The sequence below is a fragment of the Leucoraja erinacea genome, chromosome 11 (genome assembly GCF_028641065.1).
Source record: "Leucoraja erinacea ecotype New England chromosome 11, Leri_hhj_1, whole genome shotgun sequence".
NCBI classification, from domain to species: Eukaryota; Metazoa; Chordata; class Chondrichthyes; order Rajiformes; family Rajidae; genus Leucoraja; species Leucoraja erinaceus.
In genome coordinates this window covers 28,813,655-28,885,743 of record NC_073387.1, presented here as the reverse complement: position 1 = coordinate 28,885,743, position 72,089 = coordinate 28,813,655, and positions in this window count along the sequence as shown.

Sequence of the window (72,089 nt, the reverse complement as noted above, 5' to 3'; positions counted from 1 at the left end):
TCTCTCATTAAGTATTTTTTTCTTTCTTATCAATCATTTACACTTTTATTGTCATTCACTAAAACACTGTGGAGGTATGGTAACCCTTTCGTGTATTTTCGACTCAAAGGCAAAATCACCTTTCAGAGTCTGACTGGAAGCCTATATAAACAGATGACATTCCTTACTTGGGGATGGCCAAAGTTTGTTTTTCTTTTAGGTGAGTTTAATGGCTCTCAGTAGTATTCTACAATAAAATTACATGGTAACTGCTGCTCAGAAACAGTCCATTGAGCCTGACTAGTTTATATTCCACCGGAGCCTCCTCTCCCCACGCTCACCTAATCCTTTCAACATGTTCTTTCTCCCTAATTTACTAGTCCAGCTTTCCCACATCATTTGTGTACCTTCTCCACATGTCAGAATATTTCATGTTTTGTAAATTATTCTCTGGGTAAAGAACCATAGCATGGCAGCATTTATTATAATTTATTACTGAATCAAATCTCCCTTGTCATACTCATGGCAATCCCATCAGTTAACAATGAACTAGCATGGAGTAGCATCCATGAACAACTCCATAACTTGACCTTGTGTGCTATTTGCGGTTATATAGGAGAGAACAGATGGACAGTAAAAATGTCACAGATATGTATAAAGAAAGAGCATGTCCATTTAAAGTAATATTCCTACAATTTATTAACTAAACGTCAACCTTGCACTTGATCTACTTAGATCTATTTGTAAAATGCATCCATGATCGATTCATCCACAATAATAGAAACATAGAAAACATAGAAAATAGGTGCAGGAATAGGCCATTCGACCCTTCAAGCCCGCACTTCCATTCAATATGATCATGGCCGATCATCCAAAATCAATATCCCATTCTGCTTTCTCCCAATAAATATGTAAAAATGTGGAAATTGCTATGTAATTCATAACTGATAATTTCCTGTTGCTAATAAACTGTCATTCAGTATGTATTAATGTAATAAAAATAATGGTGATTAATATGAAACACTAAATTAACATTTAAATTACTTTCATTAATTGTATGTTTTTTTCCATTTTATTCAATAACTGGTTTAGTTTTTATTTACTTTTTTTTTAAAAGGTAAAGGTTATTTAATTCCTGAATCTGGTTAAAATTGTTCAGAACATAAAACAAATAACTTTTCAATCATAACCATATAGCAAAAAGTATGTTGTGAATGATATCTTGTACATTTATTTGGAGTCATGATAATGAAAAATGAAAATAATATTTAGAATAGTGAGGCAATACTATTCAGCTCAGTAACTCGTTGAAAAAATAAACTATAACAAAACTGGCTTGTTTCAAATTACTCAAAATGTTGATGTATTTGCCTTCCATTTCTGGAATCTTAGCTGATTATGTCACTTAGAAGATCATTACAAAGTATGATGGAAAACAAATTATTAATAAAATTTTAATCTCATCTTTAATCTTTCTGGTTCACTGATTGGCTTTAAAAGCAACTTCATTACAGAATTTTCACGAAGGAACTGCAGATGCTGGAAAACAGAAGGTGGACAAAAATGCTGGAGAAACTCAGCGGGTGAGGCAGCATCTATGGAGCGAAGGAAATAGGCAACGTTTCGGGTCGAAACCCTTTTTCAGACTGATAGGGGGTGGGGGGGGGGAGAAGGGATGAAAAAGGGGAGGAGGAGGAGCCCGAGGGGGGGGGGATGGGAGGAGACAGCTCGAGGGTTAAGGAAGGGGAGGAGGCAGCAAGGGCTAGCAAAATTGGGAGAATTCAATGTTCATGCCCGCCGGCCCCAGGCTATCCCGGCGGAATATGAAGTGCTGTTCCTCCAATTTCCAGTGTTGTGGAACCGGAAATTGGAGGAACAGCACCTCATATTCCGCCCCTCAACGCACCCGCTGAGTTTCTCCAGCATTTTTGTGTACCTTCATTACAGAGTTAACTGCTTCTCATTGGGATTAATTCATGTTGATAGTTTAGAGGTATAATCAGATTGAATACTGTAGCTCATTTATTTTTGTCAATTTAAAACTTTCAGCAGGATTAGAAAAACACATACAAACCTTCCATCAAATTTCACAATAAATATTCATGCACTTCTGATCATTTATCTAAGGTGTAATGCAAGCTGAAAGTTAACTAAGAGTGCACTTTATATTATTGCTGTTACTATTGAAAAATGGTAGGTTTCTGTAATTTTATTCTTAACTGATAATGCTTTGAATAAAAAAAATATGCTGTGATGTTATTGTTACAGTTTTGTACAAATTGTTCAACTTTCAATGGTTCAGTGGTACTTTGATGTCACATGTACCCAAGAAACTCCTCTTTTGAATACAGCTCAGTAAAAATCTTACTGTACATAAACACAATCATACTTAAGAACATGAGTGTAACAATAGCAGGTTACACTGAGGCAGTACACAAGATATGTCATATTTCCAGTGTCACCTTTCATTCTTCAAATTTCCAAATTGTTAAAGTATGGAATCTTTATTTGACTTTAAATGTCTCTTGTCCTGGCAGAGGCACTCGGTCAGAGTTGCAGGGGAAGTTTTGTTCATCGTTCCGTGCCGCTGCAGAACATTTGATCCGCACGCTCTGCCTCTTGGAGAGGTGCCCGATCCAATTGAGCTCCAGGCTGCTGCAGGGCCTCCAGTGGTCCACTCCACCAATACATCGATCCGGACACGTTGACTGCAAATGTACCATCCCTCGCCTCATAGTGCAACCCCATGCACTGGGTTGGAGCCAAACGTGAAACATCCAGGGCATCTTTTAGGGCACGGGAGATGAGCTCCCTGCCCACTCACCAACACTGCTTCTCTCCTCTATCCCCCACCACCGCCATTCTGTAGGGGCTGAGCTCTAGCCGCTGCTTATCCCATCAAATCTGACTGGAAGCAAGAACATTTTTGCATATGTTGTTCTGTAAATCTAACTGTAAACTTTTATATCACCTCCTGGGCCAATAACCCATATTACTGATTATATTCCCTAAAATGATTGCCTTGGTTGGTATATTTAAGAGCCATTAATGTACCCAAGAACATAAGATCAGAAGAAAGTAAGACCAGAATGGACTGCAGGGCCCTCAAGCATGCCCACCATTCAATTTCATCAGTGTTGACCTGTCCCATACCCCATCTCCACTTCCATGGTGTTCCCCTCAATTCCTTGTTATTTCAAATAAATATTTCCTATTTAATTACCCTCAATTAACTAGCTTCCCAAAACCTTTGGGATAGATAATTACAGAGATTAGCCATCCCACGCACGAGATTCTTACACATCCCTGTTTTAAATAATTGTCCACTAATCTTGTAATTATGCACCCTTGTTTGAGTTACCCCATTGCTGGAAGTGTTTCAATGTCGTGATCATAACTTCTTTAGGTATTATATGGTTCAATGAATTCATAATTCTCTAAACTCTAAAAAACTATTTCTCAGTGTTTGTGCTGCTTGTGATTGGACAGCTCTCACATTCCAGCAATCACTCAAATGATTTTCTTCTGAATTGCTTCCAAATTTATACATCTTGTGTATACTGTATACACAAAATATATTTCCTTTATACAAAGGAAACAAAAGAATGCTTAGTACTCCAAGGGTAGCTTCACAGTTGTACAATACTTTATTATTTCTCAGGTCCAACCTTCTTGCGATAAAGTGCAAGTGTCATTTGCATCTGCATCTGCTTCCTAACTTTTTGCAATTCATACACAAGAACGCAATACCCTTCTGCAATCATTCTCCAGTCTGCCTTTTGAATCCTCTTACCGAACTGCATGATCTCATATTTTTCTAAATGAAACAGTTTTTTGCCTGTTTTACCCACCCATTCAACCTGACTGTTTTCTCTTGCAGTTCCAATACCCTAATTGCAACATGGCCAACCCACCTATTTTCATACCTTCAGAATACTTGGATACCTATAAGTCTGCCTTCTTTTTAGGTCAATGACATAACTTGTAAATAATTGAAGGACAAGAAATGATCCTTGGCTACTCCACCAGTTACATCCTTCCAGCCTGAAAATACCCAATTAGTCTGACTCTCTGGCTTCTGTGCAATAAAGGCTAGTTTTCACGGGGCGACTTGACGCAAGATGTAGCCAGAGTGGAGTGGTCGTGGTCTAGCACGATATCACACGATATAACGGGGGTAGAGTAAAGAGTTCCCACGGTACTCGGCAATTCTGTCATTTGTGCGAGTGACTTGTCCGTCTCCCGATCTTTCCCGAATCAACATCGTGGACTGTAGTGTAGTTAATCACGTGGCACAAATGATGTTACTTTGTTGTCACACACTCTATTCGTTTTTTTCACCCGAGCTCTTTAATGAGCTGAAGAATAATCTGTGTTTTTTTAGACAAATGTTGTTTGGTGTGATGCACCTTCTCTCAATATGTGCAAGAAGTCGTCTTTTTATTTTGTCAAATATGAATAAAGACTGTGTCTCACATTGACCGTGTTCTTTCTCTCCAGAGATGCTGCCTGTCCCGCTGAGTTGCTCCAAGCAACTGGTGTCTGTCTTCAAAGGACTGACCAGGACTGTGTCTCTCTCTCTCTCTCTCTCTCTCTCTCTCTCTCTCTCTCTCTCTCTCTCTTCTCTCTCTCTCTCTCTCTCTCTCTCTCTCTCTCTCTCTCTCTCTCTCTCTCTCTCTCGGCTGCTTATGTCTCTTCCCCCCCCCCCCCCCCTCACCCCAACTCCCACCCACACACGCGAATGCTGGAGAAACTCAGCGGGTGCAGCGGGGCGAAACATTGTCTATTTCCTTCGTTCCATAGATGCTGCTGCACCCGCTGAGTTTCTGCAGCATTCGCGTGTGTGGGTGGGAGTGGGTGGGAGTTTTGGGGGGGGGGGGGGACATAAGGCAGCCTGAAGAATGGGTCGTCTGTCCATTTCCCTCCGTAAATGCTGTCTGGCCCGCGGAGTTCCTCCATTCATGCCTGTGTGAGAGTGAGGGAGGGAGGGAGAGAGAGAGAGAGAGAGAGAGAGGCCACATCTCTGGAGAGAAGGAACGGGTGGCGTTTCGGGTCGAGAGCCTTCTTCACACAGCATTTACGTTCCTTCTCTCCAGAGATGCTGCCCGTAAGCTTTTCTAAATAATGACTATTTCTTCATTGATTATGCACTCCAGCACCTTGCGAACACTTGTTATCTATAGTTATCTATAGTCTATAGTTATCCACTTTTAGCCCTCATCCCCCTTCTCGAACAATGTATCAATGTTCCAAAATTTTGAGATTTTAAAAATCAAGTCTGCAATTTATCCCATCACATAAAGCATAAAAAGAAGTTTAATTTGACACCTAATTCACTTTCATATCTTCAGTATTAAAAATGTTATGGCCATTTTCATACTTAGAAAATAGCATCTTGTTCCCTATTGCTTTTCCATTGACTTAATACAAAAGCTGTGATCAAGGACAGTCAAAAGCCCATAACTTTCTTAAAAATCAAGAGAACTGAATGAAATTTTCAGTTACTATAGATTGAAGCATTCTGAAACAAATATCAAACTTAGATGAATCTTACTTAGATGACCTGAAATTAAAGCATATAATTAGTTAATGACCTAATTGTAATTACAAAATTGACCGTTGTGACAGAAATAGTAATAAACACCCAGACTGCCTAGAAAATTCAAAAATGTGATATTCTCAAGATCAGAACTTTAATATTATTGTTTTATATGCTGTAAATCCGTAACAGATAGGTAAATAAGTTACAATTTCTAGCAATAGACCAAGTCTTTATGGAGAAGATCAGTTGCTAGCTGGTACATTGACATATCATAATCGGTAGCATCATCATACTCCTCAGATTGTAACCAATAAGCAACTCTGTGCACCTTGTTTTTCCTCAATGTCATGTAGATTCCATTTCTAAAGATAAGGATTTTTTTTTTAAATAGCCTAAGTATCCAAATAACAAACTAATCCCATTCATACAAGAATTCACAATATAACATGATTTTTAAATCTCACTGTCATGAATTTATATCCCAGATGGAAGGAATTTAATGCTTAATTCCCATAAATTAATCTAGAACCATCCACGCAAAATATAATTGATTGATTAAAGTCATCCCAAGAAGCAAGTTTATATGTAAAATAAACGACTACACCGTGTTTTGTTCCATCACGTTGTAGGCGTTGAAAGTCGCGTTTTATTTTTATATAATTATGAGATTGTCTCGCAATTTAAAAAAAAATCAGGAATGGAAGTCAGATAGATAGATAGATAGATAGATAGATAGATAGATAGATAGATAGATAGATAGATAGATAGATAGATAGATAGATAGATAGATAGATAGATAGATAGATAGATAGATCCTTTATTGTCATTGAGACCTTTCGGTCGGAACGAAATTATGTTGCCTGCAGTCATACACAGAATCAATAATAACAAAACATACAATAAACACAAATTAAACAACCACCACAGTGAGTTCACCAAGCACATCCTCACTGTGATGGAGGCAAAGTCTTAGTCTCCATCTCTTCCCTCCTTGTTCTCCCTCTGCGCTGAGGCGATCGATCCAGGCCGAAGATGCCGGTCTCCAGTCCAGCGGACCTCCGTGGTGATGTTGCTGCCGCTGAAAGCCGGAACGCCGTCGCCGCTCCGAGATGGCCCGCCACAGCACCAGCTCCGGGCCGCCGCCCCAGCTCCGGGCCACCGCCCCCACTCCAGGCCGCCGCCTCAGCTCCAGGTCCCGCAGTCTCCGCTCCAGGCCGCCGCCCCAGCTCCGGGTCCCGCAGTCTCCGCTCCGGGCCGCCGCCCCAGCTCCGGGCCCGCAGTGCCGCCCCAGCTCCGGGCCGCCGCCCCAGCTCCGGGTCCCGCAGTCTCCGCTCCAGGTCCCGCAGTCTCCGCTCCGGGCCGCTGCCCCAGCTCCAGGCCGCTGCCCCAGCTCTGGGTCCTGCAGTCTCAGCTCCGAGCCCCACTGCATCAGCTCCAGGCCGCCGCTGAAAGCCAGAACGCCGCACCAGCAAGTCGGGCCACCGCTGCCTTAGCCCCGAAGACGGCCAGCCTCTCGTTGGTAAGTCCTGGCTGGCTCTGCCTCCGGAGTTTCGGGGTCGGTCGCAGGTTGGAGGCCGCCAGCTCCGCCATTAGGCCTCAGCACAGACTGAGGCAGAGAAGGGGGATGCGACACGAAAAAGTCGCATTCCCCTGAAGGAAGAGACAGAGCACATGTTTCACCCCCTCTAACACAACCCAACAAACTAAAACTTAACCAAAACAAGACAAAAAAAACAACAGAAAAAAGTAAAGACAGACGGACTGCAGGCGAGCCGCAGCTGTTAACAGCGCCGCCACATCTATCGGTGACATGGGTGTTTGTTCTTCTGAAATACATAATGAAATGGCAATTTCTGGATTATGTACATGTGCAATCAAGCAATGAAGTATCTGAAGAAGGGTCTCGACACAAAACGTCAACTATTCCTTTTCTCCAGAGATGCTGTTTAAGCCGCTGAGTTACGCCAGATTTCTATGTCCATCTTCGGTTTAACCCATCATCTGTAGAAACCTGTTTGTTTAGGGCCCAATTATCCCACATTCCCATAGCCTGCATTGTCTATATTAATAAAAGTCTGATCTTGACCACTTCCTGTTGTTCTGTATAGTGATTTTAGAAAAAAACGCTGCCACTTACGGCTGTGATTTTTGGCCACCTTACTCAGAGTCCCCCCTCCGCTGCACAGGACAAGAGGATTTTTCCCATTGATGAAAAAATAAAGTTATTAGTGTTTAAAAAATGTTGAGATTCTCTCTCCTGAAGGCCACTATAAAACCCGGAAGTGTTGAGTGCCTCAGTCAGTCTCTGCAAGATGGGGGAGTGAGAGGGTCACGTCTCTCAGTCTGAGCTGTGAATAACACTGAGCACATGTCTACTAAACTGTGAGTGGTTTTACTGACCTGTTAGTGCCCTTAATGTGGTTTGAAAATATAGTTTGGGGAATGCTAAAGCTGTGTTGCCTTTAGTTTGGAAATGTGAAAGCTGTGTTGCCTTTAGTTTGGAAATGTGAAAGCTGTGTTGCCTTTGGTTTGGAAACGCTAAAGCTGTGTTGCCTTTGGTTTGGAAATGCTAAAGCTGTGTTTTGCCTAATTAAAGTTGCCTTGCCTAATTCAAGTTGCCTTGCCTAATTAAAGTTGCCTTGACTTCTATATAATTAAAAGTCTAATCTTGATCACTTCCTGTTTGCACCTTATATTGATTTTAGAAAAAATGCTACCACATACGGCTGTGATTTGTGGCCACCTTACTCAGAGTCCCCCTCCGCTCATCAGGTGCCAAGGATTTTTCCCATCGATGAAAAGTAAAAGAGTTATTAGTGTTTAAAAACTGGTGAGATTCTCTCTCCTGTCAATCATACCATGAAGGCCATGACCCTTCTGGTGGGAGAGAGGGAGGGATGATAAAACACAGAAGTGTGGGCATGGCTCAGTCTCTGCAAGATGGAGGAGGGAGAGGTCATGACTCGCTGTCTTTAGTGGTCTTGCATCCTGCTTGAAATTGTATGAAACTGCACTTGAATTTGGTGGCCTTGCACCCTGCTTGAAGTGGTAAGAAACTGCACTTGAATTTGGTGGCCTTGCACCCTGCATGAAATGGAATTTCAAGGAATAGCCGTGAGTCAATTGCCAGCCCACCAGCCGTGAGTGAGTGAGCTGCCAGCACAACAGGCTTGAGTGACTGAGCCACCACCCCAAGAATCCATTCAGCCCACAGTCCATACTAGCCCTCTGGAAACCAGTCCCTTCAGCCCACAACACCCATACTAGCACTCCAGAATGCCCCCCATTGCTGTACTTGGCTTTTCATTACTTGATAAACATGAGTCAGTAAGTAGAGGGTATGACCAGTTATAATGATTGCCAAGAAGCTACTCTGAAAAATGTAATTTTATAAGCATAGATTAATACACAAAAGCAGAATCCTATCCTTCACTTCAATAGAATATTTGTGTGCTGTAACTTAATCAGATCAGATCAGATCAAATAGAATTTATTGTCATTTAAACATATTTTGGTGTTGGATTGACAAGTATTGTCAATAAAAATGTTGGATTGACAAGTATTGTAAATAAAAATATGCACTTCAAATAATAATTCCATTAAAATTATTAAAATAATCTAAAGTAATTCATTGAATAAACTCAATCCTGCAGTTGTAAAGCATGGAGCAGAAATTAATAATGCAGGAATGGGAACTGGCCATTCAGCCTTAAGCACTAATGATCATTTGATGTAATCACAGTTGATTGGGACATAGTATCAGTCTTTAATAGCAAAATAGCATTTAATTTCCTTGGCTAGCAAAAATCTATAAATCTCAGACAAAGTCACTAATTGAGTTAGCTGCTTTTAACTGGAGAGAATTGTATATTTCAACCATCCCTAGTGTAAAAGTAACCTCTGAATGACCTGGTTACGTTTCCATCCTAGACTTTACTGCCAGTTGAAAACAATTGATATTGCCTGTCAGTTCTTTTTAATGTTCTAAAACTTCACTCTAATTATCCCTTAACCTTTTCATATTTGAGAGAAAGCTCGGCAAGCCTTTGCGCTCTTTTCTCATGTTAACCCTGGGAATTTCCTGGTGAATCCTGGCTATGTTTCCTTTGAGGCAAATATATCGTTTTCAGTGTGCACTGCTTAGAACTGTATACTGTACTCCAGATGTGACCTGAACAGGGCTTTGAATAGCAACAGCAAAACATTTCTCTATATATATTCTGGTCCTATTATTACAAATGCTTACATTCCATATCCTGCTTCCGAAAGTAATGGGGTCATTTGTAATCATTTAAATCAGCATCCATTATGATAAATGAATAACCCAAATTTACTTCCAAGTTACAGTGTTACTCTTTTTCAAAATGTTTATCCTAGATGACAATCCACTTGGCAGTGTGAGGTTCGGAATTTTGACTTACTTTAAATTGTTTAACATCTGGTTTTGAAGCAATTAATGATTATTTAAAACTTGGCAAAACTGAATAGTCTTGCTTAATGTGAAAAGAGTGCTGATGAACCAAAATGATATTTAAACAGGTTTTGATTTCAGTTTGAAATCAGTTAATGGAAATAAATATCACTGAAAGATACCACATGACCTGACCGATTTGATGACACGAGAAACTCCAGAAATCTGAGCAAAAACAAACTGCTGGAGGAACTCAATGGAACAAAGCCTGGCAAGTGATAAGTGGAAGATAGACACAAAATGCTGGAGTAACTCAATGGGACAGGCAGCACCCCTGGAGAGAAGGAATGGATGACGTTTCTGGTCGAGATTCTTCTTCAGACTGAGAGTCAGGGGAAAGGGAAACAATAGATATAGATGGTGATGTAGAGAGTTATAGAAGAAATGAATAAAATATATGATAAAAAGTAATGATAATAAAGGAAACTGGCCATTGTTAGCTGTTTGCTATAATAAAGGAAACTGGTTTGTGGGAGCTATGCATTAGCACAGGGCTGGAAGTGGGGGTGGGGCAATGGACAGAGAAAGGAGTTGGGAGGAATGACTTGAAAATGCAGAATTAAATGTTTATACCATTGGATTGTACAGTAATCAAACGGAATATAAGGTGCTGTTCTTCCAGTTTTCGCGTGGCTTCAGTCTGGTAATGGAGGATGCCATGATCGATATGGGAATGAGAAGAGTTATGATGGTTGGCAACTGGTAACTCCAAAGGCCTTAGTGACAGAGGGCAAATGTTTGGCAAAATGGTTGCCTAGTCTTTGTTCGGTCCCATCGATGTAAAGTAGGCCACATTGGGAGGACTGAATGCAATGAATGAGATTGGAAGAGGTGCATGTGATCCTCTATCTCACCTGGAAGGGCTGGTGGGATTCCTGGATGAAAGTGAGAAAGAGTTATAGGGTCAGATTTTGCATCTTCTGTGGTGGTTGTAGGGGAAATAACATGGGGAGGGATGATTTGGGTGAGACGGGATGAATGAGCCAGGAAGTTGTGGAGAGAGTGGTCTCTGCAGAAAGTGGAAAAGGTAGAGATGGGAAGATGAACTGGAGGTAAGATCACATTTAACATGGCAGAAATGTTGGAGAATTTAAATGCCGGATGCAGAGGCTAGTGGAACGATAGGTAAGGATCAGAGAAACTCTATTCTTGTTCCATCTGGGTAATAGTACAAAGAGAAACTAACAACATTTTGGTCAAAGTACTCTTTTTCTTTTGTAGATTGAACTTAGCATTGAATTTAAATTCAGATAATCCATTTTCTTTCCTCTGGGAATTGCTGGTTTTGTACAGTAATTACTGTGCAGTGGCGCAGCAGAAGAGTTGCTGCCTTACAGCGTTTTCAGCGCCAGAGACCCAGGTTCAATCCCGACTATGGGTGTTGTCTGTACGGTGTTTGTGATATTCTCCCCGTGACCGCGTGGGTTTTCTCCAAGATCTTCGGTTTCCTCCCACACTCCAAAGACGTGCAGGTTTGTATGTTAATTGGCTTGGGATCAATGTAAAAATTGTCCCGTGTGTGTAGGGTAGTGTTAATGTGCGGAGATCGCTGGTCGGCATGGACTTGGTGGGCCGAAGGACCTGTTTCCGTGCTGTATCTCTAAACTAAACTAAACTAAACTATAGCCTGCACAGTATCACAGAGATTCCCTTGGTTCTCTCAAACATGCTGTCTTTTCACTCTTCCAATTTTGATGAAGAGTTCTTGACCCAAATCATTGACTCCTTTACTTCTTGCTTGGCTTGCTAAGTACTTCAAGCATTTTCAGATGTTAATGTGAATTACTGAATTTCATGTTCCAAATTGAATTGTGCATCGGAAGATTTAAAAAAGATGATTTACCACGTGACTAATAATTATCAGTCAATTCTTAACCTGTCAATAAATCAGGCAAATATGTTACATTTCAAAAATAATATTACATTCTAATCAACATGTTGATTTCTCAGCCAAAATTCTCCTTCTAAAAATGATAATAGATTATTTTATATTTAAGAACTGACCATCCACGCTATTTTATTTGTAAGAGCAATGTACTGGACAAATCTCATTAGAGATTAGTATCAAGTAACTTTTTTTGTCAAGAAGCAGTTTGCTGTTTCTTTGTTTCCAAGCAGAGGAACAATCCAGGACTGTTTGGAGTCTGTAGACTGGGCAATGTTCAGGGACGTGGCAACGGACCTGAATGAATACGCCACAGTCGCTACAGACTTCATAAAGAAATGTGTGGAGGACTGCATCGCAACAAAAACCTTCCGAGTGTTTCCTAACCAGAAGCCTTGGATGAACCATGAGAGCCGAATTCTTCTGAAGACTAGATCCCGGGCATTCAGGTCTGGAGATACAGAGGTCTACAAGAATTCCAGATACGGCCTTGGTAAGGCCACCAAAAAGGCCAAAGGGGACTTCTGCTCCAAGCAGGAATGAATGAGACAGATGTTCGGCAACTGTGGCGGGGCTTGAATGCAATCACCTCCTACAAAGCAAAATCAGGAGGCAGCTCAAATGTCAGCGAAGCATCACTCCCTGACGAGCTCAATGCATTTTACGCACGCTTTGATAGGGAGAACACTGGTGTGCCTTCCCAAGCCCCCATTTGCCGTGATGGTACTTTGGTCACAGTCACCGAGGACGACGTCAGAAGATCCTTCAGAGGGGTAAACCCTCTGAAAGAGCCTGGACCTGATGGTATACCCGAGCGTCTTTTAAAAACCTATGCGGACCAACTGGCTGGAGTTTTGTCGGACATTTTCAACCTCTCACTTCTGAGGTCTGAGGTTCCCACCTGTGGCACTAACATCGACCAGTGGCACTAACATCTGTTGTTATGAAGTACTTTGAGAGGCTGATCATGGTGCAGATCATCTCATACCTTGACAAAAACCTGGACCCACTGCAGTTCACTTACAGCCACAACAGATCAATGGTGGATGCGATCACACTGGGTCTCCACTCCGATCTGGACCACTTGGACAATAAAAACTCATATGTCAGGCTGTTATTCATTGACTACAGCTCGGCATTTAATACCATCATCACCTCCAAGCTGGTTACCAAGCTCTCAGATCTGGATCTCTGTGCATCCCTCTGCAATTGGATCCTCAACTTCCTCATTCACAGACCACAGCCTGTCCATATTGGTGGAAATGTGTCATCCTCGATAACAATCAGCACGGGAGCACCTCAAGGCTGCATGCTCACCCCCCTGCTGTACTCACTCTATACTCATGACTGAGTAGCCAGACATGGTGCGATCATCAAGTTCGCCGATGACACCACTGTTACGTTCCATACGTGTTGTGGGACGTATCACTGATGGGGACGAGTCAGAGTATAGAAGTGAGATTGACCGATTGACCAAATAGTGCCAGCACAATAACCTGGCTCTCAACACCAGCAAAACCAAGGATCTGATTGTGGACTTCGGAAGGGGGAGGATGGGGACCCACAGTCCCGTTTATTTCAACGGGTCGATGGTGGAAAGGGCCAAGAACTTCAAATTCCTGGGCGTGCATATTTCCGAAGATCTCTCCTGGTCCCAGAACACTGATGCAATCATAAAGAAAGCACATCAGTGCCTCTACTTCCTGAGAAGATTACGGAGAGTCGTTTTGTCAAGGAGGACTCTCTCGAACTTTTACAGGTGCACAGTAGAGAGCATGCTGATCGGTTTCAATGTGGTTTGGCACGGCAACCAGAGCGTCCAGGAGCGGAAAGGGCTGCAAAAAGTTGAAAACACTGCCCAGTCCATCATCGTCTCTGACCTCCCTACCATTGATCTATCGCAGTCGCGGCCTCAAAACATCTCCCAGCTTCATCAAGGACCCACACCATCCTGGCCAGTCACTCATCTCTGCCATCAGGTAGAAGGTCGCTGCCATCGCTGCCATCAGGTAGAAGGTACAGGAGCTTGAAATCTGCAACATCCAGGTTCAGAAACAGCTTCTTTCCCACAGCCATCAGACTATTAAACACAACTTCAAACAAACTGAACTATAACAGCCTATTGCAATTTATCTGTTTATTTATGTGTGTCTATATATATATTCTGTCATATATGGACACACTGATCTGATCTGTATTTATGCCTACAATATTCTGTTGTGCTGCAGCAAGCAAGAATTTCATTGTCCTATCTGGGACACATGACAATAAACTCTCTTGACTTGACGAGTTGTTGTGCTCTTATAGAAGCTATGAATTACAGATGCTGGTTTACAAAAAAGACAAAAAAAGAGCTGGGGTAACTCAGCAGGTTAAGACAGCCTGTTAAAAATATGGACAGGCGACATTTTGCGTCCTGACCCTTCTTATGAATGATTGTGGTGGGAGGGGAAGAAAGCTGGAATAGAGGAGGGGTCTAGGCAGATGGTTGGACAAAGGCCAGAGATGAAAAGACAGATGTGAGACAAAAGGATAGAAGAGCTATGAATTGTATAGACCTTTTTTTGGCCACAACAACAGTGTCATCATAGTTTTACCTACTGTTGTTGACATTTGTTCAATGTTTTCATCCCTGTATTGTACATTTTATTTGAAATGCCCTGCTTTCCAAAAGCTCTTCATCATAATCTAACAGCTACCAGAATGCAGGCAACAATAAAACAAACCAGTGACAATCCACTCAATGGGTCAAGCAGCATCTCTGGAGAATGTGGACAGATGATGTTTCGGATCAGGAGCCTTCATAAATTATAAAATAAATGTAACTAATGACAACATGTTTCTAATAATAGCTCTAAATCCAGCAACATTAAATTGTATTTTGATGAGACCTCTTTGCAAATATCCCATGGCAAATATATCCAAATACTATGATAAATGTTGCCAACACAGGGATTTAAGCGGGCCACGATATTGGCTGTTAATAATTGAAATCTCTGGCAGTGTCTAACAAGGTTAACAAGACTGAGATATTCAATCATCCAGGAGATCCTTCACCCTACACGCTGCATAATCAATGATGATTAGAATACAGGCAAAGGGGCAAATATTAACCTTAAAATATGTGAGTTTTGGATTGGTGGTAAGTTAAAACGTTACAATTCTGAAACAGGCACCCACTCGTCACTTCCATCTATAGCAAGCTGGGAAATGGATTGCTCCTGTAACCCAATACGATGAAATGAGTTGGATGTTGAAGCCTTTTAAGAGCAATGTGTACTGGGTCTCTGCAACCCATTGGGTTAAAGAACCACAAGGGGCCAATCCATCAGCATAATGATGATGAATCAGAAGGAGTGAAAGCATTTTATCCAGGCACAACAAACTAACCTGTTTAACACTTTGCAACCCCAGTAACATTCTGACCTCAGCCCACAATGCTCAGAAATTATTTCCAAGAAGTATCTGGTGTATAATCTTAACTAGTCTTCTCGTGGAGACCTATATTTTTATTTTGCTTTGACAGCACTGTGAGAAGTTAATTGCAAGTAAAGGATATTAAAATAGTTCCCATTTGTCAAAAAGGTCAGTATCATTGGCTTCTCGGAAGACAAGTATTTTCTAGTTTATGCTTCAAGTCAAAGATCCTTCAGCAGAACAGGAATGGTGAGTAAATAAGTTAGTCTTAAGTAGCAGGGAGGGTGAGGGAAGGATAGATAGGTTAAAGAATATATCTCTGACAGGCTGAACCCAAGCTCCCTGAGGTCATCCCAATGTTTACTGAGCAATTTGATGAAAAGATTACAACTCTCTGCAAATTCTTGCAGCCTTGTGCAGGACAATTCCCAAATCCAGCATTAACCCTCTCATAGGTTAATTGTGTGCTACTAACTGTGCTTTCTCTGCAACTGTAACACTATAATGCCATAGTACTTTATTCAGATTTTTATTTTTTGCACGACCTATTGTACTTGTGTATGACTATCAATGACTATCGACCAGTGGCACTAACGTGGTGATAAAGTGCTTTGAGAGGTTGATTATGGTGCACATCAACTCCTACCTCGACAAGAACCTCGACCCACTACAGTTCGCATACCGCCACAACAGGTCAACGGAGGATGCAATTTCACTGGCTCTCCACTCCGCATTGGACCACTTGGACAATAAAAGCACTTAGTCAGGCTGTTGTTTGTAGACTACCGCTCGGCGTTTAATACCATCATCCCTTCCAAGCTGGTTACCAAGGGGGGACTCAAACGTGTGGAGTACTTGCGGTTGAGCAAACCCCCATTCAGCCGGATGTATTCATCAGCCCCAGGCATCGTAATCCTTCCCGGGAGCCGGTCCCACACAACTTGAGTCGCCTTTCCTCGACACCTTCACCTCCCTCTGAGATGCAGGGAGGAGAGTCCTGTACGGGCTCCTCCTCCACACCCTGCACTTACTCGCCCTGGTCCACCGTCCGGACACCAAGTGGCGGTCGGTGTTGCCTTCCGGTCGCGAGGGGGTCCCCTGGTGGGAGTCCTTCTATGCAGGGATTCTCCCCCTCTACATTGGGGACCTGGGGTGGAGGGTATTGCACCGAGGAGTTCCCTGCAACCTGTTTCTCTCGCGGTTCACAGACTCGCCAGCCGCCTGCCACTTTTGCGGGCTGGAAGAGTCTGTGTACCACGTGTACATGGAGTGTGTGAGGCTGCAGCCACTGTTTCAACACCTTTGTGTTGAAACAGTGGCTCCTTGCCTTCTGGCTGCATTTTTCACCCACCATCCTCATCTTTGGACACCCTGTGCGTAGGGGAGAGGGTAGGGCTGGTTGGGTTGCTCCTGGGCCTGGCCAAGCTGGCCATCCGCGAGTCAAGGCGCCAAGCGGTGGAGGGCTTTATCCGAGCCGGCTGCCTGCCCCTTTTCCGGGGTTACGTCCGGAATACGCCCTGTCCACAGGCAACCTGAGGGGGTTCCGGGTCCACTGGAAGCCGCAGGGTGTTGAATGCATCCTCAATAAGGATTGTAACATAGTTGTATAATAGTTTATTAAGGATATGTATTTGTATTATATTTTGGTGGTGGGTTCTGGTTTGTTTTATTGTAGTGTAAATATTATTTTTTAATAATTGAATACATTTTTTGATTAAAAAAAAAACAAAGCTGGTTACCAAGCTCACGGAACTGGGTCTCTGCGCATCCCTCTGCAATTGGATCCTCGACTTCCTCATCCACAGACCAGTCTGTTCGAATTGGCGGAAACACTTTGTCCTCAGTAACAATTAGTACGGGAGTACCTCAAGGCTGCATGCTCAGCCCCCTGGTTTACTCACTCTATACCCATGACTGCGTAGTCAGACATAGTGCAAACTCCATCATCAAGTTCGCCGACGACACCACTGTTGTTGGACGAATATGTTATACTCTGTTGAATGAGTCAGAGTATAGAATTCAGATCGACCGACTGACCAAATGGCGCCTGCACAACAGCCTAGCTCTCTACATCAGTAAGACCAAGGAACTGATTGTGGACTCTGGTAGGGGAAGGATGAGGACCCACAATCCTGTTCACATCAATGGGACGATGGTGGAGAGAGTCAATAACTTCAAATTCCTGGTAGTGCATATTTCCGAAGATCTTTCCTGGACCCAGCACACCGATGCAATTATAAAGAAGGCACATCAGCGACTCTGCTTCCTGAGAAGATTACAGAGATTTGGTGCGTCGAAGAGGATTCTCCTGTACTTCTACAGGTGCACAGTCGAGAGTGTTCTGACTGGTTGCATCATGGCCTGGTTCAGCAGCTTGAACGTCCAGGAGCGAAAAAGACTACAAAAAGTTGTGACCACTGCCCAGTCCATCACACGCTTTGACCTCCCCACCGTCGAAGAGATCTATCATAGTCGCTGCCTCAAAAAGGCAGCAAAAATCATCAAAGATCCACACTATCCTGGCCACCCACTCATTTCACCATTGACATCAGGAAGGTACAGGAGCCTGAAAACTGTAACGTCCAGGCTATTAAACACAACACGTAATAAGCTCTGAGTTCTGAACTGCAAAAGTCTATATTTTTATTGCACTATATTTGTTATTTATTGAACCTTTTGTTTTTTTTCTCTTCTCCCATTATGTACTATGCTTTCATATTCACATATTCTGTTGTGCTGCAGGAAGTAAGAATTTCATTGTCCCATCCGGGACATATGAAAATTAAACATTCATGATGGTATGCATGACTGGATAGCAGCAAAGGTTTTCACTTTTTCTTTTGCAGAAAATGTATGTTGGGAACAAGGTGAAGTTTGAGCATTTAATTATTATTATGAATTATTCAGTTCCTCCATAATATATGAGACTACTCATTTTTAAAGTTATTGGACAGACATTGCTCAACAGGTCTGGCAGTACCAAGAAGAGAGAAACAGAACTAATCTTACAGGTTAGCTTCAACTGCTTCTTTTTTCTTTCTTCTCAGATGCAGCTTAACTTGTTTTGTCTTTTTTTTCTTTTTCTGGTGATTTATAAATATATTTCCCCTGAATACTACTTAGCATACAGTTATAAAACAAGAAAGCAGTGAAACTACAACATGACAATGACCAGACTCCTGGCAATAACTTTGCTGCAGACTGCATTTACATTGTACATCAATATTTCTCAGAAATGCTCGAGTTCTGCGTATAATTCTTATAATATATCTCTTTGAATTAGAAGCCACCAGGTGGAAGCAGAGGTATCCTACACCATGTTGGAACACAACTTTTACCTTTACTCACCTTTCATCCGTCACGCTGAGTTTATTCAATACACCAAGCGCATTAAGGTGGACCTCTGTCTTTAAAATTGTAGTGGTAATAAACCAACCAACAATTAAACTTATGTTGGTGCTTCTTTCAGTAAAGAAATCTGGCAATACAATAAAAATGTAACTTCCATGACAAGTGGAATTTGATCTAAATATACAAATATATTTTGAAGGTCACTATATTTTGCTATTTATTTTTGGAAGCATATGTTAAAATGAGTCTGGAGTTTAATTTTATATTAATTTTAGTTCTAGGTTTCTTCATATCAGACCCTACTGAAATTATATAATAGTACAACTTTTATTTATGGTTTGTATTAGCTAAACGTGTATGATTTTTAGAAGGAGTGTTCTTTAAGCACTGTAGTTCCCATTAAACTTTAGCACAGGCCTTATCATTGACTCAGCCTTATTTCAATTTAAGCTTTGAATTTGTGAACTCAATTATAATGAATTATGCAAGGAAGGGCCTCTTTAATATTATTGTTACTGATTATCTTGTGAGACAGTCTACTAAATATTAATTCATTTTAGAATAATTTAGAGTCATTATACAAACTTCAAAATTTCCCATTTTTCATAAAGGTAATTTGAGAATTCTCTGTGAAATTGTCCATATTTGGCTTTTAGTGTTTTGTAGCAGCTTGGTGATTTCAGAATTGGTCAGACTGGAATGTTTGTTTAATCCATAACTAATTTTGTCATTTGGCCTGCACTATGAATTGATAACTTACTTTGCAATGAGCAATAAAATTATCAATTCATAGTGCAGGCCAAATGAATTGATAACTTACTTTGCAATGAGCAATAAAATTTCAATTTTTATTGAATGACAGTGCTGAAAAATAAAGCGAGTTCCAATTTTGCCCTTTCACCGTTTTCCATGTCAGAAAGAGGTATACCCAGCTAAATGTGACATGGGCAGTTTATTTAGGTTTGGATTAGCCCAGCCATCATCAGTATACCCCAGTCAAGTCAAGTCTAGTTTATTCGTCACATACACATACGAGATGTGCAGTGAAATGAAAAGTGGCAATGCTCGCGGACTTTGTGCAAAAAGACAAACAAACAAACAACCGAACAAACTACAAACAGAATGGAACAGAATCACATATTCTTTTACATATTAAATATTGTGGGCGGGAGGAAAAAGGGAAAAAAACAGCAATTTAAAAAAAAGCAGTGGAGTGGTACAGTAAAGTTAGTCCCTGGTGAGATAGGAGTTTACAGTCCTAATGGCCTCTGGGAAGAAACTCCTTCTCAACCTCTCCGCTCTCACAGCATGGCCACGGAGGCGGAGGCGTTTGCCTGAACGTAGCAGCTGGAACAGTCCTTTGCAGGGGGGGAAGGGGTCTCCCATGATCTTATTGGCTCTGGAGTAGCACCTCCTGAAGTTCCCATAGTGCGTTCGGCCAAACACATTACTCTCTGCAGAATCTTCTTGTCCTGGGCAGAGCAATTCCCAAACCAGATTGTAATATTTCCGGACAAGATGCTTTCCACAGCCGCTGAGTAGAAGCACTGGAGGATCCTCGGAAGTTCAATTCAATTCAACTTTAATGTAATCGCACAAATACAAGTATGAGTACAACGAAATGCAGTTTTCGTCAGTCCGTAGTAGTTGTGCATAAAGAAATTAAAAAAATAAAATAAAAAAAATAAAAAATAGAAAGAGAGAAGATACAGAATAATCAAAAAATACAGAATAATTAAACAATGGGGACGGAGGGACCGGACAAATCTATCGGCGGGACTCCAAGTTCAGCAATGTGATTGTATTATTGTAGAAGCTGTTCCTCATCCTACTAGTACGTGACCCGAGGCTCCTGTACCGCCTCCCTGATGGGAGGAGGGCAAACAGTCCATGCTTGGGATGTGAGGGGTCTTTGATGATCTTCCCAGCCCGTCTCAGACACCGTTTTCGGTGGAGGGCATCCATGGCAGGGAGCGGGGCACCGATGATGTGCTGCGCGGTTTTCACCACCCGTTGTGAACTATAGCAGTCTGAAGCTAACATAATTTATTTGTGAAAGAGAGCATGCACTCAGATGAGGGCCCCTGGCAAGGTTGCTATTAGTGGGTGATTTTCATCCACACATCTCAAACATGGACTAAAGTCAATGGCAAGTCATGATGTTTCTCACACAAATGCAAATTACATCTTAGCATCAGCTGAAAGTAACTTGCTACTAATTCAGCTCATGACAGTGCTTTGTTAAAGAAAGTGACTGCTGAATTTTACTTGTGCTCAAAGACATTTTGCAGCTCGGAAAGCTCTGACAAAACTGATGGCAGCGCAGACACAGGAGTGCTTGAACATTTTAGAAAGCATTAGTCTGGAAATCTGAAGCAAAAGATGCTGAAACACAACTGCTGAGGCAGCATCAGCGAGTGTGGAAAGAGAAACAAAGTTAAATTTGAAGACATTCAACTATTTCCAATTTATTATTGCAGGGTATGTCTATGAAATGGGACATTAACCTTGGCATTGCATGTATTGCATCCTTGGGGTAATTGTGGAAGCAACTGAACTATAGCAGTGTGTGGAGGTGCAATGCCAAAGGTTTAATGAGATCTCGATCCCAACAGCAAATCTCATCTATCAACAGTTGCATTTCAACAATCCCACACTTACTCCAGCACACAATCTGAATCTTTACACTTCAAACTATTCAGCCATGGCAGGGCTCTCAAACACACATAAATGATGCTAATGCTACACTTTTTATCACGTAGAAGAATACCTGCATCCACTGACTGAAGTGGACCTCCATAAGGCTTCACATTGGTTCACAGGCTGAGTTGTGTTGCTGGAGATCATTGTCTGGCTGTCTAACTGAGAACTAAAGTGACAGGATTGTCGCACCTTGAGCACACAATAGTAGTTTAGATGTGGGACCTGTATTGGCAGGTTACCCAGTATGAATGGACTACAATCTGACAAGATAGAAAGGGTGATTCTCCCAAGGACAAGTTTTCACACTGGCTCTGCTCAGAAGACTCAGATGAGAGTTATGGGGCAACTTACAAAGATGAACAAACATGCACATGGTCCCGACTGTTTGAAACAGAAGGAGATTTGGGGGAGTCTAGCTGCAACACAAGTATATATATATGGTTACACAAAAAAAGCTGGAGAAACTCAGCGGGTGCAGCAGCATCTATGGAGCGAAGGAAATAGGCAACGTTTCGGGCCGAAACCCTTCTTCAGACCTATATATATATATGGTGACCATTTCCATGTTTGAGTTTACAGCTGTCAACATATTGGAGTATCTAATAGCAGTTTCTGCCTTTGCTACATTTGAATGCTGCAGCCGAAACTGCTTCTTGCTTTTCATGTCATCAGAGGTTTTGGAGTCTATATACGGCAGTAGCTTTCAGGCAGTGGGTGCATTTGAACAGTAGTGGCAAGGGAAGTGCTTTCTACGCAACAACATTCAGCGGTCATCTCTGGATGACACCATTCATGAGCCCTTCTTTGCGTACAAGGGGACATAATCAAACTTTGCATTATATTTTATCTTATTTTGAAATTGATTCTCTTCTTCAGGTCAGTCCTGTAATTCTTAAGTCATTCACTGGGAGTAATTTTCGTAGGTCATGATCACTCTAAAAAATAGATTCAAAAGATGCTTTACAAATCATTACACTTAATACACTTGAATGGTACTAAGTTGTTGTACCGTTATATCAAATCAGGACTGTAGACAGATGTTTTGGGCTTGTAATAATGCAAGTTGTTATTTACTGAGGGCTACCAATATTCACATTGAATGGCGGTGCTGGCTCGAGGGGCCAAATGGCCTACTCCTGCACCTATTGTCTATTGTCTAAAAGGGGAAAGGGTTGGCAATTTCTGTTACATGAGCAGCACTCACTCACGGCTAGCAATAGAATAATATGGACAGTGATGTAGGAGCAAAGCTTAACCTGTTTTTGATAACTTTGTAAGATTTTCCACAAGCCTTAATGCAGCATGATCTCTGGAAACCTTTTTGGGAGTGAAACATCTTCAGTATTTAGTGTAACAAATATGATTGTTTCCAAGATGGCGCCCAACCCAGGTGACTATTTGCGTGCTAGCCACAGAAGCAGATCTACAAGCTCATATTACAATCGCTCCACATTCTTAAATCTCAATTCCTATAGTAACATTTCTGCATTAAACGCTATTCCCTTATCATGTATCTATACACTGTAAATGGCTCGATTGTAATCATGTATTGTATATCTGCTGCACGCAACAAACGTTTTTCACTGTACCTCGGTACACGTGCCAATAAACTAAACTAAACTAAACTATTTGATTTAGAACAACTAGTCTTGCGATTGTCATAATTATTAATTGATTTTTGTTTGGCATCAGATTGCATTATTGTAGCAAGTAATGTTATTGTGGGAAAGACTAAGGATAAATCTGCAGTGGGACAGTCATGTGACACCATGTGTGCTGTGCTGATTACCTTTCATTTTGCCGTGTCCCTCAAACTCAAATTGAAATGTCTCCTTGCTCTAATTCGATCTTTTAAAACAGTCACAGAAACAAAAGGCATCAAGAAATTAATTTACTTGCAATGATTCAAAACAGTCAGCTACATAGCTGAAAACCTAACAAGTCGTATATTTCTCAGTTATTATTCTTTTATATTCAGTGAATATTAATATTGTTCTGATACTTTCACTGTATCATTGAATGGCGCATCACTTGGAAACAGGACTAACAAAAGTACATGAAGATAGACACAAAATGCTGGAGTAACTCAGCAATAGGACAGGCAGCATCTCTGGAGAGAAGAAATAGGTGATGTTTCAGGTTACATAGAAAATAGGTGAGGAGGCCATTCGGCCCTTCGAGTCAACACCGCCATTCATTGTGATCACGGCTGATCGTCCCCAATCAATCATCTGTGCCTGCCTTCTCCCCATACCCCTTGATTCCACTAGCCCCCTAGAGTGCTATCTAACTCTCTCTTAAATCCATCCATTGGCTTGGCCTCCACTGCCATCTGTGGCAGGGAATTCCACAGATTGAGACCCTTCTTCAGACAAGGCTGGTTTGAATAGTTAGGAACAATTACACACAAGTCATAGAACACTTAATTTCATGCAAGAGAAATTATAAACCAATAAACCTTGGTTTAATATATGTTTGAGCAATCGTTAGTACACTGTTAATCATCTGGTCTACAAAATCACTGACCGAGCCACAAACACAGAATTGCCAGATTTCTTCTAAATTCCAGTCTCAAGTCTGGACCCTTCTTCAGACTTAATTAAATGAAATGGCAATGTGTTACTCTGTAAAATGTGCCAATTCCAATGTTATCACAAGCTTTGTCTGGACTTTGTCGTTCCACATTTTAAACACATAGCTCATATTTCAATTGAACTTGTGTTTAGATGTTTTAGACTTTAGACTTTAGAGAAACAGCGAGGAAACGGGGCCTTTGGTCCAACAGATCTGCGCCGACCAGCGATCACCCCGTAGACTTGCACTATCCTACACACTAATGACAATTTACAATTTTACCGAAGCCAATTAAGCATCAAACCTGTACGTCTTTGGAGTGTGGGAGGAAACTGGAGCATCCGGAGAAAACCGAAGGGAGAATGTATAAAATCCATACAGACAGCACCCATAATCATGATTGAACCCGGGTCAATCTTCCATATCATTTAATATCTGGAAAGCATTTAAAAACCATGGAAGCCATTCATTCCATGCAGTGTCATTCTTATCATACCTGCCAAAACCCTTTTTTCACTTGGGCAGCTTACAACCCAGCGGGATGATTATTGATTTCTCTAACTTCAAGTAACCCATGCTTTTCCTCACTCTTTGCCCCTCCCCCACCCTAGTGCTGAGAATAGTTTCACTGTCCTCCTGATTATTTTTTCTGAGTGTATACCTCGTTGTCACCTTCCCCTCAGCGAACAATGAACCATTCTACATTTCCTTGAGCATCGTCTACTTTGATCTGTCGTTTTCACACCTTACCTTTCCATAATTCTATTCTCCCTCTCCCCTGGCTCTCAGTCTGAAGAAGGGTCTTGACCCAAAATGTCACCCATTCCATCTCTCCAGAGATGCTGCCTGAGTTACTTCAGCATTTTCGGTGTAAACCAGCATCTGCAGTTCCTTCCTGCACAACCTTCTTTTCAAGTTACCTTTAAAAGGTATCAATTTTGCACAACTTGACACCTGCTGTCACCCATTGAGTCGATGAATGGCACCTTGATACAGGATGGATGATGCAATCATAAAGTAGACAACACAAAGTAGGTTGAAATTGTACTGGAAGGATGCGAGTTAATCCTGTTCACAATCCCTGTGCTTATTATCAAAGGCTACCAAGTTGAACCCTCTCTCTGACTTTACAGTTAATGTCTCATCCGTTAGCAAAATCTAGACACTTTGAGTTAATGTCTAGTGACATTTCAAATTAAAGATTAAATTTAGTATAATTATTGCAATCTTATTGAAAATTAATTGCTGGAAAATAACTCAATATCTATTTTCACATATGAGGTTCATAAATCTATAACTCAAAGTTAATTACCAAGCACAGGACACTAATAAACCTCAAAGAGAATATTTCTTTATAACTCTCATGTGAAATAATATTTTGCATTCAGCTCTAATTCATGAGATCCTAGCATTATAACGCAGAGTTTGCAGATCTTAAACATAATATAGTTTGCAGAAAATAGAAGTATCTGTGGCACACTTGAGATGTATCTGTGGCAGCCAAATTGAGTGATAACAAAAATGTATTCCAAACTGGTTGGCCCACAGGTAGAGTTTAGGACAACAGAGATTAAGTTCAGAAATTGAGTTTGAATCTAATCTCCGGAGATGAAATTGATATTGCTTGAGGAAGCAGTGACCAGTCACATAATCACATTGTGATGTCAACAGTCTTCAAGAAGGACACCACATACTGTGCATATAATTCATTCCTTTCAAGTCATCTATTGCAGCATCTTAAAATGTCAGTGAGGAAGGATAGAATTTCTGTATATCTGAAGGTCTGGGTTGTCAAGTGGAGATCATGATTACATTAAAATTTATTTTCAGGATGCGGTCATTGCTGGCAAACCAACATTTATTGCCCATAGCCAATTAGTCTTTTGAAAGTGTTGGTGAGCTGTCTTCTTGAACTGCTGCAGTCTTTGTGATGAAAGTACTCCCATAATATTAATGGAAAGGAAATTCCAGGACTTAGACCCAGTGGCGACTAAGGTGATATATTTCCATGTCAGGATATTGTGTTCCCATGTGTTTAAAGTCCTTCATTGTAGTAGAAGTTGTTGTTTGCGATTTGTCTTTAGGGCATACTGGTGAATGGGCCTGTCCCACTTAGGTGATATTTTCGCAGATGGCTGGCGACGGTCATAGTCATAGCAAGTCGCCGAACAACCGGCGACTGGACCCCCTACGACAATGTCTACGTCAATGTCTACGACAATGTCTACAGCAGCCTACCACCTAGTCGAAGTCATGCTACGGCAAGCTACCAACAGCTGGTGACCCATTAGGACATCCACCTATGACCACATCTACGACAACCTACTTCCACCCACGACAAAATAATGACAAGGTAAGACAATTCAGTCGCCGGTACCTGTCGCCGGTTGACATAGCTTGACGTAGGTAGTCGCCAATGGAATTTACCAAAGTCAGCACCGGCGACAACCTAGGCCATCCTGGCGACAACCTACATAGAAACATAGAAAATAGGTGCAGGAGGTCTTTCGAGCCTGCACAGCCATTCAATATGATCATGGCTGATCATCCAACTCAGTATCCTGCACCTGCCTTCTCTCCATACCCCCTGATCCCTTTATCCACAAGGGCCACATCTAGCTCCCTCTTAAATATAGCCAATGAACTGGCCTCAACTACCTTCTGTGGCAGAGAATTCCATGGACTTCTCCATCATCCTGGCGACAACCCATGACAGCATCTACTTCAGGAGATTTTCTGAAAATATTTGAACGTTTCAAAATACAGCGACGATTAGAAAAGCGCTACAATTCTTTGGACGGCTGAGGAGACTACTCACCATACAGGTGACACCCCGGCAACCATTGGCCACAGCCTATCCCAGGCGACAACCCGCCTAAGTGGGACAGGGGCTCTACTTTTTGTAGGAGAAGACAGGTTCTTTGATGGTGGAGCAAAGAATCAGGTTGGTGGACTGTCGCCGAAAAGCTTTCTGAAAATTTTTGGAAAATACATGGGGAGAGTTACCAAGAAAAAGTCACTATGTTTACTTTGGACAACCTGATGGGACAATACTCACCATACTTGGTGACAGCCCAACAGAATATGTGGTGTAAACATTGTAGTCACCAGTAAAAAAAGAAAACCTCAAGAAATTGCCATAGTGCAAATAGGGGCTTAACTACAGGATGCGCTGTAGACATGGTTCTTTGATGGTGGAGCCAAAGAATGGTTAGGTTGGTGGATGTGCTACTTTGTCCTTGTATTGACCTTGTATTCTCCTTCTCGGGGCCTGCTCAACGGAGGAGGACTGTGAGTAAGATGGAAAAATATCATAGCGATATATGGCAGCGTTTTTTTCTAAAATCAATATACAACACAGCCAGGAAGTGGTCAAGATGAGACTTTTAATTATATAGATGTTTCTTGAACCAGCACAATTGATTAATGTAATGGAACATAACAGTTTTTTTTTCTTTACATCAGCAGATGAGCAGTGAGGTGCATCCCACAAGGGAAAATGCAACTAGACAGGATAAAAAGAGGAAGGGCATATCAATGTGTCTGTTGCAATATTATTAACCTAAGTGAAGTTGAGTTAATTACGAATATAATCATTTTTGATGTTGTCATTTGTCTAATCTTGTTTTAAGTTGCTTCAAAAATGTAAATTACAACTATATATCTATTTTTTAAGTTTGCTATTAATATATATATATATTTAAACTTACCCACATTGCTTAGAGAGAAAGCTTAGATTTAAAAAACACATTTTGGATAATGGGCTCAATTGGTAGAAATATGTCTTTTTTGGACCTGAAGCAGCAGGTAAATTCATTGCCAGGGCAACTTTTGGGCATAATGTTTTGGAATAAATGATTACACATTTTACAAGATCTCCCTTAACATTCCATGTGATGTTTTGGTCAATTTCATCAAGATTATGCTGTTAAAACCACATCAAATAGCACAAATGCTTGGGCAATATGTTATATTTTTTTCAGCTAGCCAACAGGAACTCAGAATAGATACTATAAAAGATGGTTCTAACCTTAATTCTTAAGTGGAAATTCAAAACTTTTGGGTGAAAAAAGTCAAGTAACATGTAATCATGGCATATGGTGCATGGCCTACAGATAGGAATGACTAATTACTTTGCCATTAAAATGAATAATGGACTACTGTCAATGGACTACGGGTAACAGGTTAGCTGCTTGTTAATAAGCTATATCACATGAAAGAACACAAGAAAAGAGGAACAAGAGTGGATCAGTTGTCTCTACAAGCCCGTATCACCATTCAATATAATCATGACTGATCCACCCCAAACCTCAATTCCTCCATTGTTCGACAACATCTTTAATTTCGATACAGAAGATTAACTAAGGTAGCTGGAATACAACCCTCATAACATAAATCTGTATGTAAGATCTTTGCTAGACTTGAAAGAAAATTTCTAAGAAATTTCCACATGGAATGTTTCGAGTTGATTATGTTTTCAGCCATTTCATAATTAATTTTACAATTTGTATTTTCTTTTCTTCTGGACTTTTTATATTCTTGTTTGAAAACAACATTTGCAGAGACTTTGGATCCAGTCAAGTTATCTTCCTAGACATATGAAGATCGTAGGTTAACACAAAGCGCTCTCAACAAATGATAATAGTGAATTGTCTTGTTTGTCTGAATGTCTTGTTTTTGCAAGGTTTTTTTTACTTGTATAATTTATGTGAACTTTATGTATAATTTATGTTTGTGTGTGTTGACTGGGTCTATCTGCCTGTGATGCTGCTTCAAGTAAGGTTTTCATTATACCTGTACCTCACCAAACTTGTGCACATGGCAACAAACTCGAATTATCTAAACACATATCCTATGAGTAGCAATGTTACAAAATTTTGAGATTTAAAAAATCAAGTCTGTAATTTATCCCATCAGATAAAGCATAAAAAGAAGTTTAATTTGACACCTAATTCACTTTCATATCTCAAGTATTTAAAAAGTTATGGCCATTTTCATATTCGGAAATTAGCATCTTGTTCCCTATTGATTTTCTATGGACATAACAAAAAAGCTGTGATCGTGTGCTGTCAAAAGGCCATAACCTTCTTAAAAATTAAGAGAACTGAATGAAATTTTCAGTTATCGTAGATTGAACCATTCTGAAACAAACATAAAATAATCTAACTTGGATGACCTGAAATTAAAGCATATAATTAGTTAGTTACCCAAGTGTAGCTAATTTCAAACTTCAATTACTAGATCCAAACATCTATCCATTTCTTAATAAATGATTAACGTTTTTAAATAGCCCAAGTGTCCAAATAATATTCATAAATAATTCACAATAAAACATGATTTTAAAATCTCATTTACATTAATTTATAGGCCAAATGGAAGGAATTTAGTGTTCAATTGCTGTAAATTAAAGTCCATTTTAAATCAGCTTTCTAGTGGGATCCCGTGAACGCGCTGGTTTAGAACGTTCACATTGCGCTGGATTTGTGCCTCAAATGCCCAGAAAAGTACTGCGGGATATAAAGAGCCCAAAATGAACTATTCGCTATAGAAAACTTTATATACAGGGTTCTTAAGAAGCCCCTTTTAATGTAAAAATAAGGTACATACCTTTAATTGTTTGCTTTATAAAACCCTGGGGTTGCGAGAGGTCGCGGGTTTAGAGAGTGATTTTTAAACTATTATAACTATTATACAAGGCCATAAAAACTAATAATACCTTTTTCGACGGGGTCTTTCAGCGATTTTTCGTTAATGATTTACTAGGCTGAACATTTTCGATTGCAACAGCCTAGTAAAAATCGCATTTTAAACCTGCCCCCTCTAAACAGCGCCAAAATTGCGCACACGGCCTGGGGCAGATTCTCAACGACGATTCAGGTAGGTTTTGCAACATACCTACTATAAGCCAAAAAATAACATTAATAAAACTATTAATGATACTATATTTTTAATGAGATTTGTTTACAAATATTGGATGTTCAAGTGCCATTTTCATGCTGAAGATTACCAGATTTTAGCATTATCATTTCTAATTTCAACTTATTTTCAATTTATTTTCCATCCATTGGACAAATGGCAGGTGTCAAATATACTTTAGGTGTAAAGTTAGAGGAGAATTTATCTAGAAGCATTCTTGAGGGCAGCTGGATCCATACTGCAACAGTTGGAAATCTGACAAGAAACACATTATGTTGAAAATACGCAGCAAGTCAAACAGAATCCACAGGGAGAAACAACAATTCTAATATAGATTTGCCTGCTCGCGGTAAACCAGTCGTGGTCTCTGCTGTTCCACAGGAGAGAGAATATCAGAGAAAAGCAGTTCTCAGGAGATCAAATTCCCAAGTTGGACATACAGAGAAAGGGTTTGTCAGATCACCTGTGCCTTAATAGGCTCAAGTCTAAAAGACACTTGCTGGCATGATTCATGCTGTCAGGAGGATATGGTGGCAACATTTTGTAATAATGGTGGCAGTCACCACCACCCTCAATTTCTTTACCTTTTGAACCTTCCAGAGTTCAGCCTAGAACATTTTCAAGTTCTGATTTTGATTACCCTATCTGTCCCAGGCACCATATGGCTTGTTTGTCACAGTAGACAATTACCTTGAATTCTCCTGTACAGGAATTCGGGGTGGCTGCCATAACATTTTCCTCCTATGACTCCTCCCCTTAAATCATACTTACTGATAAGCCACTTGGAGACAAGGCATACCTTCATAAAGTGTAGCCAATAACATTTATGTGGAACCCAATGAATGAGGTGAAGGGATGTGTAAGAAGGAACTCAAAAACCTGGAGTATAGACTCAAAAACACAGAGGGACAGGCAGCATCTCTGGTGAGAAGGAATGGGTGACTTTTCGAGTCAAGACCCTTCTTCAGTAAAGTAAAGCTTTGCAACATTATTTACAATTATTTACAAAGTGTATGTCTGGTTTGCATTTGTTCAATCCAATCTATGCATTTTGCACCTAATTGTCAGGGTCTGCAGATGTTCCCATTCTCTTCCTGTAACTTGGACCTAGGCTCTAGGCAAACTGGCACCACTCTGCTACTTGTCCCAGTTCTACAGAGAGCACTTTCAAATTAACCGAATGGCCCAAATCCCTAATATACTACCTTAGGATCAACACTATTCAGCCCTCTCCATATTCACACAATGTTATAATATGTATATCTGATGATGGGTTCTCATATAAATTCCAGCTGGTTTCAGTCCAGATTTCCCTACAGGCGTGACTCTAATTTAAAGCAAACCATGATAAATGTTCCAATTTAACCAAATTTAGTCTCAGCCTTCAATTTACAATTTAAATTTCAGGATTCCATCTCACCCTTCTCATTCCACAGCCTTGTGGCCGATGACACAATTCCATTCCAATTCCTGTGGAATTCCTTGCTGTTCAAATTTAAACAATCAATTTCCATATGCTGACAATTTCATCATAAATCCAATTAAGAATGCTGAATCCAGGGACAATTTCATTCCACCTTGATAATAGAAGCCACTTTACCATCTAGGGTTAAACAATTTAGATCCATTGGTTAAATATGCATCCGTTCTGCCATTCCTACACCCATTCGAGTTTTCTCCCTCTTATTCACTAGGTCTTTCCTCCAGTACCTCTTTCTTACTATGTTGGCTCCTTACTATGTTGGCTCCGCTCTCAGTCTAGAGATTCTCCCTTATATTAGTTCTTAACTATTGGGTAATTTCTAGTCTGATCTCTTAAAGGGAAGTCCTGCTGCTCACAGTCCCTTTTTGACCACTTCCAATCCCAACTCCAATCCCAACTCCAATCCCAACTCCAATCCCAACTCCAATCCCAACTTTAATCCCAACTTTAATCCCAACTTTAATCCCAACTTTAATTCCAACTTTAATTCCAACTTTAATTCCAACTTTAATTCCAACTTTAATTCCAACTTTAATTCCAACTTTAATTCCAACTTTAATTCCAACTCTCATATTTCCTGAATAATTTAGATCCATGTTACCAGATCTTCCCAAGTTCCATTCTTCCTGATGTTCTCTGAATAATCCTTCCCATCTTTGGCTGCCTGTCTGGGGATGAGACAATAACAATATAAAAATTAATAATCAAACTCAAAATATTCCTAAGGCAAATTCCACGTCTGTTCCAAATTGACTCAACATTTAGAGTCCCTCCAACTTTAATTCCAACTTTAATTCCAACTTTAATTCCAACTTTAATTCCAACTCTCATATTTCCTGAATAATTTCCATGTTACCAGATCTTCCCAAGTTCCATTCTTCCTGATGTTCTCTGAATAATCCTTCCCATCTTTGGCTGCCTGTCTGGGGATGAGACAATAACAATATAAATTAATAATCAAACTCCAAATATTCCTAAGCCAAATTCCACGTCTGTTCCAAATCTCAACATTTAGAGTCCCTCCAATTCATTACCATACAATTTCGAGACCAAATCCAAAATGTTATCAATTTATCTCTAATAATCATAATTTAGACATAAATTAGGTATTTTACCCCAAACCACAGAGGAATATTTTTTCAAATTCAGTTATTTAAAGAGCTTGTCCCAATAGCTGTTATAGGTTGTCGGTGTTGTTTCTTTAGGGACGATTACAATACAATACAATACAATACGGTTTATTTGTCACATTGCACAAAAAGTGCAAGTGAAATGGATATGTCAGCAGCGATAAAATGATGAAGAGCACACACAAAAACACAATAAAAATTTAACATAAACATCCACCACAGCATTCATGACTGTGGTGGAAGGCACACAATTTGGCCAGTCCTCCTCCATTTTCCCCCGTGGTCGGGACCTCAACCCTCCGCAGCCGCCGCTGCGGGCGTCTGGATGGTAAGGACAAGGTACGAGTCCAGGTAAGTCCAGAGTCGGCTCTTCCCCCACCGCAGACCGCGGCTTTAAGTTGGTGTAGGCCGCAGGCCGGCAGCCGAAGATTTAAAGTTCCCTCCACACCGCAGCCAGAAGCACCGCAGACCACAGGGCCGGCAGTCGAAGCTCCCCTCCAGGGTGATGTTAAGTCCATACCGCGCCCGCGGTAGAAGACGGCCACGGGCTGGCGGTGGAAGCTTCTTCTTACCCCGGGTCCCCCCCCCCGAGGGATCCCGGGCTGTAGACGCCGTGCCAGCTGGAGCTGTGCAGACCGCGGCTTCAGGCTGCCGGCTGCTGTGGGCCAGCAAAATGGAGCGCTCCCCTCCAGCGAGCCCCAGCGAGGGCTTGCCCGCTCCGCATTGACAGTACATGCTGCACCCACCGCCGGAGCCCTGAGCCCCGGGCGCGTCTCTGGGAAAGGCCGTGCCGATCCTCGCTGTTAGGCCTCGGGGGAGGCGACCTGGAAAAAGTTGCCTCTCCTTGGAGGAGGCGACCAAAACGGTTTCCCCCTCACCCCCCACACTACCTCCAACACAAAACACACAAAGAAACATTAAAAACATACTTTAAAACATACTAAAAAAAAAAAAAAAGTTGAAATTAACTAACGCGCTGCTGACAGGGCTGCCACCATTGCAGCGCCCCCACCAATTAGATAGTGTCCTTACTTTCCTTCCTTTTCTAGCTTCAAAAGCTAGATGAAGTTAAAGTTGGGCACTAAGGTAGGTCTTCTTCTTCGTTTCTGATGTCAGTTTAAAGGGAGTAGGGATACTGAGGAGCAGCTTTCTCTGTCTGTTGGCCTTCTCAAATTTGTCTTAAAGAGGCAGGACAGTATAATTTCCTCCTGCTAGTTGATTCCTGTTTCTGGGGAGCTACATTACCTTTGCTGTCTTCTGCCCGTTCTCAAGGGGTCTGTATATTCTTTACCTCACTCCCCAGGATAGTATGTTGTCGATATACTGTCCTGCAGGCATAACCTCAGTAACACATTAGCATAATAACTTCTTTCCCCACTCCCGTACCTCCTGCACAATAAGTTTGTTTCTTCTCCCTAGTGCCATTTCCATTCCTTAGTTACCATTCCTTCTCACGCCAGCTACTATGTTTCCCTTTCTTACTTCTTCCTTTCAGTGAGGGTTTCTCGAGAATTAGATTCTTGTGTCTCCTCCTAGAATTTGGAAGGGGTGATGTCCTTTCTGGTTTATAATACTGTTTCTCAGGCCATGTGAGGACGCCTTCAAATTTAATAGGGGGTATTAACCGGCAGGTTAGGGCTACCAAAATGGGTTTGATTGCCAAAATGTCCCTGCCCCCTGATCTCCTTGCCAGAAGAGGGCCACGGGGTCCCAAGAGTCCCGGTAACCTCTCAGAATCCACTGGTTTCTGAAAGCCCATGGCCCTCTTCTTTGCCCCCTTCCTTCTCAATAGTACTCCCTCACAGGACACGACCGACTACAATGTCCCCATCCCCCACAGTTGTAGCACTGATCGGGCCGGACCGCTCTATAACCTCTCCAGCCAAACCGAGGAAAAGTCGGTTCTCGGAATGGGAGATCTATCCAAGCTTTGAGATCTTCCTCCTCCTTGTATTCCTCCATCCTTTTTTCCCTTTTTTGAATCTTTAATATAGATCTCTGAGCTGCCGCTGGATCAGACTGCATTAAAGTCTGAACCTCTGTGGTCAGGGGGACATTTAATACCAAAGGTGGAGTAGGTATCTCCCTACAAACAAACGGTCTACGGGGAATCCGTTCTAAGCCCCCATCGTCAGGGAATTGCTCCGACATAATAATATTATCAGTGTCCGGATCAATCCCTCTATATCCTCCTCCTATCTCACCCTCAGAAAAGCTATTTGTTCTATCTCTGTACCTCAGGAAGGATTCCTTCATTTTCCCACTAGTAGATTTTCTAATTAATTTAGGCACCCATGTTGATGGAACCTTTCTTCTAGCTCCTTGATCTCCCTTACTGTCCTCCACTGGTGGAGCAATCATAGGAGCTAGAGGATCCTTCCCCAGTTTATACACTTCAGATTTGAATTTAGTGGGAGGAGCTGAAGATAACGCTGACTCCTCCCATGTGCCCTGCTCGCAAGCTGCACATGGTGTCTCTGAACTGGGAACATGAGAGTGCTGTGAGGAATGCTGTGGCTCTACTCCAAAAAATTCTGCCCACCCTGGTATATAGTGAGCCTCTCTCCCTTCGAGGCCTACAGATACTGCTGCACTCTTACCAAATTTAATGAATTTAATTTTTGTTGGCACCTCCCCTTTAAGAGCCTTTTCAGTAGTTTCCCTTTTAGAAGATGGTATAATCTCCTGCTCCTGCTCCTGCTGTTGGCTTACTAGTTCTTCCTGTCCCTGTTCTGGAATGTCGCGAGAAGGATCAGTTCTCTCGTGTTCCCCTCTAATCCCTAATTTATATGCTGCCATTCTAAAGGTGGACAGCAAAACAATCTCTTTATTTATTTTCCTTCTAGTAAAGAACATTCTCCATATTCCAATTAGCTCATTTCCTTCTTCACTATTTCCATATTTTTTGACAATCATTTCTATGTAATTTATTCCTATTACAGATTTTAGTCCACCCAATGGCCAATGTTCGCTCTTCAAAACTGCATTTAATTATCCAGATAATCCTCTTAGTTTGTCTGCTTCATGTGGAAGCTTCTCACAAATTATCCTTATCGGGCTTCCTGACCTATTTGATCGGTCCTTCTCTGAGACATTCCCCATTTTTCCTGCACAATAGATAAAATACAAAATAAAATTCCAGACACTAACACCTATTCAAACTCACTCCTTCCTTCCAGACTCCAAGGTCAATGGAGTCTCTCCCACACAATGGCTAATCGTCTCTCAGATTTACACCCACTCGCACAAGCAGCAATACACAGCGATCCACGGACTCTAAATCTTAACTTTATAAATCTTAATACACTCGAAATGTATTTATATACACAGAATATTTCAACAGTTACTCAATCACTCACTCAATTGTTCCTATTCAATTATTCAAACGACTCACTCTTATTCAGTCGCTTTCCCAACTCTCTTATCAGTTAGATCACAATCACTTCATTCAACTAAATTTTCAAACAAAGGATCTCTGGTTTCTTAATCCAAGTCTAACTCTCAATCACAGTCTCTTCCATGCATCAATCTCTCTCTCACTCAATCCACTTTAAATTCGCACAGACAGACAAATCCAAACCACGCTAATAGAACTATAATCAGAAATGAAAATATCCCCCCGATTACAAATAACCTAAGACACACCCCAATATAAACTCCAAGCATCCAATAAATCACATTCTAATAAATCTTCCTCATGGCGCAATCGGTCAGTGGAATGACTCCTCCCCAACATAGCGATCGAAAGAGTACAACCCCTGATCGAACCACCATGACTCAGATTCTAACAATACTACGATCTTAACAATTACAAATATTTAATTCAAACAACTTTTGCTTCAATTATCAAAATCGGTAAACACTTGCACAAGCAGCAATACACAGCGGTCACGGACTCTAAATCTTAACTTTATAAATCTTAATACACTCGAAATGTATTTATATACACAGAATATTTACACAATTCGGATCCGATAACAATACAAAAAGCTAGATTTTTACAATTTACAAAAATGATTTAAAGCACTAGCGCACAGTTTACAAACACTCAATCTCGTCGCCGCGTCACGTTGTTATCAATCAGTGAACCTCTCTCTTTGATACCGAAGATTTCCCCTTCCTAGGTTACACTTTGCTGAGGGGTACTACTCCTTAAATGAATACTTTTCCTCTTGAATGTTACTATACTTCTCCTAAGACAGGACTTCTATAGGGGGACCTCTATCCCTCCTCTCTAAGTTCTACAGAATTAGGGGTACCCTTCGTATTTGGATTACTTTTCAAGAAGTAAACGGGTTCCCGTCTCTCAGGTACTCTTCGCTATCAGGTACTAATCAACAATCAATCAGAGGATTACAATTCACTGTTGATCGGCCGGTATTCGGAATCATTACTATATGTCTTCTTAATTGAACAAACATGTTTTGTTTCTCCTTTTTCATGCGTGAAATGCATTTTTCAACTTGAGTTTTACAAAGCAACTCGTAATTCTTCAAATTCTGAAATTTAGATTAACAAAGGGTGTGGATTTAGCAACTTTGGCTGGCAAAAAGACTTGGAAAGAAGTTAAAAGAAAAATATTTGAAAACTTATTTGAACTGCAAATCCTCAGGCTTGTTTCTAGTTTTGAGAGTTTTGATAATTGTGGAGTCCTGTTTCATTTGTGATTTGGTTTCAATTAATCTTCCTGGCTGAGAGAAAACTAAAGATAAAGCCGTTGGCATGAATTGCAGATTTAATTTCCTTCCATGAGAATTGTTTCTTCATTTATTTTCATTATCACTGATGTTCCTCTGATATTAAAACTTGACGTGGCTTTTTGTTGACTTGGAGTGCACCCAAACTTGGCAATGATCAGGTACTTGTGTGATAGATACTAAAGGCAAAATGGAATAGGAGGTGATAGCCCCAGTGTTAAAGGATAAGATAAAGTAACATGCTTGAAAGTCAGGATGTTGAATCAGTATAAATGGAGCCACAGAATTACAAAGGATGCACAACCTCAGGGGATTTGTAGAAAGCTCCCAACTGTAATCATTTTATAGATTAGTATTCAAGGTACAGAGAACAAAACTAATGATATAATCCTGGAGGTCTTTAATCTTCATAAATACTCAGTAAATCAAATTGGCAAAGGTGGCTTTGGGGAGCCAGTTCTTAGAATCAATTATGTAAGTTTTCTGGAACATTGTGTTGAAGAACTAATCAAGAAACAGATCCAATGAAATGAAGCAGAGTTAATCAGTACAAAACCCAATTACTGTGGGTGATACAAATCTGAAATGAAAGTAGAAAATGCTAGAAATATTCACCAGACAGCTTCTGCAGAGAATGAAATTGATGAGTGTGACATCTGGGCACATAATAGAGTAATACAGTCATACAGAGTGGGAACAAGCCCTTCAGCCCAACTTGCCCACACCGCCCAACATGTCCCATCTACACTAGTCCCACCAGCTTGTATTTGGTCCATATCCCTCTAAACCTTTCCTATCCATGTACCTGTCTAATTGTTTCTTAAACGTTGCATTAGTGCCTGCCTCAACTACCTGCTCTGGCTGCTCATTCCGTACACCCACCATTCTTTGTGTGAAAAAAATGAAGGAGGTGCTGGCGGTCTCAGGTTTCCTCCGAGCCTGTGAAAAAAGGTACAGTCAGTAGGGATTTCACTTTCTCTTCCGTACTTCCTCTCCTGCTTTATCTTTTTCCTCCCCCCCCCACCCTGACCCCCCCCCCCCCTCCCCCCTCTCCCCCCATATCTCCCCCCCATATTTATCCACATGAGATCCACAGTCAATGGAGATGACTCTCATCCCCAATTGTCTGTAGCTGTGAGTCTGCCTGCCTATGGAACTGGGATTATTTGAGATTGTGTTGGATGAGTCTATGTTGCCGGGAAGCTATAACTCCATAGTGTGATAATATCACACCATTGCTTGATTAGTATGAGGAGCAGTTTTCTCAATTCAAGTGCAACGTCGAAGATATTTGTCAAGAAGATTTTTCAGGGACGAATAATTCAGATATTGCATTTGTTATTGAAGACTCCAATGGAAAGGAGAAGACTTGATAATTAGTCTGCTTTTAATTTTATTCTGCAGATTTGATTTTACTGAAAAAAATAGCTAATTTAGGGATAATTTAAGAATTAACCACATATCTGGAGTCAGAACAAGCAAGAAAAACCTAATTGCTTTGAAAAGGACGTTAAGAAACACGCAAGTTTTATGGCAGAGAGTGGAGTTATAGCTCCCATTATCGATACCTGCTTTTCATTCTTATTGTGTTTTAATTTGTTGGATACAAGGGTTAGATTTGAATTATTGGTGCAAATGGAATCAGCTGATGTAAATTATATAGGAAGTGAATAATTTGTCAAACAATCAGTGAAGCTAGCAAAAAAAATAATCCCATAATCTCTTAATTAAATCCGGTATTTATTTCATTCCTGCACTGAAATGCACACTCATGGTATCATTCAAACACTAGTAAATAGAAAATTATTTCTAATATCTGTAGGGACTTTGTTCAAACATCAATTAACGTTGATCAGCATCTTTTGAGCTTAAAATGTTTTTTAGTTACAAATTTGTTTTGGGCTGACATTAACATGATGGGTTAAATGGCCATGTTATGTGTCATAAACCCTTGCTTCTGGGAACAGGCTTTATTTTGTTTCAAGGGAAAAAGATAATTTATTTTTCTAATAATTTATTAATTTATCCCTTTCTGAAGGGTGGTGTTACAGAGAGAAAGAATTGAGTTCAGTTTAAACTCACATGGTTACAATCACATTATTCATTAAATAGAATTTAAATACTGATTTTGCTCTGTTGCAATATGGGCTGAATGTATGCACATACCATAGTAGGCTTTCATGACTGTGGTATGACAGGTATATTTATGATAATAAAACATGTTGAAGTTATTGATGCTGTTTAGCAACACGCCTGTTCAGGTCAATAAAATCATGCTAATCATACCACAGAGCCAATTTTCTGCACTGATCCCATTACCCTCGATTCCCTACATATTTTTCAAATCTGTTGATCTATTGACCTTGATTTACACAGTAACAGAGTATCCATCAGTCTGACTGTCCCCCCGATTAAATTTTATCTCTGTATGTTTCATTGTCACTTTCACTAGCTAATAATGGTCCATTCTACATTTTCCGTGAGCATGCATCTCCTTTGATGTCTCGTTTTCACACCTTACTTTTCCTTATATCTGTGTCTCCCTCTCCCCTGCCTCTCAGTGTGAAGAAGTATCTCGACTCGAAACTTCACCGAATCCTTCTATCCAGAGATGCTGCGTGTCCCGTTGAGTTACTAAAAGCTATTTTTCGGAAACCTGGATTTTTCTTTTTTGCACATAATCTCCAGGGATCATTCATAAGCAATTTGAACTCTGATTAACATTAAAACAGTGGGACTTTCTAACCTTAAGTAATCCAACCAAGTAGCAAAATAGTGTTATATTTCATCAGTGTAAATATTTTGTTAGTTCGTAGCTTGTTAGTTGAGTAACATTTTGTGTCTATCATCGGTGTAAACCAGTATCTGCAGTTCCTTCCTACACATATTTTTAAGATCTATGGCCCAAGATTTTAAATAAAAAGTAAATGAGATAATGGGTTCATTGTGATTATTAAATAGGTTTGAACTCACCATATTGCATAATTACATATTTCCACAGCATGATTTATTTCTATTAAGAAAATTCAAATGACCAAAATCTTCATTCGCACTTTTAATCAACTGTTGTCTATCAATTTTCCTAGCATATACCAAGCTGTTCGAAAGCTTGAAGTGATTGGTGGGAAAATGTGCTTGACATTTAATACAACAATATCAGTTCAATTCTACCTGACACACCTCATCACACCAGGGAAATGTCCTAATTCTTCAGGGAATGGGGGTTCCCCTCCCCCACTATAGATGAGGCTCTCACCAGGGTCTCTTCCATACCCCGCAACACTGCCCTCTCTGCCCATCCCCGCACTCACAACAAGGGCAGAGTCCCGCTAATCCTCACCTTTCACCCCACTAGCCGTCACATACCACAAATAGTCCTCTGTCATTTTCGCCACCTCCAACGTGACCCCACCACTAGCCACATCTTCCCATCTCCCCCATGTCTGCTTTCTGCAAAGACCGCTCCCTCCATAACTCCATGGTCAATTCTTCCCTTCCCTCCCGCACCACCCCCTCCCCGGGTACTTTCCCTTGCAAACGCAAGAGATGCTACACTTGTCGCTTTACCTCCCCCCTCTACTCCATTCAAGGACAAAAGCAGTCATTCCAGGTACGGCAGAGGTTCACCTGCATCTCCTCCAACCTCATCTATTGCATCTGCTGCTCTAGATGTCAGCTGATCTACATCGGTGAGACCAAGCATAGGCTTGGCGATCATTTCGCCGAACACCTCCGCTCGGTCCGCATTAACCAACCTGATCTCCCGGTGGCTCAGCACTTCAACTCCTCCATCCATTCTGAATCCGACCTCTCTGTCCTGGGCCTCCTCCATGGCCAGGGTGAGCACCACCGGAAATTGGAAGAGCCGCACCTCATATTCCGCTTGGGCAGTCTGCGCCCTAGCAGCATAAACATTGAATTCTCCAATTTACGGTAGCCCTTGCTGTCTCCTCCCCCTCTCAGCTCTCCCTCAGCCCTCAGGCTCCTCCTCTTCCTTGTTTCTTTCTTCTCCCCACCCTACACCAGTCTGAAGAAGGGTTTCGGCACGAAACGTTGCCTATTTCCTTCACTCGATAGATGCTTCTGCACCCGCTGAGTTTCTCCAGCACTTTTGTCTACCTTCGATTTTCCAGCATCTGCAATTCCTTCTTAAACACCTCATCGCACGATAGATAGTGAATGTATAATGAAGGAAGTAAACAACTGGAATTAAAGCTTTGTCTTTATAACCATCAAATTACAAGATTGTGGTAAAGTTCCATTTAGTTCACTGATGTCCATCGTTAAGGGACTTTATTCTTAGGAATTGCAGTATGGTCATTTACAAGCACCTGACTGTATTTTATTATAAACATTGCAATTCGTTAAATTAGAAGTGTGATATTATTTATTTATTCCTCTTACTTGAAGAAATTGCTAGATTTAACTGCCCTTGGCCTTTGATAAGGAGCTTAGTTTATAGCAGTTAGCGGAACTCGATGTCTTGAGCATTGCATGAGGCCACTGTTTGGTCAAACTCCTGTCAAATGTGATTCAATGAAAGGCTCAAGCTACTGTTTTTCCATGAGCATAGCTGATTTAAGGGCCTGTCCCATTTTCATGACCTAATTCACGACCTCTGCCGAGTTTCCCCTTGACTCATACTTGCAGCATGGTCGTCACGAGGTCGTAGGAGGTCGCAGGCAGGTCGTAGCAGGCCGTGATGCTAGTCGTGGGTACTCGTAACATCAAGTAGGTCGGGGCGTTTTTACTAGCATGATGAAAAATGTTCACGAGTAAAAAAAGGTCGTGAATTAGGTCGTGAAAGTGGGACAGGCCCTTAACAAAATCATTTTCAGCATTGTACAAATGACCATTTCTAGGGCATTCATGACAGAATAAAGTTTAATTATTATGAATAGTAAGCAAAGATGATCATTGTAGCCAGGTTATATCTGTGTCAGCTGTGGCTTATCAAGGAAATCTAAATTAAGAAATTACGTTTATGTTCAGGTAAGGAGACCACAGCTTATTTGTATTTCATGTTTAATAGTGAGATTAAACGAGTACTTACCAGTACGAAGTTTGATCTGTATTTTATGAGGAGTTACGATGAGGGATTACGTGAAGAACCCACCCAGTGCGCAGGCGCGGCATACTTCCAAGCAGCGGTGTGGAATCACAGGTAGACACAATATTGAAGTAAAGATAGTAAAGATTAAAGAGACATCAGCTCGAGTTTGATCTATACAACGAGGGTGGGAGCGGAGGGCACGTAATCCCTCATCGTAACTCCTCATAAAATACAGATCAAACTTCGTACTGGTAAGTACTCGTTTAATCTCACTATTTTACTTCGGAGTCACGTGAGTGACTACGTGAAGACTTCAAAGGTCTGTGATTTCAAACCGTGTAACAGCTATATCACTCACTGCTGAAGTTCATCGAGGGAGGAAGTGGTATCTAAAGACCAACGAGTTTGTTAGTTTTTTGAAACAAAAATGTTTATTTAACAATAACAAAAAATAGCTCCCCTGGGCTTTAAATTATAAGTTTGCAGATTCTAAAATTTTGTCCGCAAACAAGTCCTTCTCCATCAGCGGTTTGTGGTAAAATTTTCGGAACGTTGATTCCCTTGACCATCCCGCTGTACTAAGGATGTGGTCTATGGGAACCTGCATCCGTTCCGCCGCTGACGTGGACGCTGCCCTGATAGAATGGGATTTAAAAACATCCGTGTTAATCCCCGCGGCTTTTAAGACCTGTTTCAACCACCTAGATATTGTCTGGCTGGTAACCCGTCCAAAAGGCTTTTTGTGGCTGACCCATAAGGCTTTTTCACTCCCTCTAAGCGTTTGGGTTGTGTCTACGTAGTTGTATAGATGGGTCACTACACACAGCCTAGGTTCTGGAGGGTAGGCCCGGAAGATTAGCGGAGAGTTGGGCATACCTGGCCTGCTTTGTTTTACCAACCCCGGCATTGTAAATGTAATGGAGTCTGGGGTGGTTACCATGTTGTCCAGTCTTAGTTGATGCAGTGACTGAACCCTTTGCGCAGAGACGAGCGCCATAAGCATGAGGGTCTTGAGAGTGGACTGCTCCAGACTCAAGGATCCCACCGGAGGCCAACCTCTAAGGTGTGACAAAACTACACTTATGTCCCATACATGGGTGTATCTGGGTGTAGGGGGTTTAGTATTATAAATCCCTTTGAGGAGTTTTATAACCAGAGGGTGGGATCCAATGCTGTGATGTCCTGTAGGCATAAGGTAAGCGGACAGGGCGCTCCGTGCTGCATTGATGGCACTGTAGCTCATCTTTTGGTCATGGTGCAAGTGGGCCAGGAATTCCAGCACGTCCGTGATCGAGGCTGTCTTGTATGATGTCCCTGCATCCAAGCAGTACTGCTCCCATTTCCTGATGTAGGTCAAGTACTGCTTCTTGGTAGAGACTCGCAGGGACGCCGACATGGTGGTGATTGTTCGTTCTGATAACCCCAATCCCTGGTAAGGCCTGTTCAGAACCTACAAACCAGGAGTTTCAATTTTTGATGGCATGGATGGCTTATGCCGGATACCGGGTGAGTCAATAGTTGTGGGTGGCTGTGAAAAACCATAGGTGACTCTACCACCATGTCGTGGAAGACTGGGAACCATGGTTGGGTAGGCCAGTCGGGTACGACCAGAATACCTGAAGCTGAGTCTGCTTGTATTTTCTGGAGTACCCGGCTGATGAGGCTGAAGGGAGGGAAAGCATAGAAGAAGAAATTTCCCCAATCCAGCATGAAGGCATCTACCGCTGCTGCCTCTGGGTCTGGTTCCCAAGCCACATACATGGGTAGCTGGTGATTTAATCTAGACGCAAACAAATCTATATCTGGCGTACCGTATTGCTTAACAATTCTAGCAAATATTTTTGGGTCTAACATCCATTCGATGTTGTCATTGAATTTTCGTGACCTGGTGTCCGCCACTGTGTTTAGCTTGCCTGGTAAATAGGCAGCTGATAGCCAAATATGTCTCTCGACACACCATTGCCAGATTATAGTAGTCAATTTGTCGCATGATACTGATTTTATGCCACCCATGTGCTGGATGTAAGACACCGCCGTCGTGTTATCAATCATTAACCTGACATGCACGTGCCGCATATCGGATACATATGCTTTTAGCCCATAAAGGGCGGCCAGCATCTCCAAATAATTTATGCCAAGTGATTGTAGTAGCGATGCCTCTGAATTAGTCCATCTGCCACCTGTGCTGGATATAGAGTTAGTAGCTCCCCAGCCTAAAGCACTGGCATCCGTTGTAATGGCTATGTTAGGATTGGTGACGGCGATAGGACTGTAACTGTGCCAAATGTTATCCACCCACCACTGAAGTTCTGATTTGGCTTCAGCGGGTAAATCCATAGGTCGGTCATAATGCCCCCTACTTAGACGTAGTGCATGTGTCCTTGCTCTTTGTAAATTCTGATAATGCAAGGGGCCATATTGTGCAGCTGGAAATGCTGCTACTATACTACCAATGACTCTGGCTACATGCCGGATCCTTGGTTGTGTTTTTGCGATTAAGTTGTTACAGGCTTCTGTTAATGTAGCCTTTTTGTCTCTTGGCAGAGTGACAGTCATACGGATAGTGTCAATAGTGAAGCCTAGATAGTCCATGTTAGTTGTTGGCTTCAATATTGATTTATCTGGGTGTAGAACAAATCCCAATGTTTCAAGGAGCTGTTTAGTAGCTAAAACTCCTGCGACAGCTAGTTCCCTTGTTCGCCCCAATATGAGAACATCGTCCAGATAGGCCATGACTAAATGTTTTTGTTCTCTTAATTTTTTCATGGCCACTTTGAGAATTTTAGTAAATAATCTGGGAGCTGTCGTTAAACCATTGGGTAATGCTCTATACTGCCATAGTTGCCCCATCCAGATAAATTTCAGATATCTGAAATGATCCTTATGAATGGGTACTAAATAGTAAGCATCCTTAATATCTATGCTTGCCATGAAGTATCCCTTGGAGATCAGTTGTCTGGCAGTAACAAATGTCTCCATTTTGAAATGTTGATACTCAACAGACTGATTTAGTGATGTCAAATCAATGATAATGCGACATCCACCATCTTTTTTAGTTTTGATAAATATATTCGATACAAATTCCAATGGCTCGTGTCTGGCCCTCTCTATGATGCCCTTGGACACGAGCCTATCTAGTTCAGCTTGTCCTTCTACCTTTTCTGATTCTGTGGGAAGGAATACCCTTTGGGGTATGTGCTGAACCGGCGGTTCTATGCCTGGTTTAAATTCAATTTTGTATCCACTGATACTGTTGAGTATAAACTTGTTGCTAGTAAAGGAGCACCAAACATGTTTGAAGAACCTTAAACGCCTTCCTGTTAATACAACACCCTTTGTCTGCGTATGTCGACAGGAACCAGACCCACCTACCTCCATGTTCATTTCTGGGAGCGTTTGCGATGGGTTTGGCCCGAGGGTGTCCTTGTTGGTGCTGTGGTGGGGCGGCGTATCTTCCCACGGCTCCGCTCTGGGCCCCGCTCTAAAAAAGAGCTCTGGGGGTAGTGGGAAGCGGTCACCAGGCTTTCATCAGCTCGGTACCTGCTGGTGGATGCCGAGGCGTGCTGCCAACTGGGTGTCTTCACCCTGCTCGGTCCTGGCCCTGCCCTCATGAGGCCTACAGGTTTGGCCGCCTCTTCCAGTTCCTTGAGCCTTTTTGCCAAGTCGGCCCCGAATAGTAGCGCCTCCTTTTCTGGCGCCGGAGCTTTGCAGAGGCCCGCGTATTTGGGGTTGAGGGCAGGCCTGATGTTTTCACACCTTAGGTTGTTGAGCTCATACTGTGTGTTGCACATTAGGGCCAGCACATCCTGCTGAGGTGTAGAGAGCTCTGCGTTCCCCGTGGACCGAGCAAAGGCGGTAATGGCTGCGGTGTGGAGCTTCAGGATACGCTGCATCTTCAGCTCTTGTGTCCTGATATGCTGCCCCAGCTGGCTCCATATCTGGCCGTTTACGGTCTTTACTCGCAGTGCTTCGCAGTTTTCCGGCGCTGTGTAAGTGTCGAGGGCCTCTTGAATGACTTTCTCCTGCAATGGCTTATTGGAGAGCCTGTTGATACTGGCCGCCATTCTTGGCGCTAGCATCATTCCGGTCCTCGGGGGCGCCGCATACCTGCTGACTACACCCAGTAGCTCTTCTTCCTCCAGCTCGCCTGGCATGCTTGCACTGTCGTCCGCCTGCCCTTGTGATAGGCCAGCCCAGTCCTGGCCTCCCTTACTGACCTCAAACAAGGAGGGAACAGAAGGGTGTGGTGATGGTTTGGAGGAGGCCATAGCCCGTCCTCCTTGGAGATGCCTTGCCTGCATCTCCTCGTCGAGCATCTGCTCGAGCAGCTGCCTCATGCAGCTTAAGTGGCCGTCTCCCCGTTTCGCCGGTGGAGAGTGTTCCCGTTCCTCCGACGAGTCGGAGGCCACCGGCCGGTTTGTTTTCCGGGTTGATTTTCTCCCTGTGCGGGGCGTCGCAATCGGCGGCACAGGGAGCGGCTCGGCGTCGGGTGTGCGGGAGCGTTCAAACAGCTCCTCCGCCGCTGGTGGCTGCCGCCCAGATATTGACCCCTCCTCGGGTGGAGTTGGACAGGCAGTCCTCTTTGTTGGTCGCTTTCGGGTAGCCATAGCTTTTTCGTCCGTTAGCGACTCTCTGTAACACAAAAGACTCACTTACCTGAGGTCTTGTCTTTATCCTGCCGCTGGAGAGCCTGGCTCCAGCTGCTGCCGCTGTTGCGCTGCTGACGTAATGCCGCGCCTGCGCACTGGGTGGGTTCTTCACGTAGTCACTCACGTGACTCCGAAGTAAAATTATGCTCCATATGTTGATGAAAAAGGTACAAAAACAGATATAGCTGACAAATAAGCCATAACAAGCAAGAAAACCATAATTTTTTACTCCTTTGAATATGTTGACAAAATGGAGCAAGATAAATTGTAAGATTTTCAGTTTTTATTTATATTTTTCAGAAGCTTGTATTTTTCTTTGTTGAACATATTCTCCGGGGATCATTCATAAGCAATTTGAACTCTGATTAACATAAAAAAACAACGAGACTTTCTAACCTTATGTGATCCAACCAAGTAGCAAAATAGTGTTATATTTCATCGGTGTAAATTTTTTGTTAGTTTGTTACCAACAGAGATCTCAGTTTACCTTTTTTGACCATGAAAATGATATATTGCTTACCCCGATGGATCTGAACCCAAAGTACTGCTTTCAGTAGCATGACATCTTGATTGTGACCTTTGATCAATGTTCATGAGTAATTGCCATCAGTGTAATCGCTCTAAAAACATAAATACAATGTTGAAACAACTATAGATAGACACAAAAAGCTGTAGTAACTCAGCGGGACAGGCAGCATCTCTGGAGAGAAGGAATGGGTGACATTTCGGGTCGAGACCCTTCTTCAGACGTTGAAACAACCATACTGGTTTGCCTTTGGGTTCTATCTGAGATTGATATTGACTTAGACAACTCTCTCAACTTTCATTTCCATAATGTCAATAATTAATGAAATCCAGTAAGATATATAACGGACAACTGAATCAATATAACTAAAGTTACACGAAGCATTAAAGTTCTCTCCTGTTTTCAATCAGCAGTAACTTCAGTTTCATGACTTGTGTTCTGAACAAATTTCACGCCACTGCTTTCTTTGAAAAGACTCCTCTACATAAATTGTAAAGAAGCTGATGCTTTTTTTAGTCTCTTCAAATAAAGCCATGTGGCAAGAGCCTTGGAGTGAATGATGGTGTCAACGATGTACTTTGTTATGTTGGTTGAGTGATCACTCATCCAATGCTATGCTGACATTCAATTCCAATCACTATTAGTTGAACATTATCTAGATTTAGTAAGGTGATGTGTCCTGATTCCTGCATTGTGTATTGGTTGTTGGCATTAAGTGGTTACAATACAAAGCTGACCATCCATATCCATTCTCCAAGAAATCTTTTCTCAGTTCTTTCAGTGCATTTTGCAATACGTTTTATAGATGCAGACACCTATTTTGATCTACTATAGATGTTGATTTTTTTTTTAATGTATTGCTTAGATTTGACAGCACAGGATAAAATGATTCGCAATCAATTTGTCATTTATTATATATAATCTTTTTGTGGAGTTGGTTACAGGTCAACAAGCAATCTTATTTTTTGTTTAAGAGGGAACTGCAGATGCTGGAGAATCGAAGGTTACACAAAAAAGCTGGAGAAACTCAGCGGGTGCAGCAGCATCTATAGAGCGAAGGAAATAGGCAACGTTTCGGGCCGAAACCCTTCTTCAGTCTGAAGAAGGGTTTCGGCCCGAAACGTTGCCTATTTCCTTCGCTCCATAGATGCTGCTGCACCCGCTGAGTTTCTCCAGCTTTTTTGTGTAACCAAGCAATCTTATTTATTTGGGAATTAACACATGATAAATAGAACATTTGTAAGAAGATTTTAAGATGAATAAAAATGTAACTGGTGCATGGATTAAGGAAAACATACATTAATACTATGCAGCTCCAGAATAAATTATGTTACTGTAGTACAGTAGGAAATTATTAGATAATGCAACAGGGTTTGACATATACCTGGGGGAAGTTGAGGGGAAGTATTTGCTCAGTGACAACCTAGGCTCAAAGCTTCAGTCTGGAAGCCAGTACACTGTCCATGAACATTAAATTAAATATTTCTTACAAGTTGCTTTGGAATTTGCAAGCTTACAAGGTAACATCTTGGGAAGTGATTGTGACTGAAAATGATCAAACCTAGGCAGTGGTAACTTTCAGTAACCGAAAGGGTTTGATGCTGGGGCCTCAAGTATCTCAGAATATTTTTTAATTTACCTTGAAAGAGAATGATGGGCAAGAACTCTCTTTTGATAAAGCAGATATGTGAGGAGAATAAACCAGTGTGTGGAAACGTCAACTACAATTAATCAATTGCTTAGAAATCAGATCATATCATGATTACCTACACTAAACTGGCATTTTTTGCACCTATTTCCATGCACTCACATAAGACCTGTGTGGTTCCTGCTGGGATCCTTATTCCATTATTTCCAAAACGAAGTGAATCAATGTTGAAGGATCTTTCTCATTGCCAGTTCAGTAGCGGCTGCCATGGAGATGAACAAGCGGAGGTGAGATTATGGTAATCTTCCATGTGCCGGGTCCTCCTGATGCAATGGACTGGCAGAATTGTTAGGGCCCCACCGCAGGGCGTGGACTTAACATCGGAGTCAATCCCTTGTCTGGGATCACTCCAAACTTGGCCTGCGGACTTACCATCAAGAGCTCGCGGTCAGGAGAGGCTAGTCAGATACAGATTCAGATTCAAACTTTATTGTCATTGTGCAGTGTACAGTACAGAGACAACAAAATGCAGTTAGCATCTTCCCAGAAGAGCGAACATAGAATATGAGCAATAAATATATATACGTACATACATAGTAGTGCAATTTTCCTGGGCAAAGGAGTGTCCGGGGGGGGGCTGGCAATCACCGAGGTACAGAGTTAAGTAATGTAACAGCCGCAGGGAAGAAGCTGTTCCTGGACCTGCTGGTCCGGCAACGGAGCGACCTGTAGCGCCTCCCGGATGGTAGGAGGGTAAACAGACTGTGGCTGGGGTGAGAGCAGTCCTTGACGATGCTGCGCGCCCTTCGCAGACATCGCTTGCTTTGGACAGACTCAATGGAGGGGAGTGAGGAACCGGTGATGCGTTGGGCAATTTTCACCACCCTCTGCGGTGCTTTCCAGTCGGAGACAGAGCAGTTGCCATACCATACTGTGATACAGTTGGTAAGGATGCTCTCGATGGTGCAGCGGTAGAAGTTCACCTGAATCTGAGGAGACAGATGGCTCCAACGGCGCAGAGGCTCGAACAGCGCCGACGAGGGGTCCGATCACCCGGTGCGGGGGAGCTAACATCCCCCAGATGCAGAAGCTGATCATCCCAATGCGGAGGGCCCAAAATGCCTCCGGCTATGGGAGTCAACGGAGGGCTCGAGGCCCCCGACCATGGTAGTGCAAAGGGAAGAGATTTAACTTTTGTTTGCCTTCCAGCACAGTGAGGAATGTGGAGGAGTATCTGTGGTGGATGTTTATGTTAAAATGTGTTTTGTGTGTTCTGATGCTTTTTATTCGTATGACTGAGTTGGCAAATGAAATTCCTGGTATGTTGCAAAACATACTTGGCTAATAAAGTATTATTGTGATTGTGATTTGTTGTGAGCAGCCACACATTCCTGAAAGGCATAAGTTGAGAGAAGAGCAAGAAGCCAATGAGAGCACCATGCAATGGAACTTTGATCAGAAAACAAAATGCCAAAATAAACCATGCACTGCAACGTCATCTCTCCACTTCCCTCCACAGATGCTGCTTGACCCATTGAGTTTCTCCAGCAGGTTTCATTTTACTTAGGATCCCCACATGTGCAATCTCTTGTGTCTCCATGATTTGAAATTAATATAACCATAAGACTATAAGGCATAGAAGCAGAATTGGGCCATTCAGCCCCTCGAGTCTGCTCCACTATTTGATCATAGTTGATCTCATTTTCCCTCTCACCCTCTTTCTCCTGCCTTCTCCCTGTACTTTTTAATACCCTTACTAATCAAGAACCTATTAATCTTCACTTTAAAAATAACCAATGACTTGGCCTCCACTCTAAAGGTCCATCCTTTTATTCTGAGGCAATTCCCTCTAGTCTTAAACTCTTCCACTACTGCAAACATTCTCTCCATATCCACTCTATCTAGGTCTTTCATTATTGGGTATGTTTCAATGAGATCCCCTCATCATCTAAGCTCAAGTGCGTAAAATCTCAGAGCCATCAAATGCTCCTTATATGTTAACCCAATCAACCCCAGGGTAATTCTCCTAAACCTCTCCTGGACCTCATGTGTCCTCAGCACATCCTTCCTCGGATATGGAGCCAAAAACTGCTCACAATTTTCCAAATGCGGTCTGAAATGTGCCTTATAAAGCCTCAGCATTACATCTTACTTTTATATTTTAGTCCTCTCGAAATAAATGCTAAGATTGCATTTGCCTTCCTTACTACCGACTGGACCTACAAATTAACCTTTTGGGAATCCTGCACCACAATATCTACCTTCCAACTCCCTTTGCACCTCTTTTTCAAACCTCTCCCCATTTAGAAAGTAAACTATGTTTTTATTCCTTCTACCAAAGAGCATTACTGTACACTTTGCTATGCTGTATTACATTTGCCACTTCTTTGCCCACTCTCCCAACTTGCTTAATAATCTTATTTTCTCTCTAAACATGCGTCTCCAGTCTCTGCTTGGATGCAGCACACATAGAATCTTTGTTATTACAAAGTTTTATTATTTGAGAGAAGGTGATAAGTCACAAATAAAATGACAGGAAGTGCCTGGGTTACTACAAGGATTCAGTCTAGAGAACTGTTTGTAACCGGAATTGTTTTAAATTCAGAAATGAACAGAAGCAGCTGTGAGGGGAGAGCGATCATATACGTGAAGGGCAGCCGTTAGCCGACCTTACTGACCTCAGTCAGTAAGCGAGAGAGGCTGCTCAGCGCCCCCACACCCTGATTGCTGTGACTTGAGGAGTGGTGGAGAGAGAGGACATGCACCTTTCCTGGTGGGTGGAAGATGCCTGCAGACCTACAGCAGCTGAGAAATCCATCCCCATCCATCCCGCTGGTCTCCCAAATGCTCGCTCATATATACTGGCTGTATGTAAGTCGGGTGTTTATGGTGAGGACCTGCAATGCAATCAAGTGATGTCTCTTGTTGGCAAGTAGTCAGGTTGACAGATTAAAGAAAAACAGGAAAAGTTCCATCTTACAGCATCTACTATAATTAAGGTGTATATAGAGCTTTGGGAAAATGGTTGAATGTCATTTTACAAATCTTTGGCATTGTTCAGATAAATTGTTAAATCTTTTCTGTGGCACGTTAGCACCATTTTGTCATCACCATGTAGCTCTGCTCATGTTACGAGGCGCAATCAACTTCTGGAATGAACAAAATATGAGGCTGATAATGGTGCACACAATGGTGCAGCAGTAGAGCTGCTGCCTCACAGCACCAGAGACACGGGTTTGATCCTGATTAAGGGTGCTATCTGTGCATTCTTCTTGTGACTGCATGGGGTTTCTCTGGGTGCTCCAGTTTTCTCCCACTTTCCAAAGATATGCAGGTTTGTAGGTATGGGTGATTGATGGTTGGCATGGAATCGGTGGGCCGAAGGGCCTGTTTCTATGTTGTATCTCTAAACTAAACGAAAGCTGGCAATCTAAATGTGATTTGCGAAGACTCTTTGCAAAGCAGATGGAATCTGAGATGCAACATTTATTCCTAGCTCTAGCTAATGAACAAATATCCAGAAGAGATAAGAAAAGACCATGCTACTTGAAAGTTTTACCTTAGGAAGCATTATTTTATTAAATATAATTGGCATTGATGTATTTGAGTGTGATAACATTTGACTGTTTTAGAGATTCAATCAAATTATGCAAAGCTCTAAATAGCAGCAAAAGTGCTGCCAATTGTTCGTGCAGAGTGCTGTTATTTCTTTTATGCATTTTTCTCTCATTTATAACATTTTAACATGAGGTTCTATAAACAGACTTGTCAGTATCTGTTAATGTGATTAAAAACAGTATGGTGTCTTGTCTAGTGTCATGCTGCAAGGCTGAAATCAAACATTCACTGGAAGAAAAATATATCTTTGGGAATACCATTTAGTGGCCTCTGTCACTCTGGATGAGCAAACATTGCAAAAATGCAAAGGCCAATTACTCATAAGTTCATAAGTTCATAAGACGTTAGAGTAGAATTAGGCCACTCGGACAATCGAGTCTGCACCACCATTTGATCATGGCTGATCTATTTCTCCCTCTCAACCCCATTTTCCTGCCTTCTCCCCGTAACCTTTGACGCCCTTCGTATTCAAGAACCTATCCATCTCTACTTTAAAAATGGTAAATGCCATGACCTGCACCAATCTGTGGCAATGAATTCCACAGATTCCCCTGCCGTTGGCTAAAGACATTCCTTCTCATCTCCATTCTATAAGTACGTCTTTTTATTCTGGGCCTGTGCCCTCCAGTCCTAGACTCTCCAATGACTGGAAACATATTTTCCACATCCATTCTCTCTGGGGCTTTCATTATTCAGTAGGTTTCAATGAGATGCACCTGTATCCTGTCAAGCTTCAGTTGGTACAGGCCCAGAGTACAGGCTTCAGTTGGTACAGGCCCAGAGTACAGGCTTCAGTTGGTACAGGCCCAGAGTCATCAAATGGTCCTCCTACATCATCCTCAAGATCATTCTCGTAAACCTCTTTAAACTTATAAACTAGTGATACAGCGCGGAAACACCGAGTCTGTACCAACCAGCAATCACCCCGTACACTTGTACTATCCTACACAATAGGGACAATTTACAATTTTACCGAAGCCAATTAACCTACAAACCTGTACGTCTTTAGAGTGTAGGAGGAAAGCGGAGCACCACCTAAAACCCATGCAGTCACAGGCAGAATGTACAAACTCTGTACAGACAGCACCCATAGCCAGGATCAAACCAGGGTCTTTGACAGCTCTTCTCGACCCACTTCATTGCTAGCACAACCTTCCTTAGTCTGTGCCTTTAATCCATCTTCCAAAGTGCATGTCTGTACACTTTGATACCCAGTATTCAATTTCTCTTTTTTTTGCCCACTCTCTCACTCTGTCCAAATACTTCTGCAGATTGCCTCAAGTTCTCCTCAACACTACCTGCTTCCCCACTTACCTTCATATTGTCCACAAACCTGCCCACAAAACCATAAATTCCATTGCTACAGTAAAATTTTGATTTAACACTAGGTGTAATTGTTTTGATTTAATCAATGCATAGTGAATATAAATTAGAGAATCAAAAATGAGTTATGATAAATTTTCAATAATATTACATTTTTGGGCGGTTCAATCCATAGCTAAATCTTATTGTCAATACTGTATTTCTGTTCCTTTTCAGTTCAGGATCAGGGATACCAAATATTAGGGATACCAAAATATGTTAATATTAAAGTATATACCACATACCGCATATAACAATTGTCATAACAACTCAACACTGTTCCAGTAAACATAATTCAATTCGATTTTACGACATTATGTTCATGTTTTCTTTAGTGCTCTTTCTGCGCTCTTGAATTAAATTTATTCTCGTTAGCCTATTCTAACCATCTGCCATCCTGAATTCATCTTTCCATTATTCATTTCATTTAGGTTCAGAAAGGTATTGTCAGTTAAAATTAGCTACAAACAATGAAAAAATTGAGATCAAGTGTATTTTAAGCAGATCAAGAAAAACAAAAACGTACATATATTTTCTTGATGTTCCGAAGTATTTTACAGACAATTTAGTACTTTAATAAGCTCGGAAGTATGACAGCTAAATTTCACGCGTCACAATTTCTCAAATAACAATCAGAATAAAAAAGGATAACTTGATTTACCAAAGATGGTTGCTGTTTGCAAACTGGCTTCTGCAGTGATGACAACAGGCAACTAATAGCCCTGTCCCACGGTACGAGTTCATTCCAAGAGCTCTCCCGAGTTTTAAAAAAATCAAACTCGTGGTAAGCATGGAGAATGAACTTTGCGGGTACGTCGAAGCTCAGGGACGCCTCTTAGCGCTAACGGCAGGTACTCGGGAAGACTCGCTAACGGCAGGTAAGCACGGGAAGAATCGTGAAGATTTTTCAACATGATGAAAAATGTCCACGAGAGCCAAGTGTCGACAAGTGGCCATTACCGTAAATTTGAGTTAGTATTTCAAACATGCGTTGCTTTCTGGTTTTGTGCTGATTCAAGCCACACTTTGTCAATGTATATTAATTGTGCAAATGTAACAGCGGTTTTGTAACAGCGGTAGGGAACTGGTAAGAATGTCAATGCAGTGGTAACCAAATTCTAGTTAAATCTCCAGCCTGAAAAAATATGTTCCTGCAGACATAAATTAAGACTTTTGAAGGGCTGAAATGAAGCTTAATATTCAAATAAAATAATAATTAATGTCATTTAATGAGGCTATGAAACATCATTTTGAATCTTCCTTGAAATTTCCAGAGCAACTTTAGATTAATTGGGATCAAGATGATTGCTATTTGCTGATTTTCATACAGATCAATTCAGTGTTCTTACTGTTTATTATAGCTTGTACAGATGGTCCGAATATCATATCTCAATACAATATTTTCATTTCTGGCTAACTTACTTTTAAATGAGCAAATTATTTGTAGCTGATCTAATAAACCCCACTCCGAATTTATTTTGCAGAGACACAAATGGTCAGATATATATAGAATACTAGACTAAGTTGGGTCCCATGCTCACACGGGAGGGCTGGTCCCCTGACGCAATATTCCACCTCTCCACCAATTCCAATATTGGTGGCCAGTTCAGTCCCTCAAACCTGATCTGCTGGCAGCTCACTCACGGCTGGTGGGCTGGCAATTGACTCATGGCTATTACTTGAAATTCCATTTCAAGCAGGGTGCAAGGCCACCAAATTTAAATCAATTTCTCGACCATTTCACGCAGGGTGCAAGGCCACCAAATTCAAGTGCAGTTTCTTACCACTTTGAGCAGGGTGCAAGGCCACCGAATTCAAGTGCAGTTTCCAACCCCTTCAAGCAGGATACAAAGCCACCAAATTCAAGGGCAGTTTCATGCCACTTTCAACAGGGTGCAAGGCCACCAAATTCAAGTGTAGTTTCATTCCACTTCAAGAAGGGTGCAAGACCACCAAATTCAAATGCAGCTTCATACCATGTCATGCAGGATGAAACCACAATAAAACCACACAAAACACCAAACTCACAGTTCAGTATATATTCAGTGTGTTCAGTTGATTCACAGCTGAGACAGAGTCGTGACCTCTCCCTCCTCCATAATGCAGAGACTGAGCCACACCCACACTTCTGGGTTTTATAACCCCTCCCCCTCCCACCGGAAAAGGTGTGGCCTTCATGGCGTGATTGACAGGAGAGAGATTCTCAACATTTTTTAAACACTAATAACACATTTATTTTTCATTGATGGGAAGAATCCTCTGCACCTGCCGAGCAGAGGGGGACTGAGTAAGATGGCCAAAAATCACAGCCGTAAGTAGTAGCATTTTATCTAAAATCAATATACAGTGCAAACAGGGAGAAAGTGCATTTGCAGTAGTGCCTTTTAACTTCTAGCCAAAGCACCCAAGCTGCCATTTGCAGTAAGAAGTGCCTTTCAACTTCAAGCCAAGGCACCCAAGCCACCATTTGCAGTAAGTAGTGCCTTTCAATTTCAAGCCAAAGCACCCAAGCCACCATTTGCAGTAAGTAGTGCCTTTTAAGTTCAAGCCATAGCACCCAAGCCACCATTTGCAGTAAGTAATGCCTTTTAACTTCGAGCCAAAGCTCCCAAGTCACCATTTGCAGTAAGTAGTGTGTTTTAACTTCAAGCCAAAGCCCCCAAGCCACCATTTGCAGTAATTAGTGCCTTTTAACATCAAGGCAAAGCACCCAAGCCACCATTTGCAGTAAGTAGTGCCTTTCAACTTCAAGCCAAAGCACCCACGCCACCATTTGCAGTAAGTAGTGCCTTTCAACTTCAAGCCAAAGCACTCAAGCCACCATTTGCAGTAAGTAGTGCCTTTCAACTTCAAGCCAAAGCACCCAAGCCACCATTTGCAGTAATAATAATAATAATAATAATAATAATAATAATAATAATAATAATAATAATAATACATTTTATTTTGGGGCGCCTTTCTGAAATCTCAAGGACACCTTACAGACATTAACAGGAATAAAAAACATATAATCAGAATAAAATAAATAATAAAGACATCACAGAAACACAAATTAAAAACAGAATTCAGTCCAAAAACAAAAAATCAAAAACACAATGTGAAAAGAGAGCAGCGGTAGCTAAAGCGCGCCGGCGTCCACTCTCCCTTCCAACAGCCATCTTGGACAAAGACTAATAGGATTACTTACAGACAAAAAAAATCATTCCCCCACAATGGATACCACTGTGGAGGAAGGCACAATGTCCAGCCTCCAACCCCAAGTTCACCCAAAGTCAGGCCTATTGAGGCCACCGCAATTGCCTCTATGGAGGCCCGATGTTCCTGGCTGTTCTCACCGGGTGATCTTGCCCCGGCGTCGGGAGAGTCCTCTCTGCGGCTGGGCCACCTGGAACGGCCGCTTCCTAGCTGGAGACCGCGGCTTCCGAAGCCGACAAGGCCGCGCCAGCCTGGAGCTCCCAGGCTCCCGATGTTGAAATCGGCGCCGCCCGCTCCGCTCCGCAGACCCGCAGCCCGTAGGTGTCGAACACGGCGGACACAGCTCACCGGAGCTCCAGCGCGTCGATCCAGCGCGTCGATCCAGCGTGGCGACCCAGGCAAGGCATCGCCCACTCCGCTCTGCGACAGCGCCCCAGCGCTACCGTGCCACCGAGGCCAAGGCGCTGCGCTGTCCCCGCCAGGAAATGGTGCTCGCTGGTAGGCCACGAGGACGGGTCGACGGGCAGCCCAGAGAAAAAGCTGCCTCACCGACCAGGTAGGGACCTAGAAGTAAAATTGCCCCCTACCCTCCACATTAAAAAGACCATTTCTCCAAAGGACGAAACACAGGACTTACTAAAAACTTTAAAAAAAGCGAAGTAAACGGACGGCTGCTGGTTAGCAGCCGCTCCCCAAGATGGCTCCTCCTCCATGAGTAAATAGTAGTAGTGCCTTTCAACTTCAAGCCAAAGCACCCAAGCTACCATTTGCAGTAAGTAGTGCATTTTAACTTCGCCAAAGCACCCAAACAACGATTTGCAGGCTGTGCCTTTTTCAAACAAACCATATTTTCATTTTCAAACCACATTAAGGGGACTCACAGTTGAGTAGACATATGTTCAGTGTTATTCTGAGCTCAGAGAGACGTGACCCTTTGGCTTCATCCATCTTGCAGAGACTGAGTGAGGCACACCACTTCCTGGTTTTATAGTCCCTCCCCCTCCCTCCAGCAGGGGCAGCAGATAGAATGGTGATTTCTTTTAAAACATTAATATCTCTCTGATTTGTCATCGATGGGAAAAATGCTCTGGTCCAGGAAGGCGGAGGGGGGCTCTGAGCGAGTTGGCCAAAAATGACAGCCGTAGGTGATGGCGTTCTCTCGGAAATCGCAGCACAGTGGGCCAAAAGCGGTCAAGATCAGACTTTTAGTAATATAGATATATATATTTAAAGTCATCTGTATGAAACCTTAAGTTTCATCAACTTCAAATACTATATTTTCAATTTGCAGTTAAACTACACTAACAACACTTAAGCTACTGCTGAAAAGCTACTCTTGGAATCCCTGTGTGTGTTCAAGCAAATAATATTTTGTTTTAAACATGGACCAGTCAATATAACCTGTGAGTGTGTACCAGACGCAGTTCTAACGCAATTTTTAAATTTGTCGATGACACCACTGTTGTTGGGCAAATTAGAGGTAATAATGAGTTGGGGGATAGGAAGGGGATTGATAATCTGATTGAATGGTGCCAGAAAAACAACTATGATCTTAATGTCAGCAAGTCCAAGGAGCTGATTGTTGACTTCATAAGGAGGAAAGACAGGGACCCACAAAGCTGTCTTCATCAACGAGTTGGCGATGGAGAGAATCAACAACTTTAAGTTCCTGGGAATGCATATCTCTCAATATTTGTCCTGGGCCCAGCACATTGTTGCAATCATAAAGAAAGCCCATCAATGCTTCCACTTCCTGAAAAGAGTGAGGAGAATTGGCATATTGATGAATACTCTCTTGAACGTCTACAGGTGTATGGTAGAGAGAATTTTGAATGGCTGCATCTTGGCCTGATTCAGTAAATGGAACACGCAGGAATGAAGAAGATTACAAAAAGTGGTGGACACTGCTCAGCTCATTATGGATAGTGGCCTCCCCACCATGAAGAGATCTATAGGAGGTGTTGCCTCATAAAGGCAGCCAGCATCTTCAAAGACCCCCACAATCAGGGCGCTCTCATTTTATTCCTATCATCGGGAAGAAGGTATAGTAATGTGCAAAACCGTGAACACCAGCTTCAAGATGATCTTTTTCCCAACAACCATCAGGCTCTTCAATACTAAACTATGAACTAGGGACTCTCTTTGGTTAAGTTACAGTTCAACACAGCTGTTAGCGACAATACAAGATTACGCAAATTATGTAAATAGCGGAGCAATTCTTTTTGGAAAAGATCAGCATCAGTGAGTGAATCCTTGGTTTTAGAGGAACCTAACAGGTGGCCTTTGAAGAAAGGATACGTATTTTGGTCTGCAATTCCTCGCAGGGCTCAAGTAAAACAGGAATTATCTCACTGGATTCATGGCAGGATTGTCCCTGCTTACCCACCACTTCATCATTACAGTTATCCTTTCTGTCTCCCAGGCCTATGTGTTTGGTGCCTCGGTAGATTGAATTTTAGAAGGTCTCGAATAGTGAGCCACATTGAGAGACAACATTTGCCAATTTTCAAATTAACATGAGCTTGAGCTCCCCAAGGTTAAGCACAAATTTTCAACTCTCTGCCAGTTTCCCACAAAGAAAAACAACTATTTCTAACTTTGTTTCTAAAGATGTGAGGATCATTTGACTGATCACAAAATTGCGCGGTATTTTTAGCCACACTATTGTCTATATTTAAATTATGACATTTATTCCTATGAGCAGCAAATTTAATACTTTTTGTAACTTATTACTGAATCAATTTGTTGTTTTTATATTTAGTAGTGGGAGTAAACCATTCCCTGGAACATTTTGTTCTTGCATAGAATCATAGGGCTAAGAATCTGGCTCTTGGCTCACTGCCCTCCTACACATTATCATTGACCTGAAGGAGAAGAGGACAAAGAACCGGAAGTGTATAAAATGAGGAATTTGCAATTACTGCAAATGTTATGAGAAGCTCAAACTTGTACTTAAGCTTCATGTTAGACAGATCATGGTTTTAAATTTATTTGTCAGACAGATAATAGTTTGGGAATTTTTGCAGTGAAAATATATATTGCTTGATAGATGTAATATTCCAGCATGGATTTCACCCGGATGAAAGAACAAGCCAAGTGATAACAAATAAACACAAGGTAATGTGAATTTTCATGCCTACCAAAATGGAGATGGAACATTTAGGTTGCCATTGATTTAATGCCTCTTCTAGAAGAAGGCATATCCAACAGTGCAGCACTCTCTCAATAGTTCACTATGGTGTCAGCCTTGATTTTGCAGCAATATCTGGGTAATATTTATCCTTCAATGAACATGACTAAGGAGATTATCTGGTCATTGTCACAGCCACTGAGGGAACATAAGTGTACTTTCAAGCTGTTTCATTTCCTGCACTGTCTGCATTGCTAAAGTACAAAATTGACTTAAAACAATTCAGACATTCTGAGATCAAATTATATGCAGGTAGCAGGTATTCTGCCGTACATTTTGACTTGATTGTGCATACAGTTCCAGTCATAAAATGTATGTATGAGTTTTGTTTGAGAATGTTTACTTGAATCAGCATCTTTATAAACCAGTTCATGAGGAGTCCCAGAAGGAATCCACTAACACATTAAAAATTGACATTCATCTGCAAATTATTAGGTTTTAAATTTTGGAGCACAAACCTGATTATTATATCAGAAGCAAAACTTTTCAGTCTGTGCTCCAGAGGGTCAAGGTAGGTCATGCATTAACATTTGCACTCTATAACCCACTTAACATTGGTATAAATATTCAATTCTAACATCCTTCAAGCTTTCTGATTTTATTGTTTGGAATTAATACTTTGGACTATTTAGAGATACCTGTACATAGTTTGCATTCCAGTGTCTCATTGTATATAGAGTATTGATTTGTAATGCCTCTGGGTTTTGGGTGGCTGCTGTGAAGTGAGTGCAGAACAGAGTTAAGATTTGCTCACAGATGAAGGGAAGTTTTCTCTCTTGGTCAGAATGCTGGGGTTCATCTTTTAAATCAAGTTTGCAGACTGCAGGATGAATGGAAAGCAAACTCTAAGCTTCTTTTGATGCTCATTGAAAATCCTGAAAGAAGAAATGGGAACTGGTCCTGCAGTAGGAATGTGATCAGAGAGGATCGGTTTAATATATATTTCTGAGAAGAATGGACCTCTAATGATGCAGTATTACTTCACATCCACATATGTATATCACCTTAAATCTTTGTATTCATGTATCTGGAATGGGATTTGAACTCATAATCTTCTGCACTGGGATTTGAACTCATAAGCAACAAACACACCGCAGCTGAGCAACAAGTGATGGTTTGAATGAATAATAACCTCCATATAAATTAGTTTTTCATGGAGAAAGATTGGTGAGCAGTACTTCAGTCTTCATGTAAAGTAAAAAATTGGTTGCAACAGGGCTTTGCTAACATTGGGATTATATTAACGAGAGCTTAACCATTACAAGCAAATGGAGAAGGGATTCATATATGTGAAAATCAAAGAGAAAACTACAAATATAAACTAAAACAAAAACAGTAAATGCTGGAAATCCTCAACAGGTCAGCCCGCATCTGTGGGAAGAGAAATAGAACTAATGTTTCCGGTCAGAGACCCTATGTCAGAACTGAAAAGGAGACAAAATAAACGTATTTTTCCAGTTCTGTAAGAATTCCTATAAAATGAGTGCAGTGCCCAAAAATAATGAAGAAATTGGGCTCCATAGATAACAATAAATTAAACCATTTATGGACTTCTTGCTGTACAAAAGAAAAATTTGCAAGGATTCAGCCAAATCCCTGAAGATAGTCATTGGCTGAAAATAGCTAACAGATATTTCAAATTTTACAAATTGCCCGTATTTCTATAATATATCACTGTTAGAGATACCCAGTGCTTGGAATTGAGTGTTGTAACATGCACAAAATGCTGATGAATAGTAAGACCTATTTGGTCTGGCACCTGGAGCATTCAAATATGATATATAATTGCAGCTGCCAAGGGACTTTAGATTGTTCAGAAACATGAGATCACATCTGTGCCTCAGACAGTGCTGGCACTAGTTTCTCCACACTGTTCAGGTGAAAACATATTGCATCCTAGGAAATGAGAGGGAACAACCTTATTGCCATATCACAGGATAATATATATGTTTTCTAACCTTAAAAGCATTGATGAGGAAGCACAACAGACTATAAACTTAATGCAAACATTATAAAGCTTCAATATTTAATATTCAACAAATTTAAAAATACACAGTTGGTTGCGGGATCCTTTGAGTACAATTTGGATTCTGTGCAAGAGAGCATTCATTTCTAACTTGTCCAATGTTTTGTGAAGATTTGGAACTGATATTTACAATGCTCTTTTAGATATGGTTGTCTAGGTAAGATCCTTTGAGAAGACACTCGTCTGTCAGGATCTCATGTTTGAAAATGCTCTCCTCCATGATTTTCTAGCTAGCCAGGCAAGAATGTTGTAAGATCTCATACACAGTAGGAAAGAGTGCCTAAACAATTCAACAATAAAGAGACATTTTTCTTACAATAACATGCTTAATCTTTGCGATTACATTAGCTGGATTTTTATGGCAGCATCTTGCTTTGACACACAATTATCCAGTTCAACCACTTTCTGCAAACCTTTTCACTGCAGCCCTCTGAGCTCTGACAAAATGAGTACAGTGCAGTACAAATGGTTAAAGGATGTTGAATTTGTTGCATTAGTAATTTTGTGTAATTTCTTGTAATGCTGAGTTTGTTACCAAATAACCAAAAAGGTGGACTGTCATATGCTGAGAGAATGGAGCAGCTAGGCTTGTACACTCTGGAGTTTAGAAGGATGAGAGGAAATCTCATTGAAACATATAGGATTGTTAAGGGCTTGGACACACTAGAGGCAGGAAGCATGTTCCCGATGTTGGGGGAGCCCAGAACCAGGGGCCACAGTTTAAGAATAAGGAGTAAGCCATTTAGAACGGAGATGAGGAAACACTTTTTCTCACAGTGAGTGGTGAGTCTGTGTAATTCTCTGCCTCAGAGAGCGGTGGAGGCAGGTTCTCTGGATGCTTTCAAGAGAGAGCTAGATAGGGCTCTTAAAAATAGCGGGGTCAGGGGATATAGGGAGAAGGCAGGAACGAGGTACTGATTGTGAATGATCAGCCATGATTACATTGAATGGCGGTGCTGGCTCGAAGGGCCGAATGGCCGACTCCTGCACCTATTGTCTATTGTCTATTGTCTAAAATAAACAAATGCCCAACTTTTCACAAATATGTAAATGATGGAAGATGAAGTGAGAAGGGTAATTATGTAACGTTGTGAGCACATTACATTAAATCCATATTAAGTTAGTTCCTCTCGTCTTCAAGTTCAATGGAAGATATTCTCCAGCCATTTATGGCCAAATAAAGAACATGTTACTTCTTGGTGCTCATTCAATAAATCTTCTCTATGATGAGTAATCATTTCAGCTACCTCTTTAATTTTCCTATTCAACTATCTAATGTGATGCAAGATTTTCCACTGGCCTTATTAATATATCTATCATTATATCAATGTCAGATTGACATTAATATACTGTATAAACGATGTTATTCCCGTATTCTGAGCTGACGAGGCTTATTTATAGCGTGTTTTTTCTAATATTTCAAAAAGGAAATTCCTGTTATCCCTGGGTTCCATTTAAATGTGATGAGATATTTTCAATGGGTTTGCAAAATTATATGCTGTTAGGCATCTGTACCTAATGACAATAACCTCTCCCTCAATGTCAGCAAGGCAAAGAGGCTAATTATCAACTTCAGGAAGTATGGTGGAGTAGATGCCCCAATCAGCAACCATGGTGCCAAAGTGAAAATAGTTGAGAGCTTCAAGTTCCTTGCAATTAATATGATCAATTATTTCACGTGGACCAACCACATTGATGCGACAGCTGAGAAGGGACACCAATTCCTCAACTACTTGAGAAGACTGAAGAAATTTGGCATGTCTCCAATGAATCTTACAAACTCCTAAAGATGCACCATAGAAAGCATGTGGTCAGGTTGCATCACAGCTTGGTTTGGAAACAACTCTGCCCAAGACTGCGGTAAATTGCATGAATTGTTTTAAATGTAGTCCAGTCCATCACGCACACCAGATTTGCCACCATTGACACCATCTACACTTCACGCTGCCTCGGAGAAGCAGCCAACATAATCAAAAACGTGTTCCGCCCCCCGTAATTTCTTCCTCTCCCTGTTCTCATCCAGCAGAAGCTGTAGAAGCTATGGAAGCTGAAAGTGTGCACCACCAGATTCAGGAACAGCTTATTTCCCTCTGTTATTATGCTTCTGAATAAGTTAGAGTACTTTCTGATTCATCTCTACCCCATTACGAACATTGGACTTTGCCTATGGGACTGATGCATTATAATTCCGAGAACTAACATTCTGCACTCTGTATCTTCTCCTTTGCTCTATCTATTGAGTTTGACTTGATTGTATTTATGTACAGTATATCTGATCCATTTGCATAGCATACAAAACTTTTCCCTGTACTTCGCTATACATGACAATAATAAACTGAAACCTAAAATATGAATCCTGCCAGTTCAGCCCAGAAATACGCCTCTAGAATCCTGGATGACCAAGACCTAACTGTATTGTATTTCACATTTGTGTATTGTATTTCACATTTGCCAATTTCTCTAGTTTGAGATTGCCCACATAGATTGAAACTTTCAGAGGGCAATCAAAACACTCTTCGCATTGGTCTTTTGAGCTACATGCAAAATGGTGTTAAAATTCGAAAAGAGAATATTTAGCCCAAAACTAAATTAGAGTATTACTCCAATGAAGGACAAACTTGGGCAAGAGCTGATCAGGGACAGTCAGCATGGTTTTGTACGTGGGAGGTCGTGTCTCACAAATCTGATTGATTTTTTTGAAGAAGTGAACAAAATGGTTGATGAGGGCAGAGCTATAGATGCTGTATACATGGACCATTTGAAAAGGTGCCGCATGTTAGGCTGCTCTGGAAGGTTAGACCACATGGGATCCAAGGAGAAATATCTGAATAGATAGCAAATTGGCTCCATGGAAGGAATCAGAGGGTGATGGTGGAAGGTTGCTTCACAGAATGGAGGCCTGTGACTAGTGGTGTGCTACAGGGTTTGGCGTTGGACTCATTACTGTTTGTCATCTACATCAATGATTTGGATGAGAACATACAGGGCAAGATTAGCAGGTTTGCTGATGATCCAAAAGTTAGTGGTTTTGCAGATAGTGAAGAAGGTTGTGAACGATTGCAGGAGGATCTGGATCGATTGTTCAGGTTGGCGGAGGAATGGTTGATGGAATTTAATACAGAGAAGTGTGTGGTGTTGCATTTTGGGACATCGGACAAAGACAGCACCTGCACAGTAAATGGTAGGCCTCTGGGCAGTGTTGTAGAGCAGAGGGACCTAAGAGTACAAGTGCATGTTTCCTTAAAGGTCGAGTCGCAGGTAGATAAGGTGGTCAAAAACGCTTTTGGTACTGGCCTTCATCAGTCAGAGTATTGAGTATAGAAGTTGGGAGGTCATGTTACAGTTGTATAAGATGTTGGTGAGACCGCATTTAGAATATTGTATTCAGTTCTGGGCACCATGTTATAGGAAATATATTATCAAGCTTGAAAGGGTTCAGAAAAGATTTATGAGGATGTTGCCAGGACTAGAGGGTGTGAGATATAGGGAGAGGTTAAGTAGGCTGCACCACCATTCCATGGAGCGTAGGAGGATGAGGGGAGATCTTAATGATGTATACAAAATCATGAGAGGAATAGATTGGGTTGATGCACAGAGTCTTTTACCCAGAGTAGCAAGGACCAGATGACACAGGTTCAAGGTGAAGGGGAAAAGATTCAATAGGAATCTGAGGGGGAACCTTTTCACACAGAGGGTGGTGGCGGTATGAAACAAGCTGCCAGAGGAGGTAGTTGAGGCTGGGACTATCCCATTGTTTAAGAAACAGTTGGACAGGTACATGAATAGGTGTTAAAGTCGGCAGTCCCAGCACTCCGGAGCTCCAACATGGAGATCCCGTTCCGCTGCTGAAGCTGAAGCTCTGGCCAGTCTCCGGCAGGAAAGGCCGCGCCAATTCAGATTGTAGGCCGTGAGGAGGGGCAGAAGATGCGGCTCGGAGGAAAGACGCATCCTCGACCAGGTAGTGACTGAGAAAAACGGTTTCCCCGTTCCCCCCCACACACACACACACACATAAACAGGACTAAAAGACCTCCAAAATCAAACTTTTAGACTAAAAATAACAATAACATGGAAAGGACAAACAGCTGCTGGTGAGGCTGCCACACTCGATGGTGCCACCGAGCGCAGGGAAGTGGGACTAGGGTAGCTGGGACATTGTTGGCCGGTGTGGGCCAATTGGGCTGAAGGGCCTGTTTACACACTGTATCACTCTATGACTAAACTTCAACTAGTGTTAGAAATCTATGGGTATCTATGTAGATATAGAGTTATCATCGCAGTTTACCAGACTCAAATTAAAGATAAGGTGACACAGACAAGGAGAATTCTTCAAGAAGACGAGAAGCCTTTAATTTGCACAAATCTGGGCCTGGAACATTCAGAGATAGTACAGCTCGGCCACTCTCCAAATGTTCTCTGATCCATAATTTCAAGCAGCATTTTATTATAATTTCAGTTCTTATCTTTGGCTGCTTAGCATGCATATTTTTACTAACTTTAACCTCTCGCTGTCCTTGCCCTTTATCTCCAATCTCTGAGTTACCATGATGTTCTAACTGAAGCAAAATAAACTTAAGCAATAACATGTTTTTGGGCCTTGACTTCTGATCACATAAAAATAGCTGACATCTGCGAGCTTTACTAAATGTTTTTAAACATATTGGTGAAATTAAGAAGTAACGTGTTTCTTCTATGTACATTCTACATAACTTCTATAGTATCTAATGTGTTATATCTGGACTTTCAGAAGGCTTTCAACAACGTCCCACATAAGAGATTAGTATACAAACTTAAAGCACACAGTTTTGGGGTTCAGTATTGATGTGGATAGAGGACTGGCTGGCAGACAGGAAGCAAAGAGTAGGAGTAAACAGGTCCTTTTCACAATGGCAGGCAGTGACTAGTGGGGTACCGCAAGGCTCAGTGCTGGGACCCCAGCTATTTACGATATATAATAATGATTTGGTCGAGGGAATTGAATGCAACATCTCCAAGTTTGCGGATGACACGAAGCTGGGGGGCATTGTTAGCTGTGTGGAGGATGCTAGGAGGCTGCAAGGTGACTTGGATAGGCTGGGTGAGTGGGCAGATGCAGTATAATGTGGATAAATGTGAGGCGAATGGTATGTTAGCATTCATAGCAAAAGGATTTGTGTATAGGAGCAGGAAGGTCCTACTGCAGTTCTACAGGGTCTTGGTGAGACCACACCTGGAGTATTGCATACAGTTTTGGTCTCCTAATCTGAGGAAATACATTCTTGTCATAGAGGGTGTACAGAGAAGGTTCACCAGACTGATTCCTGGGATGTCAGGACTTTCATATGAACAAAGACTGGATAGACTCGGTTTGTACTCGCTAGAATTTAGAAGATTGAGGGGGGATCTCATAGAAACGTACAAAATTATTAAGGGGTTGGACAGGCTAGATGCAGGAAGATTGTTCCCGATGTTGGGGAAGTCCAGAACAAGGGGTCACAGTTTAAGGATAAGGGGGAAATCTTTTAGGACCGAGATGAGGAAAACATTTTTTACACAGAGAGTGGTGAATCTGTGGAATTCTCTGCCACAGAAGGTAGTTGAGGCCAGTTCATTGGCTATATTTAAGAGGGAGTTTGATGTGGCCCTTGTGGCTAAAGGGATCAGGGGGTATGGAGAGAAGGCAGGTACAGGATACTGAATTGGATGATCAGCCATGATCATATTGAATGGCGGTGCAGGCTCGAAGGTCCGAATGGCCTACTCCTGCACCTATTTTCTATGTTTCTATGTTTCTATGTAATGCCTCTGTCCCACTTAGGAAACCTGTACGGAAACCTTTGGAGACTTTGTGCCCCACCCAAGGTTTCCGTGCGGTTCCCGGAGGTTCCCGGAGGTTCCCGGAGGTTTTTGTCAGTCTCCCTACCTGCTTCCACTACTGCAACCTCCGGCAACCACCTGCAACATCCGGGAACCACACGGAAACCTTGGGTGGGGCACAAAGTCTCAAGAGGTTTCCGCTCAGGTTTCCTATGTGGGACAGGGGCATACGTTTTCATCAATATTGGAATTGGTTTTACTCAAGCACAGTCCTGGGAAAGGGAGGTTAGTATGTCAAATGGAAAGGTCTGTGATCCAGTTGAAGGCTGAAATAACTAATTGGCAAAAGTAATATGATGAGTGAGAAGACAGCTGATGGGTAGAGTAGCGGTAGTAGAATCACTGGGAACAACTGCTAAAAATGGGAGCAGTTAATATGATCTAGAATAATGTTAAGGCTGCAATGTGTGTAATCAAAGGATGAGTTGTTTTCTCCAAACATCTATTGAGATTTGTTGGTTCAGTGTAAGAGACCAATGTCAGTGGAGGCAGGGAATTTAAATGGCAAATTATTCCAAATTCTGGTTTATGCCTGTAGCTAGGCAGGTGTACACTGATTAAGTGACCAATTAAATACCATAGATGCTGCCTCACTCGCTGAGTTTTTCCAGCATTTTTGTCTACCTTCGATTTTTCCAGCATCTGCAGTTCTCTCTTAAAAATTAAGTATTTATAGCATTTTCTGTTTATGCATCATGACATGTTTTGGTGGTCCTACTCCAATCCAATAATCAGGGGATCTATACAAATCTGTACAAACCACTGTCTGCTTTTCAATTATTTTTTTAAAACAGCAAGCATGAGAAATTGTTAGAATTCAATGTCCGTAATTGTGGGAAATAACCATTTCCTCTTTCCCTCAAATCAGCTTTACATTTCTATTTATTGTGGATTTCTAATAATAAATTCTGTTGCAGGAAATCCATAAAATTTATGTTGTGAGCTTTCTTAGAAAAAAATCCCAAAATGATACCATCTTTTTGATAATTTTGCCAATATGCCAAATGTTCAGCCAAATCAGGCTATGATATATGATTGCCTAAAGTCTTGGCTTCCTTATAAGGGTAATAAATCCATTCAAAAGGTTGTTAACCATGTTCAAAACTGAGGTTGTTTTAACACTAACTGTTCCAAAATCTGATCCATATTGCATATCTCTGTAGTTCCATTCAGTGTGCTATATAGAAATTATACAGTCTGAACAATGTAACACTCTACTAACCTTCCACCGCAGCGGCACAACAGTGGCTCTGCTGCAGTGTGGGGGTTTGTGCGCGATACTTGGCAGGGGGCAAAGTCCATTTAACAGTCTTATAGCCTGTGGGAAGAAATTAACCTCCACTCCATCACTGTTTCACTTAACAAAGTAGTTTATTATAATACTTGTATGATTCAGTGTTACTTTTATAAAGAGACATGTTGTACTTTGTGAAACTTATAAACAGGATGTTTTGCTTGACAGCCTGCCCATAATCTGCTAGAATGTTACAAGACACTTGTACATAAAATATATAGCTTGACTGGGCAAAGCATTTGCAGATAGCACGACTGCAAGAGAAAAGGGCTATTGAACTAATACTGCACTCCACATCCGAAAAACCTCTGTGACAACCATACAACAATAAAAGTCCACCTCCAGTAAACATTCCAAACCATATTTCTAACTCACACCTTTGCATAGAACACCAGTGAGTGTCGAGGTGACTGTGGCTGTGAACTTTCATTATTCTAGCTCCATCCTAGAGATATTAACGGCCACAGCCTGCAGTGCATGGAGCTTCTCTATCGAAAAAGGAAACTTCAGTTCATTGCTCCTAGTAAGGCAATAGCAGGAAGAGCAAGCATTGCTGGTATACAGTGATTGCCCAAAGGAGTGCTATCCATCCCCCCCCCCCCCCCCCCCCCCCCCCCCCCCCCCCCCCCTGACTAGCTAATCTGCCGAACCATTTCCCAAGCCCGCGAATAATCGATCTGCTCTGACTAGCGAAGTGCCGAAAATCAATCAGTGGCGCCGATTTCTGCACTCGCGATCAAGACAGCTCAACACTCTTAATTGCAAACTTGTGTTTGGGGTCCGTTGAGATCCCGGACGAGCCCCCAATGTAAATAACTTGTTCTAAGCTTCCCCAAAGTCTAGTTTCAGTCAATAAAACACTTGGGCATCTAAACTTACTTTGGAAAAACACAATAACATAGAAACATAGAAACATAGAAATTAGGTGCAGGAGTAGGCCATTCGGCCCTTCGAGCCTGCACCGCCATTCAATATGATCATGGCTGATCATCCAACTCAGTATCCCGTACCTGCCTTCTCTCCATACCCCCTGATCCCCTTAGCCACAAGGGCCACATCTAACTCCCTCTTAAATATAGCCAATGAACTGGCCTCAACTACCCTCTGTGGCAGAGAGTTCCAGAGATTCACCACTCTTTGTATGAATAACAGTTCCCCACTAATATACCTAGCCACTGTGGGTTCGATCCTTGTATCTGCCTGGGCAAGATACAACCCTCCTAGCCTCGTGCAAACAGAGACACTCCAGAAGGTCACTCAGTCCTATGCGTTCTCCCAGAAGATCGACACAGGACCTCGTGGGAGTGGCCTTTTATAGGTTCCCGAACCTTTTTTTTTTTGTTTATTTTATTAATTTATTAGAAGCACAAAACAGTACAGTGGAACCTCATTTTAGGTGCCAACTATGTAATACCATAATCCATTCTATGTACAACCTCTAGTTTTATGTTATGAGAAGGAAGTAAGCAAGATAAGAAAAAGAAAACAATAGAAAGAGGAAAAAGTGGAAAAATAGATGGTAGAGAGTAGAAAAACGTGAAGTGTGTATATAAAAAATAAAAAAAGAAGAGAGAAAGTGGAAAGTAGAAATAGAAGAAAAGGCCCGCTAAAAGATAATTTTTCAAATCTGTATTCGGAGATGTAGATCTATCCGCGTCATGAACTGAAATCAGCAATCTTTACGGTACCGCTGCATCACATGATTCCAAAAAGTCGATGAAAGGAGACCAACTCCTTAAGAATTTGTCGTATTTATCTATTAGTCGGAGTCTCATTTCTTCGAGGCGTGCTATGTCCATCATATTCCTAATCCATATTTTAACAGTTGGTATGGTTGTATTTTTCCAAAATTAAGTATCAATTTCTTTCCAATTATTAACCCATAATTAAAAAAAACATTTTGATCTTTATTTAAATTGGTATCTTCTCCTATTATTCCAAATATAATCCATTACGTTTTGGGTTCTATTCTTGACTTGAAAAGCTTTGTAAATATATCAAATATATCACACCAAAATTTATTCAACATTGTACATCCTACAAATGAATGTGTTATATTAGCGTTTTGAAACAAACATTTATCGCATCTGGGAGAGACGTTTGGATAAAATTTATTCAACCTCGTTTTTGAATAATATAGTCTATGTAATAATTTGAATTGAATTAAATTATGTCTTGCATTAATAGAACAGTTATGTGTATTCATCAAATACTTTTCCCATCTATCCTTCGAGATCTTTATCATTAGCTCATGTTCCCAATCTTCCCTTAATGCTTCTGTTGAGGGTGATTCTCTATTTAATATATTATTATAAAAGTATGATATTAATTTTTGTGAATCAGCCTTAATATTCATTGCTTCTTCTAAAGGATCTAAAAATATACTTTGAAATCTATGTGTATATTTCTTCATAAAGTCACATACCTGTATATATTTAAAATATTGATTATCCTTCAATTTAAATTTCAATTTTAATTGTTGAAATGATAACAGTCTGCCCACTTCATACATATCCCCTACTTT